This window comes from Mobula birostris, chromosome 3 (assembly GCF_030028105.1).
Source record: "Mobula birostris isolate sMobBir1 chromosome 3, sMobBir1.hap1, whole genome shotgun sequence".
Lineage (NCBI taxonomy): Eukaryota > Metazoa > Chordata > Chondrichthyes > Myliobatiformes > Myliobatidae > Mobula > Mobula birostris.
Genome location: NC_092372.1, coordinates 190,404,813 through 190,476,901, shown reverse-complemented (window position 1 = coordinate 190,476,901; position 72,089 = coordinate 190,404,813). Strand labels below are relative to the sequence as shown.

General features: G+C 42.9%; 1 protein-coding gene, 1 long non-coding RNA gene and 1 pseudogene across 6 annotated transcripts; 1 reads left to right on the top strand and 2 right to left on the bottom strand.

The window, feature by feature from the left end:
• The first annotated feature begins 16,194 nt into the window (after positions 1-16,194).
• LOC140195498 (uncharacterized) lies at positions 16,195-31,826 on the top strand. 5 transcript variants are annotated; one of them, XR_011885487.1, is made up of 6 exons: positions 16,195-16,282; positions 20,131-20,315; positions 20,447-20,569; positions 20,707-20,828; positions 21,040-21,197; positions 29,103-31,826. It is a non-coding gene; the product is annotated as an uncharacterized lncRNA (long non-coding RNA). The 5 variants fall into 5 exon arrangements; XR_011885483.1 differs by having other exon boundaries at positions 20,963-21,197; XR_011885486.1 differs by having other exon boundaries at positions 20,707-20,836; positions 20,963-21,197.
• Positions 25,319-26,857, bottom strand: LOC140194824 (patched domain-containing protein 3-like; the record flags this gene model as incomplete). The annotated part of the gene is made up of 1 exon (XM_072252104.1): positions 25,319-26,857. A coding segment is annotated over one exon (1,539 nt), but the record flags the coding sequence as incomplete, so codon positions are not given.
• Positions 31,827-37,777: 5,951 nt separating the features above from the next.
• Positions 37,778-41,217, bottom strand: LOC140195723 (patched domain-containing protein 3-like; annotated as a pseudogene).
• Between the last annotated feature and the right edge of the window lie 30,872 nt (positions 41,218-72,089).

Sequence of the window (72,089 nt, the reverse complement as noted above, 5' to 3'; positions counted from 1 at the left end):
TTCTGCCTGGGATTAGTCATACATTCTGGTAGTCTGTATGCTTCTAATAGCATTACTGAATATTTGCCTCTTTGGGAAGTGAGAGGGTTTGTCAAGAAAATAAAGAAAATGAAGAACAAGTTGGTTCCTACTTCCCCTATCCTGAAACAGACATCCCAGCCTGCAAAAACTCATTTCAGGGAAGTAGCACCATCAGTTTGCGGGAGACTCCCAGAAATTCCGGGAGAGGTGGGATGTCTGCAATAGAGTAGCTCCTTAGCAGCTAGCCAGCTAGTTTAAATAACGTTATCTATGCTAATGAACGAATGACACCTGTTAAACTCACCTCAACATGTCTTTTACAGTCTTAACCCACCATGGGCAATAGAAAAGTCACTGTTGCAAACAGTGCAGTGAGCAACACTGTCATTATTTTTGACCGCTATTAGGCAGGGGTACACCTTAGTGTAGTCTGGGGTGACGTACATTTTATATTTTCTTTTTTTGGAACACGCTGCGATGGCGCACTGTCTCTCTGTCTCGCTCGCTCGCTCTCTCGTGCTTGCTCTTGCGCTCGCTCTTTCGCTCTCTCTCTCTCTCTCGTGGTCGCTCTCACTCTCGCACGCTGTCTCTCACACTCTCTCTCTCTCTCTCTATCTCTATCACTCTCTCTCAAAAAAATTGATTTCTGGGACATTGTATATAATTTGCGGGCATCAGGGAGCCACTATTAATATGCGGGAGACTCCCGTAACTTCCAGGAGACTCCCGTAACTTCCAGGAGAGGTGGAATGTCTGCTGAAATGGAATTGGGTGGAAAAAGATGGATGGGTTGAGTCCAAAGAAAATTAGGAGCCAGGATTGGATGAGCTAGAAAAACAGATAATAAATAGAGACTTAAAATAATTCACAATTGAATCTGGAAATTAGAGTGAAAATTGTACTTGTGTGTTACAGACTTAATTTGATATGACGAGAATTTTGTAAAATCGACTACCCCACAACTTCAAGTAGCTGGAGCTACACCAGAGCCGAACTGTAGTGAGATTGAGCATAACACAAAGGGGGCAGAATTATTATTTGAATACACTGTGTGGGCAGGGGTGAAATCTGTCACTTCTGTACCAGGGTACCAGCAAGTGCAGATAATTAGTAATCAAACTGAGATAATGGTGCCTGAGTGGTGCTCATCTACAACAAGACAGCTATTTGCTTATTTTCTTGGAAGACAAAAAAGCAGGAGTGAGTTTAAGTCAGTCAAAAATAGAAAGAAGAGAAGACTATTGGAATTAGTGAAAGCATGTTATGCATCAAGGATTGCAATGGTCAAACTTTGGATAGCAGAGTGGGGAAACCAAATATTATCCCTTCAACAGAAAATGTGGGATCTAATAGAGGGAATAATCGGGATCAGATACAGACTAATCAACACTCACAACACGCTGGAGGAACTCAGCAGGTCGGGCAGCATCCGTGGAAAAGAACGGCCTACGTTTCGGGCCGGAACCCTACGTCAGGACAGACTAATCAAATTGTCTGCAGTGCATGACAGGTAATTCTGGATTCATTTAAATTTCTGAAGCCCCTTCAACATACAAAAAAGATCTGATTATTGACCTTATGTCTACATTAATGTTTAAACCTGAGATCTATGCTACATATGCTAGTTGGTTGCTTGCCCTGATTGGTCAGAATTCATTGCAACTCGATGCACATCCAGTACCAAATTGCGTATCAGATGAAGAACTAAGACAATGGGATGGGGAAAGGTACCCTTGTGTCATACTAGAACTCTGACACTAGCTGACAGGGTACTGGGTACAGTGATTACGGTAAAGGAAGGTTTTATGTTAGTGCGGTATTTCATATTCCCCAATATGGAAATATAACATACTCCTTGAAAAGTATTCGTTACGTGACCACAGGTTTCGTTCATTTTGGACTGTCACTTTAAGAGACGCCTGAGTAAGGCAGGACTATGACGTCAGTCACAAGCTGCAGCAGCCAGCTTCAGATGTGTGTGTGTGTGTGTGTGTGTGTGTGTGTGTGTGTGAGAGAGAGAGAGAGAGAGAGAGAAAAAAAGACTGTTACTGTTAGAACTTCAGCTTGTCACTGCTATGCTTTGGAACTCTCCTATGCCCAAAAGATTGGGGTGATCATTGGCATGTAGTGCACAACGGATGTGTGACTGTCACTTAGTATAATCCATATGTGTGGGTTTGTCAGAGTATCCTGTGGTATCACTTTGGTTGGTCCTTACCTGGAATTGGGGTGTTATGTGGTAACTACTTGAAGACGATATTCCTGTGACTGTCACCTGGTGATATTTCCAAGCAGATTTCAGAACGACTCAATGGATAAGATCTTCGGTGACTGTTATTTCGTTTACCCAGCGTGGAATCCGTGGAATTCTTCGTAATTGCCTTTTCTCTACATCTTAATGTGGATTTCCAAATCTCTCTCCTCACTCATTTGTTCCGGGGATTACTGGACCCTTTTCTACTTTACCATCTGACTCTTAAGATTTTAAGATTCAGACAGTAAATTCTCTGTGACAGTGAATTCTCTGCCACAGGAAACCGATGAGGCCAGTTCATTGGCTATATTTAACAGGGAGTTAGATATGGCCCTTGTGGCTAAAGGGATCAGGGGGTATGGGGGAAAGGCAGGTACAGGGTTCTGAGTTGGATGATCAGCTATGATCGTACTGAATGGCGGTGCAGGCTTGAAGGGCCGAATGGCCTACTCCTGCACCTATTTTCTATATTTTTTTTCTATGTTAAGAACTGTTCCTAAATTTGATTGTTTGGGAGCCACACACATATATACATGTATAACACTGTTAACTTCCATTTATTTCGTTTGATTTTCTATATTATGAGTAAATACTAATAAAGATAGTGGTTTTAACATTAAAACCTGACTCAAGGTGTGATCAATTTCTGCTGGTACGTAACATGTTCATAATGATGGCAAATTTCATGATATTCTTAAGTAACCCACCAACACATGCTATTGTTCGGAATGGTACCGGGAATGGGATAGACTTATCAAGATGTCATCAAAGAGGAAAACACAGGGCTTGCCTAGAAGAGATGACAAGATAGAAACTTCTAGATTGTGGTTTCAGTACTTATTGGAATTGTTTGTAGTCTATTCTGCCTGTAAATGAGTCGTATATGCAATATGCATTGATGTGACAGACATGCATCAGCAACAGTGAGTTACACCAAGGAGTTTTGGAGTTGGGGATCAAATGTTCAGATACATCCGTATCTGAGGATAGTATCAGATGCTGCTGTAATATCAATGTTGTGTACGCTGATAATGGTGTTGTTAATGTGTATCATTTTTGAAGGTGGAAGGCTGAAGTGATGTAAACGGAAGAGGGTGATGGATTTGTAATTCGGAGAAGACGATTGTCTGTATACAGAATGCATGAATTCAATAAGTAAATGATAACTTTATCCTTGTTTAATGTAGGTGTCACACACCTACCGGAGATTCATGGCAGTCCTATGAGTAGTCAACAGAATAGAGGAGGATAGTGATCCAAAGATGACTATCTGTGGATCAAGAGGACGGAGATGTTGGCCAGAAGGAATGAACTATAATCTACAGATCAGTGAATTCAGATGAATCAAGGGCAGTGGAAGTAGACAGACCAATTGTCTTTGTTCTTGCCATGTGCTTGGGAATGGAGGCTGCCATTTTGTGGAACACTTTTATATCCTCCATTCTGTGAACTTGTGCTGGCTTGATCAGTGTTTTAAAGCAGACACAATGATGCCTCAGGTAACCTGCTGGACAAAGGATCAGTTCCAATTAAGACGTTATTTGTAAGGTGTTGTTTGGTTAGACATAACTTGCAGGGTTGTGACTGTTGGGGTCTGCATCTATTATGCATGGTTGAAGCTGGTTGCTGATTGAGAACAAAGAGCCATAAATTACCAATTATCATTTGCTGTGATGGGCAATAAATGGATGCTGGCTTGGAACACAACAAATAAAAATGTGTTAAAGGCCAGACACATAACCTATAGCTAATGACACTGGAATGCAACATTAGAATTGGTAAAGAATGAATATAAAAGCAGATGCTTCAAAAGTGCTGGCTGCAATAACTCTCTAGAGACAAAATATCGCAGATGTGAGGTGCCCTGCGGACATGAAGATTCGAAACAGCCGTATAAAAAACGTGGCCAGCAACAGAAACTCCTTTTTAACCTATATTTTCTAAACTTTGACTGCCCATGAAAGGTCAGGGAAACTAGCAGGTGTGAACACAGGTATTCAGTTGTGAAAGTTGACATGTCTTCCATTGTGGCAATAAAGGTACTTGTTGGTAATTACAGATTCTCTCTATCCCCGATCATTATTATAAGAGGCAATTTGTGTAACAGGATGGAACCTCGATGACAAGACTCGCAGAGGCCCCAGTGAGCTCAGAAATGCCTTCCAAAACCTAGAGGCAAACTGTCGAAGATCGGAGATGATATTCTGGGGGAAATCATAAATCCTGAAGATGTGCTGTAACATGAGCTTGGGGGTCTCAGAAGCCGACGGTAATTTGGGAAGGAGTACAAATCAGCAAGCCTTAGGGATTTGGTCTATGATCACCGTGATTACTGTACAACCCTGAGATGCTGGAAGATCATTCACCGTAAGGGTGCTAAGTGGCGAGATGCTCCACTGTCTTTGGAGGAGCTGAGCAGTGCCCTCAAGCAGCTGCAGAGAGCCATGTCCCCGGGACTGGGGACGGGCTGACAGTAGAATTCCTCCAGTCCTTCTGGGACATCCTGGGGGTTGATTATACAGGGTATTGGGGGAAAGCCTGGTGACAGGTCAGATGCCCCCCTCTTGAGCAGTTGTAGCCCTGCCACCAAAAAAGGGAGATCTCCATTGCCTAAAGAATTGGCACCCAGTATCTCTCCTCAGTGCAGAGATTAAGACCTTTGCCCAGGCAGTGGCCAATCATCTGGGCTTCATGCTGGCTCAAGTGGTCCATCCTGATCAGTCCTACATTGTCCAAGGATGGTCCATCCAGGACAAAATTCCACGTCATCCAGTATCTGATTCGCCTGTACCGAGAGGCTGGTCTGACAGTCACCTTTCTCCCCCGTGACCAGGAGAAGGTGTTTGACAGGCTGGACCGTGAATATCCTTTTGGTACTCTGTACACATTAGGGTTTGGGACACAATTTGTGGCCCAGCTCCAACCGTTGTACATTGCTGCAGAGCGCCTCATTAAAATCAATAAGTCCTTGACAGCGCCCTTGTGCTTTGAGAGGGAGGTACATCAAGGATGCTCCACGTCAAGGCAGTTGTACTCTGTTTGCATGGAGCCATTCCTGTGCCTCTCTCATGGAGATTGACGGGTTTGGTTTGACATGAATCAGACATGGAGGTTGTCAGATTGGCTTACACTGATGGCATCCTCCTCATCTTTGTGCAGGGAGTCAGATGTGGGAATCCTGGGAGACCTCCAGCCTCCCTGATGGCCACATCTGCGCCAGGTGCACCGAGTTGCAGCTCCTCAGAGACCGATTTAGGGATCTGGAGCTGCAGCTTGATGACCCAGTGCTTATCAGGGAAAGTGAAGAGGTGATAGACAGGAGCTACAGGGAGGTAGTCATCCCTAGGCTACAGGAGTCAGAACACTGGGTCACCGTCAAGAGAGGGAAGGGAAATGCCCGGATAGTGGAGAACACCCCTGTGGCTGTCCCCCTCAGCAACAAATATCTTGTTCTGGATGCTGTTGAGGGGGATGACCTGACGGGGGACGCCCACGGTGACTGGGTCTCTGGCACTGAACCTGGCGCTGTTGTGCAGGAGAGAAGGAGGGAGAAGACAAATGCGGTAGTCACGGGGGATTCCATAGTCAGGGGAACAGACAGGAGATTCTGTGAGCCTGACAGAGATACCCACATGGTGTGTTGCCTCCCAGGTGCCAGGGTACGGGATGTCTCGGATCGGGTCCTGAATATTCTAAAGGGGGAGGGTGAGCAGCCGGTTGTCTTGGTACATGTTGGTACCAATGACATAGATAGGACAAAGGAGGAGGTCCTGAAGAGAGATTTCCAGGAGTTAGGAAGGAAGCTGAGAAGCAGGACCTCCAGGGTAGTAATGTCGGGATTGCTACCTGTGCCACGTGCTAGCGAGCGCAAGAGTCGCCGGATCAGGCAGATGAATGCCTGGCTGAGAGACTGGTGTAGGGGGCAGGGCTTCAGATTCTTGGATCATTGGGATCTCTTCTGGGGGAAGTATGACCTTTTCAAAAAGGACAGGTTACTCCTGAACCCGAAGGGGACCAATATCCTGGCGGGAAAGTTTAATAGAGCTGTTAGGGAGGGTTTAAACTAATTTGGCAGGGGAATGGGAACCGGAATGATAGAGCGGAGGAAGGGGAAAACAGAAATAAATATAAGATAGTGAGCAGTAAAGATTTCAGGAAAGACAGGCAGGTGATGGGGCAAATGTGTAGCCATTGGGATGAGTTGAAGTGCAATAAAGTTGCAGTGAAATCAAAGCAAAAAGTGTCAAATACTGGTCTTAAGGTGTTGTACTTAAATGCACGCAGCATAAGGAATAAGGTGGATGATCTTGTTGTACAGCTACAGATTGGCAGGTATGATATTGTAGCCATCACTGAGACCTGGCTAAAGGATGCATGTCTTTGGGAGCTGAACGTCCAAGGATACACGGTGTATCGGAAGGATAGGAAGGTATGCAGAGGGGGAGGCGTGGCTTTATTGGTAAGAAATGGTATTAAATCATTAGAAAGAGGTGATATAGGATCGGAAGGTGCAGAATCTTTATGGGTTGAGCTAAGGAATAGCAGGGGTAAAAAGACCCTGATGGCAGTTATTTATAGGCCTCCAAACAGCTGCAGGGATGTGGACTACAAATTACAACTGGAAATAGAAAAGGCTTGTCAGAAGGGCAGTGTTATGATAATTGTGGGGGATTTTAACGTGCGAGTAGATTGGAAAAATCAGGTCAGCACTGGATCTCAAGAGAGAGAATTTGTAGAATGTCTGCGAGATGGCTTTTTAGAACAGCTTGTTGTTGAGCCCACTAGGGGATCGGCTGTACTGGATTGGGTATTGTGTAATGAACCGGAGGTGATTGGAGAGATTGAGGTAAAGGAACCCTTAGGAGGCAGTGATCATAACATGATTGAGTTCACTGTGAAATTAGAAAAAGAGAAGCCGAAATCTGATGTGTCGGTGTTTCAGTGGAGTAAAGGAAATTACAGTGGCATGAGAGAGGAACTGGCCAAAGTTGACTGGAAAGAGACACTGGCGGGAAAGACGGCAGAGCAGCAGTGGCTGGAGTTCATGCAAAAAATGAGGAATGTGCAAGACAGGTATATTCCAAAAAAGAAGAAATTTTCGAGTGGAAAAAGGATGCAACCGTGGTTGACAAGAGAAGTCAAAGCCAAAGTTAAAGCAAAGGAGAGGGCATACAAGGAAGCAAAAATTAGTGGAAAGACAGAGGATTGGGAAGTTTTTAAAATCTTACGAAAGGAAACCAAGAAGGTCATTAAGAGAGAAAAGATTAACTATGAAAGGAAACTAGCAAATAATATCAAAGAGGATACTAAAAGCTTTTTCAAGTGCAGAAAGAGTAAAAGACAGGTGAAAGTAGATATAGGACCGATAGAAAATGATACTGGAGAAATTGTAATGGGAGATGAGGAGATGGAAGAGGAACTGAACAAGTATTTTGCATCAGTCTTCACTGAGGAAGATAGCAGGATACCGGACACTCAAGGGTGGCAGGGAAGAGAAGTGTGCGCAGTCACAATTACGACAGAGAAAGTACTCAGGAAGCTGAATAGGCTAAAGGTCGATAAATCTCCTGGACCAGGTGGAATGCACCCTCGTGTTCTGAAGGAAGTAGCTGTGGAGATTGCGGAGGCGTTAGCGATGATCTTTCAAAAGTCGATAGATTCTGGCATGGTTCCGGAAGACTGGAAGATTGCAAATGTCACTCCGCTATTTAAGAAGGGGGCAAGGAAGCAAAAAGGAAATTATAGACCTGTTAGCTTGACGTCGGTGGTTGGGAAGTTGTTGGAGTCGATTGTCAAGGATGAGGTTACAGAGTACCTGGAGGCATATGACAAGATAGCCAGAACTCAGCATGGATTCCTTAAAGGAAAATCCTGCCTGACAAACCTATTACAATTTTTTGAGGAAATTACCAGTAGGCTAGACAAGGGAGATGCAGTGGATGTTGTATATTTGGATTTTCAGAAGGCCTTTGACAAGGTGCCACACATGAGGCTACTTAACAAGATAAGAGCCCATGGAATTACAGGAAAGTTACATACGTGGATAGAGCGTTGGCCGATTGGCAGGAAACAGAGAGTGGGAATAAAGAGATCTTATTCTGGTTGGCTGCCGGTTACCAGTGGTTTTCCACAGGGACCAGTGTTGGGGCCGCTTCTTTTAGCATTGTACATCAACAATCTGGATTATGGAATAGATGGCCTTGTGGCTAAGTTTGCTGACGATACGAAGATAGATGGAGAGGCTGGTAGTGCTGAGGAAATGGAGAGTCTGCAGAGAGACTTCAATAGATTGGAAGAATGGGCAGAGAAGTGGCAAATGAAGTACAATGTTGGAAAGTGTATGGTTATGCACTTCGGCAGAAAAAATAAACAGGCAGACTATTATTTAAATGGGGAAAGAATTCAAAGTTCTGAGATGCAACAGGACTTGGGAGTCCTCGTACAAGATTCCCTTAAAGTTAACCTCCAGGCTGAGTCAGTAGTGAAGAAGGCGAATGCAATGTTGGCATTCATTTCTAGAGGAATAGAGTATAGGAGCAGGGATGTGATGTTGAGGCTCTATAAGGCGCTGGTGAGACCTCACTTGGAGTACTGTCGGCAGTTTTAGTCTCCTTATTTAAGAAAGGATGGGCTGACGTTGGAGACGGTACAGAGAAGATTCACGAGAATGATTCTGGGAATGAGAGGGTTAACATATGAGGAACGTTTGTCCGCTCTTGGACTGTATTCCTTGGAGTTTAGAAGAATGAGGGGAGACCTCATAGAAACATTTCGAATGTTAAAAGGCATGGACAGAGTGGATGTGGCAAAGTTGTTTCCCATGATGGGGGAGTCTAGTACGAGAGGGCATGACTTCAGGGTTGAAGGGCGCCCTTTCAGAACAGAAATGTGAAGAAATTTTTTTAGTCAGAGGGTGGTGAATCTATGGAATTTGTTGCCATGGGCAGCAGTGGAGGCCAAGTCATTGGGCGTATTCAAGGCAGAGATTGATAGGTATCTGAGTAGCCAGGGCATCAAAGGTTATGGTGAGAAGGCAGGGCAGTGGGACTAAATAGGATAAAATGGATCAGCTCATGATAAAATGGCGGAGCAGACTCGATGGGCCGAATGGCCTACTTCTGCTCCTTTGTCTTATGGTCTTATGGTCTTATCTTCACTGACCCTGGTGACTTGCAGAGGATGCAAGACTACCAGAGGATCTTTTCAGCCGTACGTTCTGCATGGGTCAACGTAGAAAAATGTTCTTATTGTGTCAGTTGCCTACTGGAGTCCCTGACGAAGGATTGAGACCCTTTGCATGAAGCACCATGCACCTCCTCTACGCAAGTTCCACTGAGGAGGTCTGGCGGCAAACTGGTGGGAGTAGGAAACAAACATCTCTGCTGGGCTGGGAAGCTGGTCAGGCCTACTTCGTGTAATCTCATACCAGGGAACAGTGCTGGTAATAAATCAGCTGGTTGCCTCAATGATATGGGACCGGATGGTCACTTCTGTCTTGTCCATTAATTTGGTCTCCAGGATGCAGAAGAGGCTGGTGGATTTCTTCTGAGGCAATAGGAAGCATTAGGTCTACTCGTAGACTTGCTTCTGGCCCTGGTGAAGATGTCCATTCATGGGTCCAGGCAGTGGGCAGAGGAGGGCTCTGCCAGGGCCAACCACCGGCCCTTGTTCCAGGGATATGTTTGTGCCCAAGTGTCTTTGCAGAGGGAGCATGTAGTCATGATGGGAATAGTGGGGGATTTACGAGAATGGTGCCCCTCCCAGGGAATTGACTTTTATAGAAATTAATAATCATATTTTAATTTGAATTAGTTCATTATCTTGTAAATACTTGATGATTGTATTTTGTATCTTTTTGACCATAAGAACATCAGACCATAAGTTATAGGAGCAGAAGTAGGCCATTCAGCCCATCAAGTCTGCTCTGCCATTCTACCATGGGCTGATCAAATTTTTCCAGTCTTGCCCACTCCCCTACCTTCTCCCCATACCCTTTGATGCCCTGGCTAATCAAGAATCTATGATCTATGAATCTGGCTAATCTGCCTTAAATGCCCCCAGTGACTTGGCCTCTACAGCCACTTGTGGCAACAAAATGCACAGATTTACCACCTTCTGACTAAAGGAATTTCTCTGCATCTCTGTTCTAAATGGACGTCCTTCAATCCTGAAGTCATGCCCTCTTGTCCTAGACTCCACTACCATGGGAAATAACTTTGCGATATCTTATCTGTTCAGGCCTTTCAACATTCGGAATGTTTCTATGAGATCCCCCCTCATTCTCCTGAACTTCAGGGAATACAGCCCAAGAGCTGCCAGGAGTTCCACATATGGTAACCCTTTCATTCCTGGAATCATTCTCATTAATCTTCTCTGACCCCTCTCCAATGTCAGTATATCCCTTCTAAAATAAGGAGCCCAAAACTGCACACAATACGCTGTGTGGTCTCATGAATGCCTTATAGAGCCGTGACATCACATCCCTGCTCCTATATTCTATACCTCTAGAAATGAATGCCAACATTGCATTTGCCTTCTTCACCACCGACTCAACGTGAAGGTTAACCTTTAGGGTATCTTGCACAAGGACTCCCAAGTCCCTTTGCATCTCTGCATTTTGTATTTTCTCCCCATCTAACTAATAGTCTGACTGTTTATTTCTTCAACCAAAGTGCATGACCATGCACTTTCCAACATAGTATTTCGTTTGCCACTTCTTTGCCCATTTCCCTAAACTATCTAAGTCTCTCTGCAGGCTCTCTGTTTCCTCAACCCCACCCACTCCTCCACCTATCTTTGCATCATCAGCAAACTTAGCCACAAATCCATTAATCCCATAGTCCAAATCATTGACATACATTGTAAAAAGCAGCAGTCCCAACACCAACCCCTGTGGAAATCCACTGGTAACTGGCAGCCAACCAGAAGAGGATCCCTTTATTCCCACTCACTGTTTTCTGCCGATCAGCCAATGTTCCACCCATGCTAATAACTCCCCTGCGATTCCATGGGATCTTATCTTGCTAAGCAGCCTCATGTGCAGCACCTTTTCAAAGGCCTTCTGAAAATCCAAGTACCCCACATCTACTGCATCTCCTTTGCCTACCCTGCTTGTAATTTTCTCAAAAAATTGCAGTTGGTTGGTCAGGCAGGATTTTCCTTTCAGGAAACCACGCTGGCTTTGGCTTTTCTTGTCATGTTCCTCCAGGTACTCCATAAATCTCATCCCTAACAATCAATTCCAACAACTTCCCAACCACTGATGTCAGGCTAACAGATCTATAGTTTACTTTCTGCTGCCTCCCACCCTTCATAAATTACATTTGCAATTTTCCATTCCTCCAGTACAATGCCAGAATCTATCGATTCTTGAAAGATCATTATAAATGCTTCTGCAATCTCTCCAGCTACTTCCTTCAGAACCCAAGGGTGCGTTCCATCAGGTGCAGGAGATTTATCCACCCTCAGACCATAAGGCTTCCTGAGCACCTTCTCAGTCGTAATTTACACTTCCCTGACACTCTTGAATGTCCAGTATACTGTAGATGTCTTCCATTGTGAAGACTGATGCAAAATACGCATTCAGTTCCTCATCCAGCACCGCGTCTCTCATTGCAATATCTACAACGTCATTCTCTATTGGTCCTATATCTACCCTCAACTCTCTTTTATCCTAGTATCTTCTTTGATATTAGTTGCCAATTTCCTTCCATACTTGATCTTTTCCTTCCTAATTACCTTCTTAGTTTCCTTCTGCAAGTTTTTATAAGCCTCCCAATCCTCTATCTTCCCACTGGCTTTGGCTTCCTTATATGTCCTCTCTTTTGCTTTTACTTTGGCTCTGACTTCACGTGTCTTTCTTCCATTCAAAAATTTCTTCTTATTTGGAATATATCAGTCTTGCACTTCCCTCATTTTTCGCATAAACTCCAGCCATCGCTGCTCTGCTGGTGTTCCTGCTAGTGTCTCTTTCCAGTCAACCTTGGCCAGTTTCCCTCTCATTCCAATGTAATTTCTTTTATTCCACTGAAATACTGACGCATTGGAATTGAGCTTCTCCTTCTCAAATTTCAAAGTGAATTCAATCATATTGTGATCACTGTTCCCTAAAAGTTTCTTAACCTTAAGCTCTTATATCACCTATCGATCATTGCACTACACTCAATCCAGCACAGCTGATCCCCAAGTGGGCTCAACGACAAGCTGTTCTAAAAAGCCATCCCTTAAATATCCTACAAGTTCTCTCTCTTGAGGTCCAGTACTGGCCTGGTTATCTCAAGCTACTTTCGTGTTAAAATCCCCAACGATTATCATGACGTTGCCCTTCTGACATGCCTTTTCTATCTCCTGCTGTAATTTGTAATCCACATCCCAGCTGCTGTTTGGAGGACTGTATACAACTGCCATTAGGGTCCTTTTACCCTTGTCATTTCTTAACTCAACCCATAGAGACTCTACTCCTTCTGATCCTATGTCATCCTTTTCTAATCGTTTAATATTATTTCTTATATACAGGGCCTCACCACCCCATCTGCGTATGAACTTATCTTTCTGATACACCATATATCCTTGGACGTTCAGCTCCCAATGGCAGCCATCCTTTAGTCAAGTTTCAGAGATGGCCACAACGTCATACTTGCCAATCTGTAGCTGAATTTCAAGATCGTCCATTTTATTTCTTATGCTGCGTGCACTCAAATGTAACTTTTTCAGTCCAGTACTTGTTGCTTTCTGTTTTAACTGCACCACGCCTCTATTGCCCTGTAACTCATCCCACTGGCTGTGATTATGCCTCATCTCCTGCCTGTCCTTTCTATCACCTCTGTTGCACACTATCTTTGATTTATTTCTGTTCACATAAACTTTTGTCCTTTGTGTACCTAAGCTTTACTTTGTGTACATAAACTTCTGTCGTTTCATTAAAAAAAAAGATAGTTGACAAAGTCCAAAGAAATGCAGGACCAAGAACAAGTAGGAATGTGGAGAGGCTGAAGCAAACCTTGAGGTTGTGCTCGAGGTTCTTTACTTTTTGCAGACATCACATATTAAGACATATTCCCGGACATCACACACTAAGACACAGTCCTAGACATCACACACTAAGACATATTCCCGGACATCTTTCATCATGCCTGTCCTCCAGTAACATCTCTTGAGGAACCCTAGGCTGTGAGACATCCTGAATACCCAGTCAGGTTCGAAATATGTCAGCAGTGGTGCACCTCGGAACAAACAGGTTCGGAAACAAAGATACATTCAGGAGGACCATTGCCCCAGTGTGCCACACTACCATCTATTTTCTGTGGATGGGCATCACTCTAGCATTGGAAATTACAGATGATGGGTTCTCTTCTCTATTAGCTCTTTCAAACTCTCTCTCGCGAGAGAGAGGGCACTTAGATTTTGATTCTTTGGTCCTGGACAGTAAGTAATGAGGAAGTTGAACCTATAAAAGTACAAGGAGCAACATGCCTGCCTGGAATTCAGCCTCCTGGATGTAGGCTACTTTTTTGAGGTCAGTCCATACCATAAATGGATGTTTGGACTCCTCCAACCAGTGCCTCTATCCTCCAGTGCCAGTTTAACAGCCAACTATTCCCATGTCATAGTTTCCCTCTGTAACATGCTGTAAGGTTTCACTGCTAATGTAATGGCTTCTCTGTGAGGAGGCGTCCTCTATTAGGGTCAGGGCACCGAGTTGAGGCCCATTGCATTTGTCAGCCAGAGTCTGTCACCCTCTGAGGAAAACTGTCCATGCATGAGTTGGAATTTCTGGCATTGAAATGAGCGGTGGTGGATAAGCTGAGTGACTACCTCTATGGGGCCAAGTTTGAGGTGAGGGGGTGCAGAGGTCTCAGAGAATTAGGCCACTGAATAGGCTGGCCTGCGTGGCACCAGGGGAGCAGAGTGTGACCCCTACCTTTTTGGGGAGCTATGTCACTGCCTGTGCACCTGGATTGGGCTTTGCGTTTTGCAGGAACGGTTGTCGAATTATCTCAACGTCATGAGGACTTGACTAAATTTGGTGGGGGGAGAGTGTAACACGCTGTAAGGTTTCACTGCTAATGTAGTGGCTTCTCCGTAATGTTCCACTGCTGAGGTAATGGTTTCTCTGTAGCAGCAGTGTTTGGGTAATGACTAGAGATAACAGGGCATGCTAGCCAATGAGCAGGATGTTGTTCTTTCTTGTGTGTCTGGGAGCTGGAATTTGCGGTTCTTTTGCCAGAGAGAGATGAGGAAAGAAGGCACGAATGGAGAGAGTTAGTAGAACTCAGACGGAGTGGACTTGGAGTGAGGGTCTGAAGGTCAGCGACGATCGGAGATCGATGGTGGACGAACGGCCTTATCAGTGAGGTCCAGTGTTGCACCTTTGACTGTTTCATGAGAATGGGCCCTTTTTCTCTTTTTGTTTTCTTTACTAACCATATAGTCAAATTAAGAATTATAAAACTCAATCGTTTAATCGCATATTGTGTACTGTTTGTTATGTCATGGTACTGATTTGTAACAGAGGACACGACACATCGTGCAGCATCCACCCAAATGAGATTTCTTAAATTTGACCAGACCGGGGTTATCACCCCCTAGATTAAGCCGCTAGGCGAAGCGAGAGTTACAATTGTGGGGGCTACATTCGGGATTGATTCCGTTGGATGCTGTGTGATTACCCTGAGCATTACACCAGTGGGGTAGATATTCCTATTCTGGATGAATTGTTAATTCGCCTGTTAAGTACTGTTAAAGTTGCGATTGTGGGCAGAGGTCTGATAAAATGGCGGGTGCAGCTCTCCTTTTAATGCAGACCAGCACTGACGTAGCGGTAGCTGGGGGTGGAGACTTCAAAGACAGGGTTCAATCACTTCTGAGGAGGGAGGGGAAGGAGAGGTCAGATTTGGAGTGTCTAATTTGTCCACGTCTCTGGCGAATAAATGGAAAAAACAGGTTCAAAGTCCCAGCTATGGTAGGCTTTGCCTATTCTCTGGAATTACACCCACCCCTAAAGAGGAGGAGGAGTATGCGACTTCGGCGGAGCAGACCTCTCAGTTGTTAGATGAGTGGCAGTGCTCTGATGTAAAGCGACAGATTGGTTGAGAGTTTGCGTGGGCGGGCCACTGACATTGTGAGAGCCATCAGGTTGAAGTATCACGTAGTGACAACTGTCAGTTACATGCAAGGACAATGCTTTTGGCCCGACAGGAAGCCCAACGAAGCTTATGGTGAGGTTTCAGAACATGCATCAGAAGAAGGGGGAGAAGCTTTCTGCTTTTATTTTTCGGCTAGAGAGGCAGCTAAATTGCTTGCAGCGCAGAGGGGCTATTCAGGCGGCTGAGGTGGATCAGTTAAGAATGGACCAGGTAACTGGGGCACCCAGTCCCATGACCTGATTGAGTGGGGTCTCCAACACTCTCATTAGACGCGCCCCCCTCTATCTTTTGTTGAGCTGATTAGAGAGGTACGGGAAGAGGAGAACGCGACGGAAGCGTGGGAGGACTCAGACAGCAGGGCACAGTCCTCAGTCCTTAGTACTGTTAAAGTTGCGATTGTGGGCAGAGGTTTGATAAAATGGCGCGTGCAGCTCTCCTTTTAATGCAGACCAGCACTGACGTAGCGGTAGCTGGGGGTGGAGACTTCAAAGACAGGGTTCAATCACTTCTGAGGAGGGAGGGGAAGGAGAGGTCAGATTTGGAGTGTCTAATTTGTCCACGTCTCTGGCGAATAAATGGAAAAAACAGGTTCAAAGTCCCAGCTATGGTAGGCTTTGCCTATTCTCTGGAATTACACCCACCCCTAAAGAGGAGGAGGAGTATGCGACTTCGGCGGAGCAGACCTCTCAGTTGTTAGATGAGTGGCAGTGCTCTGATGTAAAGCGACAGATTGGTTGAGAGTTTGCGTGGGCGGGCCACTGACATTGTGAGAGCCATCAGGTTGAAGTATCACGTAGTGACAACTGTCAGTTACTGTCAGGACAATGCTTTTGGCCCGACAGGAAGCCCAACGAAGCTTATGGTGAGGTTTCAGAACATGCATCAGAAGAAGGGGGAGAAGCTTTCTGCTTTTATTTTTCGGCTAGAGAGGCAGCTAAATTGCTTGCAGCGCAGAGGGGCTATTCAGGCGGCTGAGGTGGATCAGTTAAGAATGGACCAGGTAACTGGGGCACCCAGTCCCATGACCTGATTGAGTGGGGTCTCCAACACTCTCATTAGACGCGCCCCCCTCTATCTTTTGTTGAGCTGATTAGAGAGGTACGGGAAGAGGAGAACGCGACGGAAGCGTGGGAGGACTCAGACAGCAGGGCACAGTCCTTAGTCGTGGTCCTCTGCTGTGAAGTGATCACTGATATCCTGCCCAGGGAGTGGTAGAGGAGATTGTGGCAGAGTCGAGAACAGGGATATGTCGACTGTTATCAGCAGGTGTGACCCCCCCATATGATGGAGCTTATGGGAGGGGGCAGATTCCCCAAGGGGACGAACAATGCGGAGGGCTGCTGGCAGCAGGTGTCATGCCAGAAGGAGAGTGAGCCCCTGGGTACCTCAGCAGGGAGAGTCGTTGGGAAAACCTAGAGAAGACCCAGTGAGGGAACAGCCTGGTGTCTCTGGGGGAACACGTTCTCAGCAATGTACCAAGGAACCCCTGAAAGCGAAAGGCCCAATTCCTGAAGGCTTAGTGGGACCATGCTCCAGTGTGTGGCTACACATAGAAGGTATTTATGCTAAAGCCGTGCTCAACACCGGGTCGCAGGTCACGTTGTTGTACTGTTTGTTTTACAACCAGAATCTGAAGCATTTGCCCTTGACCCCATTCAGGGCAATGGAGATCAGAGGGCTTAGTGCCAGTGATTATCTGTATGACAGTTATTTGTCAGTGAAGTTGGGGCTCTCAGAGGCCGATGTGGGAGTGTCTGAGGTCCTTGATACATTAGTGCTGGTTTGTCCAGACCCCGCTGAGATGGGCGGTGTTTCAATCCTGTTGGGGACCAACACCCCTCTTGTGAGAAGGCTCATGGGGGCCTGCAAGGAGAAGGCTGGCGAGAGCTTTCTGGGAACATTGTCCATGCACCCGGTGTTTCAAGCTGCTTTTGAGGAAGTGCATGGCTGCATTGGGCCGGATACCGAATTTACATGAGGGACTGTGTGGTTCACCAGTCAAAGCTAATAGTTACAGCCTGGGGAAGTAGCGAGAATGATGGGGACCCCCAAATGTCCTGGAGTGCCTGAGGGCGAGGCCCTCTTAGTGGATGTGCTGGAAGACCACGAGGGTGAGTCGGGATTTCCTGCTGGGGTACTGGTGAGGCCCGAATTGCACGAACCTTCGGTTGTACAGGCAAGCAGGCTGGCGGTGACTGTCATGAACACTATGAAGAGGGAGGTCACCTTCAAGCGGGGGATGCCCCTGGCGCATTTGTTCCCGTTGATGACAATGTCAAGTGGCCCTGTGAGGCGCGCCGGGGAGAAACTATTGGAAAAGGGGGGGCAAGTTGACCGCTGAGTCATTCAACTTCGGGGACTCCCTGGTGCCGCCGGGTTGGTAAAGGAGGCTGGTAGAGAAGATGTTGAAGCTGGAAGGTGTCTTTTCCGCTGACGAGTTTGATGTGGGTTTTTCCAAGAGCACTCGTCACACTATCCGGGTGACTGAGGATACCCCGTTCAGAGAAAGGTCGCAGCGAATTGCCCCTGCAGAGATGGAAGACGTTCAGCAGCATTTGTGGAAGTTGAAGGAAGCTGGGATTATCACTGAGTCCCGAAGCCCCTATCCATCCCCAATAGTAGTGGCCCGAAAGAAGAATGGAAAGGTACGGATGCGTGTGGATTATAAGACTCTGAACAGGCGCAATGTCCCTGACCAGTATACTGTCCTGAGGATTGAAGACACGCTGACCTGTCTGAGTGGTGCAAAGTGGTTCAATGTGCTGGACTTGAGGAGTGGGTATTACCAGATCCCCATGAGTGAGGTCGACAAAGAGAAAATGGCATTTATATGTCCCCTGGGATCTTTCCAGTTCGGAAGGATGCCCCAGGGCATCTTGGGAGCTCCTGCAACTTTCCAGTGAGTCATGGAGAAGACGGTGGGGGATAGGAACTTGCCTGGATTGGATTTTGTGTTTTGCAGGAACAGTTGGCGAATTATCTCAACGTCATGAGGACGTGACTAAATTTGGTGGGGGAAGAGTGTAACACGCTGTAAGGTTTCACTGCTCATGTAATGGTTTCTCTGTAATGTTCCACTGCTGAGGTAATAGTTTCTCTGCAGCAGCAATACTTGGGTAATGACTGGAGATAACGGGGCATGCTAGCCAATGAGCAGGATGTTGTTCTTTCCTGTGTGTCTGGGAGCCGGGAATTCGCAGTTCTTTTGCCGGGGAGAGATGAGGAGAGAAGATGCGAATGGAGAGAGTTAGTAGACCTCGAACGGAGTGGTCTTGAAGCGAAGGTCCGAAGGTCAGCGACGATCGGAGGAGGTCGATGGTGGATGAACAGCCTTATCAGTGAACTTCAACATTAGCCTGTTTCATGAGAATGGGACCTATTTCTTTCCTTGTTTTCTTTACTAACCATATAGTCAAATTAAGAATTATAATGCTCAATTATTTAATCACATATTGTGTACTATTTGTTATGTCATGGTACTGATTTGTAACAGGGGACACGACACATCGTGTAGCATCCACCCAAACGAGATTTCTTAAGTTTGACCAGGCCGGGAGCTATTATCCCCTATATTAAGCTGCTAGCCGAAGTGAGAATTACACATCCATAGGAGAAAGATGTCTTGAATAGAAGATACAGGGATGCAGTTTGTGTTCCAAGGCAGGTCATTGGGACAAGATGAAACCTACTCCCATGTCTAACGTGTCAACCTCCACTACAAATGGCAAGTTCAGGTCTGGGAGAACGAGGATATACATGTATCTGGACATAGACCTTTGTTTTAACTCCACAAAAGCTCCCTTGGTTTCTATGGTCCGGCAGAAAGGTACAGTAGATTTCGTGGTGAGGCTGGTGAGCAGCGTCATGACTGAACTGAAATTACGAATGTACTGCCTATAAAAATTGGAAAAACCTAGAAACCGCTGGAGTTGTTTCATGGAGGAAGTTCTGTCTAAATCCAAACAGCCTGGGTCTTATTAGGGTTTATTTGTAGGTTGCTATTAGAAATAATAAACCCAAGGATGGAGACTGGATACATGGAAATTTATCTTCTCAAACTTGACAAATAGTTGATTCTTCAGAATCCATTGTAGAACCTGCCAGACATGCTGGATGTGTTCTTGAGTGAACTCCCATGCTACATCCTCTCTCCCTCCCTCATCTTCATTCACACTCGCGGGCAAAGCAAAATTTCATGGCGGTGATGGTTGTGAGCTGTTTTATTCAAAAATTGGGAAATCTCCCTGATATTTATAAAAAGTTAGTCGAGGATCATTTAGATTCATCTGAGCATTGAGACATAATTATCTTAAGCAGTCATGAAAAATGTTGTACTCCTGACAGAGCAGCATTAACCCTTAACTGTTCTCAATTGTCACCTGGGATTGAATGATTACAGTGATTGGGGTCTACTAGTTAAGAGAAAGCTAAGATTAAAGAAGACTAAGAAGATGAAGGTGGTGCTGCTTTGTGCTTAGCTATTTTTACCCATAGAGATTGGGAACATTTCATTCAAATTTATAGATAGGAATTAACAATTAGGTAGCTATTACTCAAAACTGCAGGACCAAGATAACCAGTGAGAAAGCACTTATTCAAGTATTCAGAAAATGGAATGGAATCAAACACCATGAAAATCATTGTTTCAGCATTTCTATCTCCAATGTTCCTCCAGTAACGATATGCTATGCTTCCTCCACTGTTTTGCAGGAGCCCGCGTGATACTGTGCTATGGGTTGTTCATGCATTTACCTGAATTTTCAGGGAGTGAGGAGCAAGGGAGAAGACTGGCCAGCTGGATGGTCTCCCAACTGCAAGAGAATCAAAGAAACTCTTTCCCACCTCATCCGCTGATTGGAGAAACTACAGAAACCCAGTTTCACAAAATAAAAATTGTGAGTGGGAATCCTTTGCTAAGTTGAAGAAAATTTGATGCAATTTTGTTTCTAAGTCTATTTCATAAATTAACTTAGTGAAAACAAATGAGAGACATACATTTACAGGATTATTTCTGTTTCTCACACAGTTATAAAATTAAAAGTGATCTTCTGCTCAGGAGCATTTTCAAACCCCTATACACTGCAATGCTGATGAGCACAGGGTATCTGGAAGTTCCAGGCTACAGAAATAAAAGAAGATTTTAAAGACAGTAAGTGACAGTATTGTATAACTCAATGGGGTAATCGGTGAATAGGGAAAATCCCATTTGATGAAATTGTTGCAAACTTAATAGCTCCCTTCAACCCAGATATCTAACATATTTGGTGTGACACTTTTACATTTCAGGGCATCAGAGTTCAGAGTTCAATTCCAACACCCGTCTGAAAGGAGTTTGCAAGTTCTTCCCGTGAAACGTGTGGGTTTCCTCAGGGTGTTCCGGTTTCCTCCCACGTTCCAAAGACTTACTGGTGAGAAGGTGAATTGGTCATTGTAAATTGTCCTGCGATTAGGCAGGTGCAGCTCGTTGGGCTGGGAGGATCTGTTTCACGCTGTGTCTCTGAGTAAAATAAATAAATATTTCATTTTCAAATTTAATACACAGAGACAAATGCCAGAGGAAGCAATTGGAAATCATATCAAGAGTATGAATAACTTAATTGAACTGTGTATTCACAGAAGACCCTTGGACAGAGCATTGGGAAACAGAATATTCAGGTGGCTAAGTGACAAGTCAGCACAGGCCAAGTTCTTTTCAACACCGGAAACAATTTTTGAAAACATAACACTGAGATATTGAAGAATTTTTGGTCAGTTGAGACACAGATGCCAGTTTACTGGTAAGTAATGAACAAGAGAAAAAGTGGTCCTCAGTGGTGGACTATTTTGGACAACTTTTAATACAATACAATGACTCACTTCGCAACTGGTACATTAGGTTCATGTTATGAGGTGATATCATAAAACTGAATTAAACTTAGACAAGAAAGGAATACACTGCATAGCACTAGTGAATATCATGAATTTTAACTTATAAGCATGTTATAAAAATCCTAGCATAAACACATAATACTTTATGTGAATATTCAATGCATTGAATGAATTATTTCCATATAATGGTTCAGTTCACTCTGTTAACTATATAACCAATAACGATTACAGCATGGAAACAGGCCATCTCGGCCCTTCTAGTCCATGCCGAACTCTTACTCTCACCTAATCCCACTGACCTGCACTCAGCCCATAACCCTCCATTCCTCTCCTGTCCATATAGCTATCCAATTTTACTTTGAATGACAACATCGAACCTGCCTCAACCACTTCTGCTGGAAGCTCGTTCCACACAGCTACCACTCTCTGAGTAAAAAAGTTCCCCCTCATGTTACCCCTAAACTTTTGCCCTTTAACTCTCAGCTCGTGTCCTCTTGTATGGATTTCCTCCACTCTCAATGGAAAAAGCCTATCCACGTCAACTCTATCTATCCCCCTCATAATTTTAAATACCTCTATCAAGTCCCCCCTCAACCTTCTACACTCCAAAGAATAAAGTCCCAACTTGTTCAACCTTTCTCTGTAATTTAGGAGATGAAACCCAGGTAACATTCTAGTAAATCTTCTCTGTAGCTCTCTATTTTGTTGACATCTTTCCCATAATTCGGTGACCAGAACTGTTCACATTATTCCAAATTTGACCTTACCAATGCCTTGTACAATTTCAACATTACATCCCAACTCCTATACTCAATGTTCTGATTTATGAAGGCCAGCATACAAAAAGCTTTCTTCACCACCCTATCCACATGAGATTCCACCTTCAGGGAACTATGCACCACTATTCCTAGATCCCTCTGTTCTACTGCATTCTTCAATGCCCTACCATTTAGCATGTATGTCCTATTTTGATTAGTCCTACCAAAGTGTAGCACCTCACAATTATCAGCATTAAACTTCATCTGCCATCTTTCAGCCCACTCTTCCAACTGGCCTAAAGCTCTCTGCAAGTTTGAAAACCTACTTCACTATCCACAACTGCACCTATCTTAGTATCATCTGCATACTTACTAATCCAACTTACCACCCCATCATCCAGATCATTAATATATATGACAAACAACATTGGACCCAGTACAGATCCCTGAGGCACACCACTAATCACCGGCCTCCAACCTGACAAACAGTTATCCACCACTACTCTCTGGCGTTTCCCATCCAGCCACTGTTGAATTCATTTTACTACTTCAATATTAATACCTAATGATTGAACCTTTCTAACTAACCTTCCGTGTGGAACCTGTCAGAGGTCTTACTGAAGTCCATATAGTCAACGTCCACTGCTTTACCCTCGTCAACTTTCCTAGTAACCTCTTCAAAAAATTCAATAAGATTTTCAAACATGACTTCCACGCACAAATCCTTGTTGACCCTGTCTATCCAGATAATTATATATACCATCTCTAAGAAGACTTTCCATCAGTTTACCCAACACTAACGTCAAACTCACAGACCTATATTTGCCAGGTTTACCCTTAGAACCCTTTTTAAACAATGGAACAACATGAGTAATACGCCAATCCTCCGGCACAATCCCTGGTTCGAAGGACATTTGAAATATTTCAGTCAGAGCCCCTGCTATTTCCACAGTAACTTCCCTCAATGTCTTAGGGAATATCCTGTCAGGACCTAGAGACTTATCCACTTTTATATTCCTTAAAAGCACCAGTAATTCCTCTTCTTTAATCATCATAGTTTCTATAACTACCCTACTTGTTTCCCTTACCTTACACAGTTCTATATCTTTCTCCTTAGTGAATACCAAAGAAAAGAAATTGTTCAAAATCTCCCCCATCTCTTTTGGCTTTGCACATAACTGTCCACTCTAATTCTCGAAGGGACCAATTTTATCCCTCACTGTCCTTTTGCTATTAATATAACTGTAGAAACCTTTTGGATTTATTTTCGCTTTACTTGCCAAAGCAACCTCATATCTTCTTTTAGCTTTTCTAATTTCTTTCTTAGGATTCTTTTTACATTCTTTATATTCTTCGAGCACCTCATTTACAAGCTGCCTATATTTATTGTATATCTCTCTCTTTTTCTGAACCAAGTTTCCAATATCCCTTGAAAACCATGGCTCTCTCAAACTTTTAACATTTCCTTTCAAACTAACAGGAACCTAAAGATTCTGTACCCTCAAAATTTCACCTTTAAATGACCTCCATTTCTCTATTACATCCTTCTCATAAAACAATTTGTCCCAATCCACTCCTTCTAAATCCTTTCGTATCTCCTCAAAGTTAGCCTTTCTCCAATCAAAAATTTCAACCCTGGGTCCAGACCTATCCTTCTTCATAATTATATTGAAACTAATGGCATTGTGATCACTGGACCCGAAGTGCTCCCCAACACATACCTCTGTCACCTGACCTATCTCATTCCCTAACAGGAGATCCAACACTGCCCATTCTCTATTTGGTACCTCTATGTATTGCTGCAAAAAACTATCTTGCACACATTTTACAAACTCCAAACCATCCAGCCCTTTTACAGAATGGGTTTCCCAGTCTATGTGTGGAAAATTAAAATCTCCCACAATCACAACCTTGTGCTTAGTACAAATATCTGCTATCTCCTTACAAATTTGCTCCTCCAATTCCACTCCCCACTTGGTGGTCTATAATACACCCCTATAAGCATTACTACACCTTTCCCATTCCTCAATTCCACCCAGATAGCCTCCCTAAATGAGTCCTCTAATCTATCCTGTCAAAGCACCGCTGTAACATTTTCTCTGACAAGCAATGCAACGCCTCTCCCTCTTGCCCCTCCTATTCTATCAGACCTGATGCAACAAAATCCAGGAATATTTAGTTGCCAATCACACGCCTCCTGCAACCACGTTTCACTAATAGCTACAATATCATATTTCCAGGTATCAATCCATACTCTAAGCTTATCCACCTTTCTTACAATGCTCCTAGCATTAAAATAGATGCATTTAAGAAACCCTCTACCTCTTACTCTCTGTTTATCCCTAATGGTGCAAACAACTTTGTTATCTTTTTCTTCCTTCTCCCCTACATCTTTGGTCTGAGTGCTCCCGTTCTCTGTCCCCTGCCCACCCTCCCTCACACACCGTCCACCAGCTCTCTCCATCTGTGAACTAACCTCCTCCCTCCTAGTCTCTTCAATTTGATTCCCACCCCCAACCATTTTAGTTTAAAGTCTCCCCAGTAGCCTTTGCAAATCTCCCTGCCAGGATATTGGTCCCCCTGGGATTCAAGTGCAATCCGTCCTTTTTGTACAGGTCACACCTGCACCAAAAGAGGTCCCAATGATCCAGAAACTTGAATCCCTGCCCCCTGCTCCAATCCCTCAGCCACACATTTATCCTCCACCTCATTCCATTCCTACTCTCACTGTCGTGTGGCAAAGGCAGTAATCCCGAAATTTCTACCTTTGCGGTCCTTCTTCTCAACTCCCTTCCTCACTCCTTATATTCTCCTTTCAGGACCTCTGTTGCTACTAAAATTCTTTGCATTTTCATTCTGTCAATTATTCAATGATTTAGTGATGATTAAATATGAATAAAATTAAAGTAATAGAAAAAATCAATAACTATGTTTTTCTAAAAAAGCATCATTATTTTACATTGACGTGGAGGCCAGAAGTGATTGATGGACTGAGGGAGGGAGGATGAGGTAGGGGAGAGGGAGGGGTGGAGCTCGGAGACATGATAGATGGAACCAGACAAAGAAAAGGAGGAAGATTGAGCCAGGAGGAGGGTGGGGAGGGTGAAGTTGGACACAGATCCTAGAGGATGATAAGCAGGAATACAAAGGCTACCAATGGTGGAGTCTGATATAAGGAAGATAATAATGGGAACCATCAGGTTTAAGGTGAAAGGCAGACTGTTTATTGTTCCAGAATCCAGCAGCTGCCATCCCTTTGTGTATCCACAGTACTATGGACAATCTGGATCAGGCATTTCCACACATTTGCCATTTAGATTGCAGTTGCCAGGTTTTGGACTTTCATATGCTTTGTTGTAATACATGTTGTTTTTCTGACAATTTACCACATTTTCTGTTCTTCCAAAATGTGCCTGACCTTTGTCTGGCGAAAAGTTTTCCTGCTGATTTGTTTCCTTGTCTACTATTACACTGTTTGACTTTTTATTGTGTCCAGAGAAAGTCAGAAACACAGGCAGGAATACAAGACCATGAACTGCCCCAAAAGATATGACAAGAAACATGATTTTGAAAAATGTCCTGAAAATGTAACTTACTGCAGCAGCCAACACAACCACACCCAGTATGGTTGAAACTGCTCCCTGGATAATGGGATACCCAAGAGCATACAGTGCATCGATAGCTCGTTCATTGTAACTGCCTTCACCACTTGAAACAAATGCATAGGAAATGTGAGCTGAAAAATCCACTGAGAACCCTCTGCAGATGACCAGATTAATCATTGATATGGAATCTAAATTGACACCCCAAAGAGCCATCAACCCAGTTACACCCACTAAAACCAAAGCCGTTGCAAATGTGACCCACAGAGAGCAGACTGGATTAGGTAGTAACAAAAAGGCGATAAGAAGCATAACCAGGGCAGCCACAACTACATTCTGTATTGTGTTGGATACTATAACAAGATATTGATCAAAATAGATAAATGCAGGGTGATATACCAGCAGGGGAATTCTACATTTCTTTGCCAGATCTCTTAATTCAGTCAGTATGTTTTTTTCAGCAACTGAACTATTGGCACTCATAGTTTGAATGAAAAAATGTGAAGCACTAATGCTCCATTCATTTTCTGAAATGTCAATATCTTGTTTGAATGCGGGGACGAACTGAAGGAATTTTGTTAAGTTTGTCATGAACGTATCTTGCTTGTCTATATCTATATTGTTATTTCCACATACACTAACATAGCTACGAAGCCAGGACTCTGACAGTTCACGATCTACATATGAGAGATTTTCAAATCTCTCCATACAGGTTTCAATATCACTCCGCACACTGGAATTCCAGTAATCTACAGACTCAGTGACAGTGACCATGACTCGTGGTCCATACTCTGAGAAAAAATCTCTTTCCACATCATAGAATGGAATCACATCAATGGCCAGATTTCTGAGATCAATTCCCTCCTTGATCTGTAAACAGCCATAAATACTGCCAGCTAAATATCCTAAATACAGGAGAACCACAGCTGCCTTGGTCCATCCATTGGTGAAGAATGGACCGTAATATTCCTTAAAGAAGTAGTGGACTGGATGTTCTGATTCGGCACCTGTTTTCGGATCATAAGCCCCACATACACAACACATGGTGCTCAGTGTAGATTCTCCTGGTTTAGGATCTTTGTCAACCTTTCTGAATGTCAGCCAGTGCCTGTTACTGGCTTCCCTTCTCCCATTCAGTGCAAGAACAGCTCCAAAAAATGTAATGCTATAAATAAAGCAGAACAGAACTGTTGTACCAGTGTAAACACAAAATTTAGGAGGGAAGGGTTAGATTGATGATAGGGAATGACTCACTGGGGTAGGCAATGCAAACAGCCCACTCTGTCTCAGGCAAAGCTCTCCCCACCATTGAGTATGTTTACATGGAGCACTGTCACAATAAAGCAGCTTCCATCAGTACCCAGACTACGCCCCCTTCTTATTACTGCCACTGGGCAGAAAATACAGAAGCCTTGGGTCCTATACCACCAGGTTCAGGAACAGTTATTATTCTCCAACCATCAGGCTCCTGATCTCGTGTGTAAGTTCACTCACCACTGCTCTAAACTGATTCTGAGACCTAAAGTCTCACTTTGAAAGATGCTTTACAACTCACGTTCTCAGTATTATTTTTATTTGCATAGGTTGCCTTCATTTTCACAGAGGGTATTTGTCAGTCTTTGTTTATCATAAAATTCTATTGCATTGTAAATGCCTGCAAGTAAATGAATCTCAAGTTAGTGTAACCCCCAGGTTCGGCGGGCTGTGTTAGTCTAGAGAAAGACAGTCGCTGCCCCCGACAAACTGATGAAATCTCGTTTGTGTGGATGCTGGGTGATGCGTTCCCCTGTTACAATTCAGTACCACGGAAGATCAGATAGTACACCATAAGCAATTAAAAAACTGAGCTTTATAATTCTTAATTTGACTACAGGGTTAGTACAGAAAACAGTCTATTTTGCATGTTGGAGCTCATGGTTTTCCGTCCATTAGTTCCCCATCAACCTCCCCCAAGCATCGTTGACTCCCAGACCCTCACTCTAAGTCCACTCCGTCCTGCGGTCTACCAACTTGCTCCTCTCATGTCTTCTCTCCTTATCTCTCGCCGACAAAAGACCGCAAATACCTCCTCTCAGACACACAAGAAAGAAACAACACTCCTCTCATTAGATGGCACACATTCCAAAGCCCCTGTTATCTCTAGTCATTACCCAAACACTGTTGCTAAAGAGAAACCATTACATTAGCAGTGAAACCTTACAGAGTGTTACATTGGTATATGGTAACAAACTTCAATAATGAATTTGCTTTGAGCTTGAGTTGTTATTTCTTTGGTTATGTCCAGAAAAAATTACCAAATATTTCTAAAATGCTTAAATTGCATTTGGAACTCCTGAGAAATTCCTGCAGATCACCAATGACTGGATACTCATCAGGAACTATGAGATGAATAGAGGCAATGAGGAAAGATTAGAGATTGGGGAATCTTCAGTAAGTTACTCATCTCCTGATACTCTAAAGATTTTCATGGTTAAGAAATTGGCCATATTGTAACCAGTGCATTTTAATATTCTGGAAAATTGTAAAATCATTAACATTGGAGCTATCTAAATGGTAAAAACTTGGGTACTCCAAGAGAGTTAATAAGGAAATTGCAGACCCTCCATTTATTCAGGAAATGGGAGCATTTGAAAAGTAAACATGTTCTAATAACGGATAAGAGATAGGAAGAGGAAGTCCAACTTGATATGGAGTATTGAAAATGTGTGAGATCCTTCTGGACTGTAGGGAGTCTGTCAGGGGAAGGGGACAGAACACTTAATAAAAAAAAGGATAAATTTTGCAGATGAATTTAAATAGGGCAATTATAAAGGTATGAGAGAGGAGTTGTCTAAGATGTTCTGGGAAAACAAGCTAAAAGATAAATTGGTAAAGAAACAGTAGCATATGTTCAAACAGCTGGTCTATCATGCTAGCAAGAGTTTGTTCCAATTAAAAAGAGAAAGAAGCACAGTCCATGTTTAATTTAAAAAAATGGTAAGGAGACTTGTCGTTTCCTCCATTGTGGTTTTAGGAGTTAACTTGAGAATGCACAAACTAATTCTGACAGCTCTTGACACCTCTCTTCTCCTTTTCTCGCTCATATTCTTTCTTTCTAACTCTTCTCCTCTTTTCAACTTCTTTGCTTTATTTTTCTCACCCTTTTTCTTCTTTTCGTTTCTTGTATCTGTGAATTTGCTAATTGATCAAGAAATGAGGTCTCGTTTATCCTCCCATTTCCATAAAACTTATGTCATCCTCCTCTTTCTTCTCATTTTTCTTCTTTGGAGGATGGGTATCATGATCTTGAGGAAGGCATATCTAGTTCACTGGAGTATTCTCTTATTAATCCTTCTATTGCTCCCTTTATGATCTGATCTCTCTCTTGGTTTCCTCATCTATAACATCTTCCGAAAGATCCTCTGTTTTTGTATCTCCATTGACTCCTTTCTTTTTTGACCTTTCATTCATCCAGCCGGGCAAAACATGGAGGAACCATTATGAACTCCCACATATCCTGATGACCCAATGATTTCAGTCTCTGAAGCGAATGCACAGGCAGGCTTCAGGAAGATGAACCCACAAAAAAAACATCCAGCCCAGACAGGGTATCTGATGAAGTACGAAAGACCTTTGCTGATTAACAGGTTGGAGTGTTTACTGAGATCTTTAAACTCTCGCTTCGGCAGTCTGAGGTACCCACCTGCTTCAAAGAGGCTTTAATTATACTGGTACCCGAGAAGAACATGGTAACCTGCCTCAACGACTACCATCCAGTAGCAGTTACATCCACAGTGATGAAGTGTTTTGAGAGGTTAGTGATGAAACATATCAGCTCCTGCCATGAATACTGATTTATATCTGCTCCAATTTGCTTACCAGAGCAACAGGACCACAGGAGATGCCATCTCATTGTCTCTCTACTCAACCCAGGAACATCTGGACAGCAAAGACGCATGCATCAGGATGCTCTTTATTGAATACAGCTCAGTATTCACTGCCATCATCCACTCAAAACTAATCAATAAGCTCCGAGACTTTGGCCTCAAAGCCTCCTTGTGCACTTGGATCCTGGATTTCCTCACTTGGAGACTCCAGTCACTTTGGATTGGCAACAACATCTCCTCCATGATCTCCATCAACACAGCTGCAACACAAGCCTGTGTGCTTAGCCCTCTGCTCTACTCACTTGACACTTATGACTGTGAGGCTAAGCACAGCTCCAATGCCAAATTCAAGTATGCTGAAGACACCACTGTTGTAAGCTGAATGTGGTGATGAATCAGCCTATAGGAAGGAGACTGAAAAGCTGGCTGAGTGGTGCCAGATCTTTTACTCATTGTCAGCAATTCCAAGTAACTGATTATTGACTTCAGAAGGAAACAAGAGATCCATGAGCCAGTCCTCTTTGGAGGATCAGAGGTGGAGAGGATCAACAACAATAAATTCTTCTGTGTTATTATTTCCAAGGACTTGTTCTGGGCCCAGCACATAAGTGCAATTGCGAAGAAAGCACAGCACACCTCTGCTTCTTTCAGAGTCTGTTGAGATTCAGCATGCTAGCTAAAACTTTGTCAAACATCTATAGCTGTGTAGTAGAGAGTATATTGACTGGCTGTATCACAGTCCTGGTTTCCCAATCCCTTTGAACAGAAAATCCTACAAAAAGTAATGGATATGGCATCACAACGTTGTGCAGTCCATTTACTTTTGTCTGTCCGGCATTCTCTTTGTATGTGTCCTACTTGGTTGCATTTTCTTCAAGTTTCATCTTTAAACCTGTATTGGTCTGGCTTATGTGACCCCCTTGCCACACTGGTAACACAATTTGTTCGGCCAGGCCATTTTCTATTCAAACATTGCAATTTTGTTCACACTCACTTTCATTCCTGACTGCATCTCAATTGTGTCTCTGTCTGCCATTTCCATTGATATAGCTATTCCAAGTGCTTTTTTAAATGTAAATTGTGCTTCAGTCAGGAGCTGCTTTTGAATGTTTTTGAGTAAGATTTCACAAACTAAACGATCTCTCGGTGCATCATTAAGCTCGTTACCGAACGGACAATTCTTTAATTCAGCCATGTACGCTGAAATGGACTCCCCTCTCTTTTGTTTCTGCTTCTGAAACCAAAAGTGTTCTGCAATCAACAATGGTTTTGGTTCCAAATCTTCCTGCATTACTTTCACGATATCAGCAAAACTAATTTTTGCTGGTTAGTTTGGAGCAGTTGAACTTTGAAATAAACTATGCTTTTCCACCAGTTGCACTCAACAAAACTGGCACTCACTTCTCATTGGCTTGTTAATTTGCTTCAAAATATTGTATAATTTGTTCCATATACATATTCCAGTTATATTTTGTGCAATCGAATGCGGCAATATTTCCAATGAGGCCAGCCATTTCTGCTTTTTATAAAAGTTATGATTATTATCACTATTCATTATTTATAAACCCGAGAATTCATCTATTTTCTGATCAGTTTTTAACTTGATCGACTTTCTCTCCTTGCAAAGAAAAAGAAATATACTACATAACTTTCTTTATTCAACAATTTCTCGCTGCGTTTTTTAAAAATTCAAATGTCATACTGTGCTTCAACAGGTAGGTGGTCATTTCGGGTTCATTTTTAAAAATAATTCATTGCCACTGTTATGTTTTGTAACTCCAAAACATGAAAGTAATTTAAAAGAAAAACATGTAGAGGCCAGAAGGCAAGTCTAACTTTGTTCTTACTTTAAGTGATGTACGCACATATAATGTGGTGGTGTAATGACGTATGTCGTTTACTTACTTTTACATATAATCCACAATGCTTTATTAAATAATGACAGCACTTAAATCACTAAGATCTAGGGATTAGTAAAGGTTCAGTCATGATGGATGAAAGGAGTTGTTTCTATGATTCTATGAACTGTTACTTAAGTTGTTAATCTTTTATGTAACCTTTTATGGTTGTGTGGGGTGACAGCTGGAGAACAGCAAAAGCCTTCATTTTAAAATGTATTTACTTTCATTTCCCTCCCCACTTCATGACCTTCCTCCATAGTCTCCTTTAGAACCCACCTAGGTCTCTGTGCTTTGCAAATACTGTTGTTTTGCATATTGCTGATTATAATGTGTAACCCAGGTTAATTAAACCCAAAATTGTAATGTTAGAAAGTTCCACTTGTGGAGGGATGAAGACAAGGTTTACCGATTTTAAAAGAAGAATTTTTTTAAAAAACACAATGCGAGAGAGAGTCCTGATGAAGGGTCTCGGCCCAAAACGTCGACTCGACCTCTTCCTATAGATGCTGCCTGGCCTGCTGTGTTCCACCAGCATTTTGTGTGTGATACGAGAGAGGGGCGGGCTTGACACAGGGCGGACAAGGAAAGAAACGCAGCATCAATTATAAGCTGAAGACATGAACTGTTAACAGTGGAATTAGTAGTGAGTATCTTTATCCTACTAACTTGAAACCCTCAAGGTGAAACCCCTGGAGGAGAGACAATAGCGATAAAAGATCTATTGAAGCTACAGCTATAACCAGAGAATATCGGCAGAGAGCAGTGTCCAAAATCCCTACTGTGTAGTGGGGAGTTAGTTCTGCTAAATCATACCAAGGCATTTGGTCAAGTTTTGTACAAGTCTGTGAATTGACTTACTGTGGATGATCAACTATTTCATCCAACGAACCAAGATGGCGAGGCACCCAGATGAAGAACCAGCGCGGGAACAAAATATGTAATGACGCAGAGGAATTAATACGGTTGGATGTTTAAGTTATTTTCATTTGAAGAATCGTAATTTGATTTTCTGCAAGAACTGATTATTTTTGCAAAGACTTTGATGAGTTACTGAATGAAATTTACTTTGCTTAAGAGTTGTGATGTTGGAAAATTGTCATGAAAGGAGTTAAACTGTGTATATATAATTTTTGAATTTGGATTTGAACTTGTAGATATACTGCCTGGAACCGAAACTGAAGTTAACCAGAATACTTGAGAATAGGAATTATATTTGGTTTTCTAACTAACTAGGGATAAGTAAAAGCAGAAAATTTAGTCTGTAAACTTTTAAATAGGGAATCAAACTAGATCTAATTAGTTAGAGAAATTGGAGTAACAAAGGTTATCCTAATGAATATCACTGACTCTAACAAAACAGGAATTTGGCTTTTGTTGATATCTAAGATTTGGAGCCTAAACAGAATGTTTGAATTTTGAATTCTTCTTGCTCATGTAAATATTTTGTACATTTTGGGTTTTTTTTTTGCTTATAGACGAAACTTTATTTCCAGAGGTGTGTGGTTTGTATTCACTGCCTCAGACTGATACCTGGATTCTCCTGATGGCCTGTTAGCACCCAGTGTAATTTGATTTTCTCTAAAGAATGTGATGACTAGTCACACATGATGAGGCTGGTGCTACATAGGTGTTACAAATGACAGCAAACTTCACTTGCCCAGATCCTTTTTCTTCTCACTCTCTCACTCTCTTCTCTCTACCCCACCCCCCACCAACATCTCCTCCTACTGCCTGTTTTCTGAAGCCCAATTTGTACTTCTGCATCAAATATACGCTGTAGGTACCGCGCACCCTACGCCGTAGGGTGACGTGCACCTCCCCAAAAATGTAACTCACGCGTCGCAGCGACGCAGACCGCAACAACTGTGATTGGTCTGCTTGGTAGCATCGCATTTCCTCATACGCATTTCCAGTAGCTTTTCTCTGCCATGTCTGTACACTGAAGCGAAATAAATGGTTGGAGATGATGAACCACATTGTCAAATCTACCTGCAGACATCTGAAAATATTTGAAATAGAAAATAGGTGCAGGAGTAGGCCATTCGGCCCTTCGAGCCTGCACCGCCATTCAGTATGATCATGGCTGATCATCCAACTCAGAACCCTGTACCAGCCTTCCCTCCATACCCTCTGATCCCCCTAGCCACAAGGGCCATATCTAACTCCTTCTTAAATATAGCCAATGTACTGGCCTCAACTGTTTCCTGTGGCAGAGAATTCCACAGATTCACCACTCTCTGTGTAAAGAAGTTTTTCCTAATCTCAGTCCTAAAAGGCTTCCCCTTTATCCTTAAGCTGTGACCCCTCGTTCTGGATTTCCCCAACATCGGGAACAATCTTCCTGCATCTAGCCTGTCCAATCTCTTTAGAAATTTATACATTTCCATAAGATCCCCTCTCAATTTTCTAAATTCCAGCGAGTATAAGCCTAGTCAATCCAGTCTTTCATCATATGAAAGTCCTGCCATCCCAGGAATCAATCTGGTAAACCTTCTTTGTACTCCCTCTATGCCAAGAATGTCTTTCCCCAGATTAGGGGACCAAAACTGCACTCAATACTCCAGGTGTGGTCTCACCAAGGCTTTGTATAACTGCAGTAGAACCTCCCTGCTCCTGTACTCAAATCATCTTGCTATGAATGCCAGCATACCATTCGCCTTTTTCACCGCCTGCTGTACCTGCATGCCCACTTTCAATGACTGGTGTACAATGACACCCAGGTCTCTTTGCACCTCCCCTTTTCCTAATCGGCCACCATTCAGATAATAATCTGTTTTCCTGTTTTTGCCACCAAAGTGGATAACCTCACATTTATCCACATTAAATTGCATCTGCCATGAATTTGTCCACTCACCTAACCTATCCAAGTCACCCTGCATCCTCTTAGCATCTTCCTCACAGCTAACACTGCCGCCCAGCTTCGTGTCATCCGCAAACTTGGAGATGCTGCATTTCATTCCCTCGTCTAAGTCATTAATATATATTGTAAACAACTGGGGTCCCAGCACTGAGCCTTGCGGTACCCCACTAGTCACCGCTTGCCATTCTGAAAAGGTCCCGTTTATTCCCACTCTTTGCTTCCTGTCTGCCAACCAATTCTCTATCCACATCAGTACCATACCCCCAATACCGTGTGCTTTAAGTTTGCACACTAATCTCCTATGTGGGACCTTGTCAAAGGCCTTTTGAAAATCCAAATATACCAGATCCATTGGTTCCCCCCTATCCACTCTACTAGTTACATCCTCAAAAAATTCTATGAGATTCGTCAGACATGATTTTCCTTTCACAAATCTATGCTGACTTTGTCTGATGATTTCACCGCTTTCCAAATGTGCTGTTATCACATCTTTGATAACTGACTCTAGCATTTTCCCCACCACCGATGTTAGACTAACTGATCTATAATTCCCCGGTTTCTCTCTCCCTCCTTTTTTAAAAAGCGGGGTTACATTAGCCACCCTCCAATCCTCAGGAACTAATCCAGAATCTAAAGAGTTTTGAAAAATTATCACTAATGCATCCACTATTTCTTGGGCTACTTCCCTAAGCAATCTGGGATGCAGACTATCTGGCCCTGGGGATTTATCTGCCTTTAATACCTTCAATTTACCTAACACCACTTCCCTGCTAACATGAATTTCCCTCAGTTCCTCCATCTCACTAGACCCTCGGTCCCCTACTATTTCCAGAAGATTATTTATGTCCTCCTTGGTGAAGGCAGAACCAAAGTAGTTATTCAATTGGTCTGCCATGTCCTTGTTCCCCATGATCAATTCACCTGTTTCTGACTGTAAGGAACCTACATTTGTCTTACCCAATCTTTTTCTTTTCACATATCTATAAAAGCTTTTACAGTCAGTTTTTATGTTCCCTGCCAGCTTTCTCTCATAATCTTTTTTCCCTTTCCTAATTAAGTCCTTTGTCCTCCTCTGCTGGCCTCTGAATTTCTCCCAGTCCTCAGGTGTGCTGCTTTTTCTGCTAATTTGTATGTTTCTTCTTTGGAATTGATACTATCCCTAATTCCCCTTGTCAGCCATGGGTGCACTACCTTCCCTGGTTTATTCTTTTGCCAAACTGGGATGAACAATTGTTGTAGTTCATCCATGCGATCTTTAAATGCTTGCCATTGCATATCCACCATCAACCCTTTAAGTATCATTTGCCAGTCTATCTTAGCTAATTCACGTCTCATACCTTCAAAGTTACCCTTCTTTAAGTTCAGAACCTTTGTTTCTGAATTAACTATGTCACTCTCCATCTTAATGAAGAATTCCACCATATCATGGTCACTCTTACCCAAGGGGCCTTGCATGACAAGATTGCTAATTAACCCTTCCTCATTACTCAATACCCAGTCTAGAATGGCCTGCTCTCTAGTTGGTTCCTTGACATGTTGGTTCAGAAAAACATCCCGCATATGTTCCAAGAAATCCTCTTCCTCAGCAGCCTTACCAATTTGGTTCACCCAATCTATATGTAGATTGAAGTCACCCATTATAACTGCTGTTCCTTTATTGCACGCATTTCTAATTTCCTGTTTAATGCCTTCCCCAACCTCACTACTACTGTTAGGTGGCCTGTACACAATTCCCACCAGCGTTTTCTGCTTCTTAGTGTTATGCAGCTCTACCCATATTGATTCCACATCCTCCAGGCTAATGTCCTGCCGTTCTATTGCGTTAATCTCCTCTGTAACCAGCAATGCTACCCCACCTCCTTTTCTTTCATGTCTATCCCTCCTGAATATTGAATATCCCTGAATGTTGAGCTCCTATCCTCGGTCACCCTGGAGCCATGTCTTTGTGATCCCAACTATATCATATTCATTAATAACTATCTGCACATTCAATTCATCCACCTTGTTACAAATGCTCCTTGCATTGACACACAAAGCCTTCAGGCTTGTTTTTACAACAGTCTTAGCCCTTATACAATTATGTTGAAAAGTGGCCCTTTTTGATTTTTGCGCTGGATTTGTCGGCCTGCCACTTTTACTTTTCACCTTACTACATTTTGCTTCTACCCTCATTTTACACCCCTCTGTCTCTCTGCACTTGTTCCCATCCCCCTGCCACATTAGTTTAAATCCTCCTGATCAACAGTAGCAAACGCTTCCCCTAGGACATTGGTTCCAGTCCAGCCCAGGTGCAGACTGTCCTGTTTGTACCAGTCCCACCTCCTCCAGAACTGGTTCCAATGCCCCAGAAATTTGAATCCCTCCCCCTTGCACCATTTTTCAAGCCACGTATTCATCTGATATATCCTCCTATTTCTACTCTGACTAGCACGTGGCACTGGTAGTAATCCAGAGATTATTACCTTTGTGGTCCTACTTTTTTAGTTTATCTCCTAACTCCCTAAATTCACCTTGTAGGACCTCATCCTATTTTTTACCTATATCGTTGGTACCTGTGTGCACCACGACCACTGGCTGTTCATCCTCCCACTCCAGAATGTCCTGCAGCTGCTCAGAGACATCCTTGACCCTTGCACCAGGGAGGCAACATACCCTCCTGGAGTCTCGTTTGCGGCCGCAGAAACACCTATCTATTCCCCTTACAATTCAATCCCCTATCACTATAGCTCTCCCACTCCTTTTCCTTCCCTCCTGTGCCACAGAGCCATCCATGGTGCCATGAACTCGGCTGCTGATGCCTTCCTTTGATGAGACATCTCCCCCAACAGTATCCAAAGTGCATTTCCTCATCCATGTCTTTCACGAAGAAACTCAATACAGTGCAATATATACCCCACCTGTCAACTAGCGTTTTGGCAGTGAATTGCAGAGCGACGTAGACACAACTACGTATGCTCGCTACGGCATAGGGCTACGCAAAAGTATAAATCAGGCCTATGGCATAGGCTACGGTATAGCCCATATGCACAAGTATAAATCAGCCTTGATATGTAAAAAGGTTTAACTCTAAGTGGACATTTTTACAATTATATACGCTCCATAGTCATTTTATTAGGGACATCTATATGCCTGCTCATTCATGCAAATATCTAATCAGTCAATCATGTGGCAGCTGCACAATGACAGGAAGGCAACAGTAACATGAATAACCATTTGTTACAACAGTGGTGTGCAGAAGGGCATCTGTGAATACACAGCACATCAAACCTTGAAGAGGATGGGCTACAACAGCAGAAGACCATGAACAGACACTCAATGATCACTTTATTATGTACAGGAGGTACCTAATGAAGTGGCCACTGAGTGGATATCACAATTAAGCGGCTTCCACAGACAATTATTTTGTTCCTTTCACACGCCAAGATAAATTGCAAGCATTTACTACATCACTCCCTTATTAGTTTCAATTCATGAGGCGGATTTATGAAAATACAGATGAACATTAAACCCTGACCTTAATATCCTTCAGGTGCATCAGTTCCTTTGGAAAGATGGAAAGGAAGTTTTTGAGCCACAGCAAATTTTTTATTTTAATGTCTTCATTATCTTCTTGTAATAGTCAATCTGAATTGCTTTTGCCGTTTCTATGATTTTGCTTTTTGGTTTCAATTTTACACCTCCAGCAGCTGAACCAATAAAAAAACTCCTTTCATTCTTGAGTAAGTAAACTCGGTGCTCTCCACCAAAGTAAGATTGTGCGCTATCAACTTTAAAATTGCATTTGAAATGCAAGAGTCTGATCTCCGTACACAGGGAGAGGAATAGTTCCATACGGCATGGTTATTATCAGAAATATTAAACTGTTTCACCTTTTCATCAAGTGATATAATCCCTTTGAATGCATCAATGGTAAGGATGTTGTTACCTTTCGATACAGCAATAAAGGAAGCAAATGTCCCCTCCGTGTAAAGCCTCTGTTCAAAGAATGATTCAGAATCATTGGTTGTAAAATGTTGCTTAATAAACTCTCTCTCAGACTTTACTGGCCCATCGATAGGTGTAAATTGCTCTTCCAAATCATTGGCTTCACATACTGGTAAAAAATAAAAACCTGCGCTCAGTCCTGCAGAAATAAGTAGAGGAATTGTGAGGAACCACCAGGGCTTTTACCCATATGATATCCAAGCTTCTTGAAACATCGACAGAGGGGTTTCTCAATGCAGTCTGTCCACCAGCAGGGCACGATGATAGTCAAGGACAACCCAATAGCTTCACCTTTTTCAGCACTGAAGTTGACAAGCAGGAAGAACAAAGGCTTACTGATAACAGGACTGTTAAACTGAAACTGGCATATAAGAGCAATGTGTCCATTTCTGTGCACAATCTGAATGCAGCACTTGAGTGTACATGGCTAGTTGCAGTGGAAACCGTTTCTACCCTATTCTGTTGGAGTCACTTTGGCCTCCTCATTTGTTATGCCAGTAATTTATGTAATTCTCTGTGACTTCACATTAACTACTTATATGAAAGTCTTTAAAAAGTGAACAGGAAGTTCCAACACAGGGCAAGAATTTCAGGAACTATACCAAAATATGATGTGGTTCATATTAGTCATTAAGCACTGAATCACCACCTCTTGGAAAGCTGTGAGCACATGGAATAATGTTGGCCAGCAATATTTTTGAAAGTGTTGCTTCCTCAAAAAAAAAATTGGTTATGCTAGACTGCTTGAAGCTAAACACAAATATAATTTCAGACTACTTTCAGGCAAGGGAGATGCAGTGGATGTTGTATATTTGGATTTTCAGAAGGCCTTTGACAAGGTGCCACACGTGAGGCTACTTAACAAGGTAAGAGCCCATGGTATTACGGGAAAGTTACATATGTGGATAGAGCACTGGCTGATTGGCAGGAATCAGAGAGTGGGAATAGAGGGATCCTATTCTGGTTGGCTGCCGGTTACCAGTGGTGTTCCACAGGGGTCTGTGTTGGGGCCGCTTCTTTTTACATTGTACATCAACGATTTGGATTATGGAATAGATGGCTCTGTGGCTAAGTTTGCTGACAATATGAAGATAGGTGGAGGGGCCGGTAGTACTGATGAAACGGAGAGTCTGCAGAGAGACTTGGATAGATTGGAAGAATGGGTAAAGAAGTGGCAAATGAAGTACAATGTTGGAAAGTGTATGATTATACACCTTGGCAGAAGTAATAAACGGGCAGACTATTATTTAGATGGGGAGAGAATTCAAAGTTCTGAGATGCAACGGGACTTGGGAGCCCTCGTACAGGATATCCTTAATGTTAACCTCCAGGTTGAGTCGGTAGTGAAGAAGGCGAATGCAATGTTGGCATCCATTTCTAGAGGAATAGAGTATAGGAGCAGGGATTGTGATGTTGAGGCTCTATAAGGCGCTGGTGAGACCTCACTTGGAGTACCGTGGGCAGTTTTGGTCTCCTTATTTAAGAAAGGATGTGCTGACGTTGGAGAAGGTACGGAGAACATTCACTAGAATGATTCCGGGAATGAGAGGGTTAACATATGAGGAACGTTTGTCCGCTCTTGGACTGTATTCCTTGGAGATTAGAAGAATGAGGGGAGACCTCATAGAAGCATTTCAAATGTTGAAAGGCATGGACAGAGTGGATGTGGCAAAGTTGTTTCCCATGATGGGGGAGTCTAGTACGAGAGGGCACGACTTAAGGATTGAAGGGCGCCCATTCAGAACAGAAATGCGAAGAAATTTTTTTAGTCAGAGGGTGGTGAATCTATGGAATTTGTTGCCACGGGCAGCAGTGGAAGCCAAGTCATTGGGTGTATTTAGGGCAGAGATTGATAGGTATCTGAGTAGCCAGGGCATCAAAGGTTATGGTGAGAAGGCGGGGGAGTGGGACTAAATGGGAGAATGGATCAGCTCATGATAAAATGGCAGAGCAAACTCAATGGGCCGAATGGCCGACTTCTGCTCCTTTGTCTTATGGTCTTATAGTCTTACTTGTATCATGTAGGAATTTGGAGAAACAAAAAAAAACTTCTTGAATACAATGCATATAATTGGACAGTGGTGATGTTTTGCCCTAGTTAAACTAAGCTAAATATGTTTTGTTAATGATTTTCATTTGTATTCAGTGTCTGAGGCTTCTTGCTTAAGAGTCCAACAATAATCAGCCAGCATTGATGGATTCCAGTTGCGCTGATCCCATTTCTCCATGACCACAATCTCCTGTGAAACCTTTTACCATGCTTGTCAAGATTATTCTAAGTGGCAATGCAGAAAATGAATCTTTAGCGACATGTTGTACTTCATGGTTTTGTATGCTTGAGCACTTTGTCAATCAGCTACGTGTAGTTTGGTGCTCTGTAGTTGCCAAGGAAATTTCTCAACAACATCCTTGAGTGCCTTCCAGGCGATTTTCTCCGGTCCCTCTAGAAGTTCTTCATTGATGATCTACCTGATTTTTGCACCAACTAAAAGCCTTCCTTAATCTTAGCATCAGTTATTCTGGGAAATATCTTTCTCAAATATTGAAATCCTGCATGGAAATGTTTGTGTTTGGAGACAGCAGATTCCATCCTTGCAGTCTTGAACTCAGTGGTTCTGCTTTTGCCTTTGACGAACCCATGTCTCTGACAAGGTCATTTAACTCAGATTGAGTTATCAGCTGAGGCTCACTCAAAACAAATGGTTCAAAATCTGTATCAGTGTCATTGTCATGTTCCATTCCTGACTTGTGCATCATGGCATCTTTGTCTGTCTCCTCTAGACTCCATGTCTCTGGTGACTTTGGTACTGGAAGACTATTGTAATGCAGTACAGGTCTCATGGCTGAAGGGAGATTGGGGTATTCAATGGATTCCTTGTTTGTAGCAGAGAAACCAGACACAGTGGTCAGACAGATGTAGCAGTCTGTTGCATAATCCTTCTGCTCTCGCCATATCATCAGGACAGTGAATGGCATTGATGTCCGAGCACCTCTGAGCCAAGCTGTAAGATCGATAGTACCTGTTGTGCAACAAATGTGAGGAGCCCAGGCTTTGTCTTTTATGTAACATCTGTGAAGATGTGTGTCTTCCTAAAAAGATCATTGTGAGGTATAACAATGACAAGCCGCAGTTCTCCAAGGAGTTGAGGACTCCCAGTTCTGTCCACAGGACTAGAAACAGAAAGAAATAAAGCTCTGCAAAACAGCAGTTTAATAAAGCCCTGAAAGCGGCAAGATCTACTTACAAGGATTGGCTAGACAGAGACTTCAACAGCAGTAGCCAGACAGTCTGGAGTTTCCTGCAAACTCTTACCAACTTCAAACAGAATTGCTCTCAAATCTCCCCCTACCCTACCTTGGCCAATCAGCTCGATCAGTTTTATTGCTGCTTTGATAAGAGTAATCAGCATCTATCTCTTTTCTCTTCCTCTGATACTGCTATGTTGAACCTTTAACTCCCCCTCCCTTTCACAACCATTCCAATGATGCCACCCCATCCACCCCAGCCCCATTCATCTTCTTTCGCCTCCGTCCCATTCTTGCTCCTCCCTCCATTCCACCCTATACTTTCTGTGAAGCAAGAAGTTATTCAGAAACTATTTGGAAATCAGAACATGAGGAAAGCTGTAGGCTCTGTTCATGTCCCACTTGGTAGTCTAAGGCACTGTGCAGATTAGCTAGCACCTGTCTTCACAGAGATACTTAACACCTCCCTGCAATCATGCAGGGTTCAGAACAGCTTTAAAGGTGCTATAAGCATTCCAGTTCCCAAGAAAGATAAGATCACTGGAACTAATGATGATAGGCTAGTCACTCTGACTTCAGTAGTTATGAAAATCTTTGAATGTCCAATGTTGGCCTACGTTAAGTCCATTACTGATCCTGTTCTTGACCTGCTACAGTTTGCTTATAGAAGAAGTTGTTCAATTGAGGATGCAGTTATCTTTTTGCCTTCATTACATTCTTCAATGTGTGGACTCCCCCAGCATTATGTGAGGATCTTGTTTATGAACTTTAACTCCACCCTCAACACTATTCTTCTGGAGCTGCTCCACAGCAAGCTAACCCAGTTAGCTGTAACCTACAGCATGTATTGGTGGATTACAAACTTCCTGACAGGAAGGAAGCAGTATGTAAGGCTGAGCTCCTACTTATCTGATCCAATGTCTATAAGCACAGACTCTTCTTAGGGCTGTGTTCTTTCACCTCTCCTGCTCTCACATTATACACATGACTGTACGTCCACAGACAAATCCACTAAATTCCTAAAGTTTGTGGATGACACAACAGTAGTTAGTCTGATCTCTATGAGTGGCAAATCTGTGGAATTCATTACTATAAACAACTATGCAGGCCAAGTCACTGGGAATATTTAAGGCAAAGGTTGATAGGATCTTGATTAATCAGGGCTTCAAAGGTTACGGGGAGAAGGCAGAAGAAAGGGGTTGAGAGGGATAAGAAATCAGGCATGATGGAATGGTGGAGCGGAATCAATGGATGGAATGGTCTAATTTTGTTCCAGTGTCTTATGGTCTTATGGAATGTCACTGCTATTAATACATTGCTAAAGGTGTTACTAGCAGCTTTAGCAATAAGACCATAAGACATAGAAACAGAATTAGGCCTACTAAGAGTTCCTTTATCGTAAGCTTTCTGATCAAGTTGGCATAAAACCCAATCCAGAATTGCCTTTCCCTTAGTGGGCTCAACCGCAATCTGCTGTAAAAAGCCATCTCATAGACATTCTGCAAATTCTCTCCTCTGGGATCCAGCACCAACTTAATTTTCCCAATATACCTGCATATTGAAATCCCTCATCACCATCATAACATTACCCCTTTTACATGCCTTATCTATCTCAGTTATCATTTGTAGCCCATGTCCTGGTATATACTGTGCTGGGATCCTGGAGTACCCCTATGAACTGTGCTTTTCAAAGAGAGAGAGAGAGAGTTATTTACCACCGACATGTTGTTTTAGAAAGAGAAAGAGAGAGACGAAAACTAACTGTGGGACTGTCACTTTAAGGAATGAGAAAGAACTGGTTAATTGTTGGATTTCTGCTGAAGTGAAGCTAACACCGAGCAGATCATAAGTGGCTATGGTGACCGAGGGCGCTATTAAGTGGACAATTGATGTTATGATTTTTGGCAGGTTGTTGATACTTCTTCAAGGACTTTTTGCCTCCTTGCATTTCTTCACAGAGAGAGGAAGGAGGGGTTATTTGAGTGACAGTTGATGCTCAGCACGGGGAGATAAAATAGGAGGTCAGATGATACAGACCTCAGGCACATGTTTGGACACTGAATGAGCTTTGTTGTGCCCGCAGAAAAAGTGGGTTTTGGAGGGTCGGTCAGACAGATCGATCCATCACTCTTGCAGTGGAAAGAGGAAAAGGGTTGACTGGTGGAGAGTTGTTCATGTGTCCACCCTCGTCTGTGTGATAGCTCCACCACAGAAAACCGGTCCCCTTTGTTAAAGTCACAGTCGGTGACTTCTAAAGAATTTCGAAGGACAACAAGAAGATCGACGGCGTCAGCTCACCTGAAGACTCAAATCTTTCCCTCTCTCTCTCTTCATCACTACTCAACTCAATACCATGAACTGAACTGAACTGAACTTTACTCAGCATCGTAAGACTGTACCTTTTTACCCCTAGACTTAAAGAAGCTTGGTTTTTCATACATATATATTTCCACACTTACTGATTTATTTACTTACATATATAATCATTGCTAACCTGTTTGATTTATCTACATTTATATTGCTGTTTGCGTAGTTACTAATAATTATTATTGGTTTGTAGCAATACTGGACTCCAAAGTGTTTTCCATCTCTGCTGGTTCTTTATTCCCGTCACGGGGTTCATGACATAAATTGGGGCCTGCGTCCGCAATATGAACAAATTGGTCGGGAGGCTAGTTTGAATTGATTGGGGAAAATCCCTTTTGATCTGGTTGTGTGGGAATACAGCAGAAATGGATGTTAGTGTTGAAGAGTTTCTGTTGGAGCCAACCCCGGAAGCATTGGATGATGCTACGAGGGTTGTGCTGTTGGGAATTGCTCAAAGGTTAAAACTAAAGGTGACCACTATAATGAGGAAAGCTCAGATGCAAACAATAATAACCCAGCATTATATAGATAAGGGAACGTTTGATGAGGAGGCATTAGAGTTGTTCGTGGAAGGTGAATAAGCTTCAGCTTCAGTTGGAAAAATTAAGAATGGAGCACGAATTGAATTTGCAATTGAAATTAAAACAGCTCAAGGCTGTTGAAGCAGAAAAGAAGAGGGTCTGTGAGGCTAGAAAGGCAGCAAAACAGAGAGAAGAGGCGGAAAGACAGAGAGTTTAAAAGGAAGATGAGACATCTCAAGAGGGAGAAATGGCAACGTGAAGATCACGTGGCAGAAAGACAGAGACAGTTTAAAAAGGAGATGTGGCAGCAAAGAGGTTTAGTGTTGGACTCTGATGATTTTTGCAGCTCGGAAGGGCTTGTTTTGTGTGATGAATTTAAAAGTTGTGTTCTTGATATTGTAAGGGCATACCCAGATGCAGAGGATGCCGCTACCCTGCAGGGGTTTGATAAGAAAGCAGAGGAAGAAGTTTTCACCCACAAGGTTGAGTTTACTCCAGAAAAGAGTTTGCCAGAGAATAGCTGTGAGCTTCGAGGTGACCTTGAATTTGAAACCGGGACAAGTGATGACAGCCCAGAAGAAGCAGCTGTCCTGATTGAATGTGGAAGTACCTGTGAGTTCACAGGATTCTGAACCTTATGTTAAAGCTCAGTTAAAGTCTGAAGTGTCTGACTTGGTTGAAAAGGAATGCAGTTTTTGTGTGTCAGATGATCTTGGTTCAGTGAATAAGGGGTTAACTTTGGTACCAGTGGAATATGAGGATTCTCAGTCACTTGTATTAAATAATGTTTTAAAGGTTGATGAGGAAGTGGAAATTAGTGAGGTCAGTGTTAATGGAAATAAGGGGAAAAGTGCTGTTCCTGGACTTTTGGATAAAGTGCTGGAAAAAGTTGGATTGGTTGCGAGACCTTTGACCCTGCTTGCAGGACAGAGGCCTGCTGAGAAGGGATGTGCTCCTCTGTTGAATTTTGTTTGAACATGTGAGCACCTGCAAGGTCACAAAGTTATTCAGTGTAATGTTGTGGAGAAGAAGGAGGAAGTTTGTTATGGTTTTGGGGTTGAAGTTGCTATGGAAGCGAGGCGTAATGAAGGTCGGAGAAAGTTGATAAAGAGATTGTTTAGCCTCTTTCATAATATATACATGATTCTCATCAGCCTGATGATGATGCTGAGTTTGGTAAACAATGGAGGCATGTTGACAGCTCTCCAAGATAAGAGTGTTTCAGCAATTCAGCTGATGAGCAAAGCTGCTGTTGAGGCCTATGATGGCAAAACCTGAGTTTTAAATTATGATGATGTGTCACAGACTTTTCTACCTTCCAGATTTCAGCAGGACTAAGAGGGTAGTACAGCTGATGAGAAGAGTAAGATGTATGAGAAAGGTTTGTCTTTACTGAGGAAGGAATTTACAAAGGAACAGAAGCGAGATTCTGGAATGGTGGCTTTAAGGGAGATAGCTTTCATAGGAGAGGAAGTTCAGAGAGAGTCAGTGGGATATTACCTTAAAGATGGGGTGTTGATGAGGAGGTGGAGACCAGCCACAGTGTTTGCAAGTCACGTGATGGTTCTGGAAAGTTACAGGGCTGAAATTTTAGACATGGCTTACAGTATGCCTTTAGGTGGACCTCATGGAGTGAGGAAGGCAGTGAATAGGATTATGAAGGAATTTTACTGGCCTAGTTTAAGGAAGGATGTAGTGAATTGTGTGGGCCCACTGCGAAAGACAGCAGCTGGTTATCAGTATGTGTTAACAATTGTGTGTGCTGTGTCTAGGTCCCCTGAAGTAATGTCTTTTGAATACAGAGGCCAAGACTGTGGTAACAGCATTCAGTAAGTTTTGCACACTGGTAGGTCTGCCCAAAGGAATTCAATTTGACCAGGGCAGTAACTTTACTTCGAGAACATTCCAGGGATAGTTAGAGAATTAGAAGCCAAGCACATGGTGTCATCTACATATCACACAGGGTCCAAGGGAGCCTTGGAACGGTTCAACTCAACTCTTAAGAACATGATTGAAGCACATGATGTGAGGAATGGGAAACATTGGGACGAGGGGGTTCTCCTATTCTTATTTATTGTTGGAGATTCAATTCAGAAGGCAGTGAAGGGTAGTTTGTTGGAACCTGTATTCAGTTACAGGCCAAAAAGACCTTTGACCCTACTCAGAGAACTATGGTCTGATTTAGAAATATGTGTCAGTGTGTTTAAGTATGTTCTAAAATTCTGGAAGGGATTTATTAAGCTTTGTGTCCTTGCAAAGGAACGTTTACAAAATGGTCGAATCAAAATAAGACACTTGTTTGCTGGAATTGCAGCTGGGAGAACTGTTATGGAACAAAATGGAGTCATGGAATTTGATAATGGAGTGGAAAAACATGTTTACCCATGAAATCTAGTCTCACCCAAATGTCAGAATTCCATTATTTTGAAAAATATTACTGATAAGGTCCATCAGTTGGACCCTAGACTGCAACAAGTAAAAGGACTAATTGGCATTTTGGAATGGTGCGCAGGTGCAGTGCATCACGTCATTATCAATTCAGCCCAGCCTATGAAACGGCACCTTCACAGAGTGAACTTTGAGGAAGTAAAATGGTTGAAGAAGAAATTAGAAACAAGAAAGAACAAGGAAAGAGAATGGATGACTGTATTGATAGAGTGGGAAAGGCTAAATACCTTATTAAGATTGACTTGTTAAAAGGGTACTGGGGTGTTCCTTTAACAGAGAGGGTTAAAGAGATATCAGCATTTGTGACACCGTCTAGACCGTATGAGTACAATGTTTTACCCTTCCAGATGAAAAATGCTCCAGAAACATTTCAAAGAGTGGTCAATTCTGTGATTGGAGGGTTAGAAAGCACAGGGGTTTATAGCAATGATTTAGTGGTCTGGAATGACATGTGGGAAGAGCATATTGCAGCAGTAGAAAAACAGTTCGACTGACTTTCCAAGGCCAATCTTACGGTGAACCTTGCTAAAAGTGAGCTTGGTCATGCTACTGTTATTTACCTTGACTATGTGGTAGGCCAGGGCCAACTGGCTCCTGTACAGGCTAAGGTTCAAGCTATTGCTGAGGTTCCTGTTCTGACCGACAAGGAAGCTTTAAGAAGGTTTTTAGGAATGGTTGGGTCTTATTGTAAGTGTTGTAAGAACTTTGCTGACATTGCTCTCGCCCTAACAAAACTCCTAGGGAAGAGTGAAAGATTTGTATGGAATGACCTTTGCCAGGAGGCATTTGAACATCTGAAAACCATCCTGTGCTCAAAGCACCTGATTTTTCAAAGCCATTTTCTATAGCCACAGACACGAGTGACAAAACTGCTGGGGCAGTACTGTTACAGAAGGGAGTGAATGACATTGAACATCCAGGAGCTTATTTCTCAAGGAACTTTAATGTACACCAGAAAAATTATTCAACTTTTGAAAAGGAATTACTAGCACTCATTCTGGCCTTACAACATCTTAAGGTCTATGTTCAGAGACCTCAAAATCTTTCTGTTGCCCAGAGACCACTTGTGGTTTGCATGGATTATAACCCATTGGTGTTTCTAACTAAGATGAAGGATAATAATAGAAGGTTGTTAAATTGGAGTCTGATATTGCAGGAATGTGACTTGAAAATCAAACATGTGAAAGGTACTGACAATATTACAGCTGATTGCTTATCCAGATATTGAGTTGGAAATTGTACACATTTTTGTTCTGTCATCTGATGATTTTACCTGTATTGTTACAAACTCTGTTATGTACATCTAGAAAAAAAATCATCTTCGGCAATTTTTTTTCTTTGAGAAAGGGGAGTGTGATGGGATCCTGGAGTACCCCTATGAACTGTGCTTTTGAAAAGAGAGACAGAGTTATTTACCACTGACATGTTGTTTTGGAAAGAGAGAGAGAGAGACGAAGGCTAACTGTGGGACTGTCATTTTAAAGAAAAGAAAAAACTGGTTAACTGTTGGATTTCTGCTGAAGTGGAGATAGCACCGAGCAGCTCGTAAGTTGTTATGGTGACCGAGGGCATTATTAAATGGACAATTGATGTTATGATTTTCAGCAGGTTGTTGATACTTCTTCAAGGTCTTTTTGCCTGCTTGCATTTCTTCACAGAGAGAGGAAGGAGGGGTTATTTGAGTGACAGTTGACGCTCAGCCCGAGAAGATAAAATAGGAGGTCAGATGATACAGACCTCAGACACATGTTTGGACACTGAATGAGCATTGTTGTGCCCACAACCGGTCCCCTTTGTTAAAGTCACGGTCGGTGACTTTTAAAGGATTTCGAAGGACAATAAGAAAATCAACGGTGTCAGCTCACCTGAAGACTCAAATCTCTCCCTCCCTCTCTCTCCAACGCTACTCAACTCAATACCACGAACTGAACTGAACTGAACTTTACTCGTCATCGTAAGACTGTATCTTTTTACCCCTAGACTTAAAGAAGCTTTGTTTTTGTATGTCTGGATTGTGCAATAACACTTGATATGCTGGCTGCTTCAGTCGGATCACCAGCTGGTGTTCCGGTTCCATGAGCCTCCACGTACTGAATCTGTGAAGGGTCAACACTTCTGGGGTAAATACTCCTCAGTAATTCTTCTTGCTGCTTTTGGGGCCCGTGGCAACAAATTCCATAGATTCACCACCCTCGGGCTAAAAAAATTTCTTTGCATCTTTGTTCAGAATGGGCATCCTTCAATCCTTAAGTCATGCCCTCTCGTACTAGACTCCCCCACCATGGGAAACAATTTTGCCACATCCACTCTGTCCATGCCTTTCAATATTCGAAATGTTTTATGAGCCCCCCCCTCATTCTTCTAAACTCCAAGGAATACAGTCCAATAGCAGACAAACGTTCCTCATATATTAACCCTCTCATTCCCGGAATCATTCTAGTGAATCTTCTCTGTACCTTCTCCAACGTTAGCACATTCTTTCTTAAATAAGGAGACCAAAACTGCCCACGGTACTCCAAGTGAGGTCTCACCAGCGCCTTATAGAGCCTCAACATCACAATCCCTGCTCCTATACTCTATTCCTCTAGAAATTAATGCCAACATTGAATTCGCCTTCTTCACCACCAACTCAACCTGGAGGTTAACCTTAAGGGTATACTGCACAAGGACTCCCAAGTCCTGTTGCATCTCAGAACTTTGAATTCTCTCCCCATTTAAATAATAGTCTTCCCATTTATTTCTTCTGCCAAAGTGCATAACCATACACTTTCCAATATTGTATTAAGGCTAAGCCTTAAGCACAGCATCTTTCACTGCATCATAATGATTTGCGTCTTCGAGAGACAGGGCTGCATAAGCATGCTGAGCCTTCCCTTTAATCACACTCTGTAGTAGCACTGCCCACTGATCCCTCGGCCAATTCCGATTAAGGGCCACTTTCACCATGGTTTACCGCTCGATCATCACGTTGCCATTTCTCCATCTCAAACGCTCTCTGTTTGTCTGCCTCTTCAGCCTCGAGCTGTTTTAATTGCAATTTCAATTTCAACTGAGCTTCAGCCTCAGTATGTACCTTATCTTTGGCAAAGAACTCTAACGCCTCCTCATCAAACGTTCCCTTATCTATATAATGCTGGGCTATTATCGTCTGCATCTGAGCTTTCCTCATTTTAGTGGTCACCCTTAGTTTTAACTTCTGAGCAATTCCCAACAGCACATCCCTCTTAGCATCATCCAACGCCTCAGGGGTTGGTTCTGCCATAACCTTGATAACTTCAAACTCCATTTCTGCTGATATTCCACATAACCAAATCAAAAGGAATTTTCCCCAATCAATTCAAACAGGACCCCAACCAATTAGTTCATATCACGGACGCAGGCCCCAATTTTGTCACGTACCCCGTAAGGGGAATAAACATAGAACATAGAACATAGAACATAGAATAGTACAGCACAGTACAGGCCCTTCGGCCCACAATGTTGTGCCGAACCTCAAACCCTGCCTCCCATATATGCCCCCACCTTAGATTCCTCCATATACCTGTCTAGTAGTCTCTTAAACTTCACTAGTGTATCTGCCTCCACCACTGATTCAGGCAGTGCATTCCACGCACCAACCACTCTCTGAGTAAAAAACCTTCCTCTAATATCCCTCTTGAACTTCCCACCCCTTACCTTAAAGCCATGTCCTCTTGTATTGAACAGTGGTGCCCTGGGGAAGAGGCGCTGGCTATCCACTCTATCTATTCCTCTTATTATCTTGTACACCTCTATCATGTCTCCTCTCATCCTCCTTCTCTCCAAAGAGTAAAGCCCTAGCTCCCTTAATCTCTGATCATAATGCATACTTTCTAAATCAGGCAGCATCCTGGTAAATCTCCTCTGTACCCTTTCCAATGCTTCCACATCCTTCCTATAGTGAGGTGACCAGAACTGGACACAATACTCCAAGTGTGGCCTAACCAGAGTTTTATAGAGCTGCATCATTACATCGCGACTCTTAAACTCTATCCCTTGACTTATGAAAGCTAACATCCCATAAGCTTTCTTAACTACCCTATCCACCTGTGAGGCAACTTTCAGGGATCTGTGGACATGTACCCCGAGATCCCTCTGCTCCTCCACACTACCAAGTATCCTGCCATTTACTTTGTACTCTGCCTTGGAATTTGTCCTTCCAAAGTGTACCACCTCACACTTCTCGGGGTTGAACTTCATCTGCCACTTCTTAGCCCACTTCTGCATCCTATCAATGTCTCTCTGCAATCTTTGACAATCCTCTACACAATCTACAACACCACCAACCTTTGTGTCATCTGCAAACTTGCCAACCCACCCTTCTACCCCCACATCCAGGTCGTTAATAAAAATCACGAAAAGTAGAGGTCCCAGAACAGATCCTTGTGGGACACCACTAGTCACAATCCTCCAATCTGAATGTACTCCCTCCACCACGACTCTCTGCCTTCTGCAGGCAAGCCAATTCTGAATCTACCTGGCCAAACTTCCCTGGATCCCATGCCTTCTAACTTTCTAAATAAGCCTACCGTGTGGAACCAGCAGAGATGGAGAACACTTTGGAGTGCAGTATTGCTATTAACTAATAATATTTATTAGTAACTACGCAATACAGTAATGTAAATGTAGATAAATCAAACAGGTTAGCAATGATTATATATATAAGTAAATCAGTAAGTGTGGAAATATATGTAAACCAAGCTTCCTTAAGTCTAGGGGTAAAAAGATACAGTCTTACGATGATGAGTAAAGTTCAGTTCAGTTCGTGGTATTGAGTTGAGTAGTGATGGAGAGAGAGGGAGGGAGAGATTTGAGTCTTCAGGTGAGCTGACACCGTTGATCTTCTTGTTGTCCTGTGAAATCCTTTAAAAGTCACCGACTGTGACTTTAACAATGGGGACCAGTTTTCTGTAGTGGCTATCGCCCCGGCGAGGGTGGACACATGGACAACTCCCCACTAGACAAAAAAAAGAGGACTACGTGTCTTCATAACCCCTTTCCTCTTTTCACTGCAAGAGCGACTGATCAATCCGCCTGATCGATCCTCCAAAAACCCACTTTTCCTGTGGGCGCAACCAAGCTCATTCAGCCCCCAAAACATGTGTCTGAGGTCTATATCATCTGACCTCCTATTTATCTCATTGTACTGGATACCAGCTGTCATTCAAACAACTCCTCCTTGCTCTCTCTGTGTAAGAAATACACTTGCATGCCATGTCCTTGAAGAATGTATAAACAACCTGTGAGCAGACTTCATCTCTCTCTCTCTCTCTCTCTCTCTTAAAAACAAGTTGTTGGTGTTAAATAACTCTCTCTCTCTCTTTTCAAAAGCACAGTTAATAGGGGTAAAAGAGCACAGTTCATTGGGGTAATTCAGGACCCCGTCACATGGGCGAGCATTAGGTGGGAATATTCTCAAACGAGCTGGATAACGCAAAGAGGGATGACAGTTCCTCTTATAAAGTTCAGCCATCACTTCCCAATATTTAATTCTTTCTGCATAAACCCCTGGGGCAAAATCTTCAACTATACGAATCTCCACTCCATTATAAATTAGCCTCCCCCGCTTCCTAGCATCTCGAAGAATTGCTTCTTTAGTAGCAAAGTAATGCAAAAATAGAATCACTGGGCGTGGTTTCATCTCCACCATAGGCTTCGGGCAGAGGATTCGGTGAGCTCTATCTATCATCGGAGGAGCTTTGAGTTCTCACTAAAAAGTGAGTATAGCATATTCATAAAAACTTTAGTGGCTCACCAGTTTCCATGTTTTCAGACAAACCCAGTATGCGTAAATTCATCCTATGACTCCTGCTTTCCAGATTAATCATTTTCTTCTTAATTCTTAATAATTCTGAAGAAACCGCAACAGTTCTCTTTTCCGTAGTAGATATCTTTAATTCTTGTTCTTTAATCACTTGATTCACTGTCTCCTGTTCTCTTCCGATTCTATTAGTGTCCTTTTTAAGCGTCTGCTATTGAAATTCCAGATTCCTCAAAGATTCCTGGACAGCAGAGACGGTTTTTTCGAGCTTTTCATTAGCATTTGTCAGTTTATCAATCTTAGTGTCCACCATTCTGATCTTGGTATTAATATTTTGCATCAAAGAAAACATTCTTTCTGAATTAGAGACTTCCTTTGACTCCTTTCTTTTTTCAGCTTTGGAAACAATTTTGCCACCTCTTAATTCGATTCCAGTTCAGGTTCCAGCGATCGTAATTAAGTCATAAATCCTTTACTAAAAGTAATAAATTTTCAAAGTTTAAACAAAACTAGAAGTGGAAAGTAAGTTATAAAAGGAGGGAGTAGCTCCAACACACGTCTTACTCCATGGGCTGCCGAAAGGAGACTCCCCAATGCCATCTTTGAACACCACTGCACATCATCTAGTACTTCTCTTCATAAACTTTCAATTGATTTTATTGCAGGGATGGGACATAAAAATGGTGGATGGGTCTCCAATCAAGTTGTAGTTGTCTCAGCCAATCATGACCCTATCTGCTTTTAACACATACTCACCCAAAATGGTTGCATTTCACTGGTACAAACATTGTTCCCACAGGGGTTATCTTTTCTCCAGTATAAGTTCTTTGTTGGATATCTGCAGGCTTCAGTTTAGTATCTTTGAAATGCCATTTAAACTCATCCTGTGAAATGACTGAAATAGCTGAACGAGCGTCCAATTACATTTTAATTAACTTGCCATTCACTTCTGCGGTAAGCCATATTGTTTGTCTATTGTTAGCTTTCACACTTTAAACCTTAAGGCTGCACAGTCCTGTGTCATTAATAGCATGCAGATTAGCGCTCTTTTTGAAGCTGCAACTTGATGTTTTATCTTTTTTTTCTTCCTTGTGCAGTCCATTTATTTTTGTCTGCCTGTCATATTCTTTGTATGTGTCCTACTTTGTTGCATTTTCTGCAAGTTTCGCCTTTAAACCTGCATTGGTCTGGTGTTTGGGAGCCCTTGCCACAATGGTAGCACAGTTTATTTGGCCAGGCTAGTTTCTCTTTCGATGTTCCAGATTTGTTCATGCTCACTTTCATTCCTGATTGCAACTCAATTGTGTGTATGCTGGTTCCATTGATCCAGTGATTTCAACTGCTCTTCTAAATGTAAGTTGTGCATTAGCTAGCTATTCTTGAATGCTTTCTTGTAAGATTCCACAAACTAAACGATCTCTCAGTGTGTAATTGAACTGACAATGCTCAGATAACTTCTTCAATTCAGCCACTTGCGCTGAAATGGACTCCCCTTTCTTTTGATTCTGCATATGAAATGTAATATGTTCTGCAATCAACAATGGTTTTGGTTCTAAATGTTCCTGAATTATTTTCACAATATCACCAATGTTCATTTCAGCAGGTTTGGTTGGAGCTAAAACAGTGGTGAAGGCTCTCATCAAGTTTTTTACTATGGCTGGTGTGCCCAAAGAAATTCAGTTTGACCAGGGCAGTAACTTTACATCTGGAGTATTCCAGCAAATAGTTCCTGAGCTGGGGGCTAAACAAATTGTATCATCTGCATACCACCCGGAGTACCAAGGAGTCTTGGAATGGATCCATTCCACTTTAAAGACAATGATTAAAACCTACAGTTATGAGAATAACAGGGACTGGGATGAAGGTATATGCTTAGTTCTCTTTGCTGTTAGAGACTCAATTCAAGAATCATTAGGGTTTAGTCCGTTTGAACTTGTTTTCAGTCACAGGCCCAGAGGACCTTTGACCTTACTCAGAGAACAGTGGTCTGATCGGAAAGTATGTGTCAGTGTGCTGGATTATGTTTTGGTGTTTTGAGATAGGCTTAACAAGGCTTGTGACCTTGCAAAGCAGAATTTGCAGAACTCTCAGATTAAAATGAAGCACTGGTATGATCAGAAAGCGAAGGAACAGGTGTTTCATGTTGGAGATAAAGTTCTGGTCTTGTTCCCCTTTTGACCAACCCCCTCCAAGCACAGTTTCATGGACCGTACCAGATAATTAAGAAAATTGACTCTTTGAATTATGTTGTTGAGACTCCTGACCATAGGAAGACTAATCAGGTGGTACACGTAAACATGATAAAGCCTTATTATGACCCAGAGATAGCAACTGTGAGTACTGTTATGAAAAGCAGTGGGGTTGTAGAGGCTTGTATTGAGGTACAAGATCATTTTAACAAGCGAAGTATAGTCTCAACTTTCTCGAGAATCCCATTGCTTTAAAAAACATTGATAACAAAGTCCATCATTTGGAGCCAGCACAGCAAAAATAATTGAAAGAATTAATTAGAAATTATGAGAATTTGTTCCCTGATGTTCCAAAGCAGCAATGCTCAGCTGTGGTGGATGATGTCATTGTAGGCCCAGCCGAGCTGATCAAACAGCATCCCTATAGAATGAACTTCGAAAAAAGTAATGGTTGAACATGAAATCGGGTAAATGCTAGCAACCGGTATCATTAGGCAATCTACCTTAGACTGGGCATCGCTCCGCGTTATTGTGCCTAAGCCGGACGGTAGCATGACATCTTGCACTGACTACCGGAAAGTTAATGCAGTAACCAAAACAGATGCTTATCCTATTCCGAGAGTGGATGACTATATTGAAAAAAGTGGGAAAGGCTAAATACCTCACAAAAATTGACTTGTTAAAACGATACTGGTGTGTTCCCTTGTCAGAAAGAGCTAGGGAAATCTCAGCATTTGTAAAACCATCTGAGCTGTGTGAGTATAATGTCTCACCCCTTAGAATGAAAAATGATCCAGGGACATTCCAAAGGATGATCAATTCGGCGTTTCCAGGTTTAGAAAATACAGAGGTTTATATCGATCATTTGGTTGTATGGAATGAAATGTGGGAAGAGCATATTGCAGCTGTAGAAAAGCTATTTGACAGGCTTTCCAAGGCCAATCTTACTGCGAACCTCGCTAAAAGTGAGTTTGGCCATGCTACTGTTACAGATCTTGGCTACGTAGTAGGCCAGGGCCAACTGGCTCCTGTGCAGGCCAAGGTGCAAGCTATTGCTGAGGCTCCCGTTCCGATGAGCAAGAAAGCTTTAAGGTTTTTAGGAATGGTGGGGTACGACCGAATATTGTGTAAGAACTTCGCAGATATCGCTCTCCTCCTAACGAAATTACTTGGGAAGAGTGAAAGATTCGTGTGGTGTCAGCTTTGCCAGGAAGCCTTTGAGCGACTAAAAACTATTCTGTGTTATCAGCTTGTGCTCAAAGAACCTGATTTTTTCAAAACCATTCTCTTTAGCGACAGACGCTAGTGACGAAGCTGCCGGGGCAGTATTGTTACAAAAGGGTGATGATGACATTGAACATCTTGTAGCGTATTTCTGTCATGGTCCGGCCGTGAAGTCCATATTCCGCTTCACGGTCCAGTCCATAGTTCCTTATTCCAGGGTTTCTGGTTTTCCCCAGTTTCTGTTGTAGGCACATGATTCTCGTTTTGGGGCTCAGACATAAATACCTCTGCAAATCAGGGATTCCCTGCTGGACTGTTCTGTTCCCCTCCCTGTCTTTTCCCCCCTCGCCTGACTTTCTGCCTGGATACCTTGCCTGACTCTCTGCCTGGATACCTCGCCTGCACCACTGTCTAGTTCAATTGCCAATGCAGAGATGGAACTGTCTGTCATTCTTCAGTGTTTGTCTCTTGTCCTTGCCTCCGTGGGGTAAGTCCAGCTGTTCTGTCATTGCCCTGCACGGGGATCTGTCTTGTCTTGTCCTTGCCTCTGTGGTGTAAGTCAGGCCGTTCTGCCGTTACCCTGCGGGGGGATCTGTCTTGTCCTCGCCTCTGTGGGTTAAGTCTGGCCATTCTGCCGTTACCCGACTGATGGACCTGTCCCACCTTGGTGTGGAGATAAAGTTGTGTCTCGGTTTGTCTAAGGATAAGTCCCGGCTCTATGTCTATGTACTGTCTAGTCTCATGTTAGTGTCAAGTTAAAGATGAGTCCCGGCTTTTCGAAGGATAAGTCCCAGCTCTATGTTGATGTACAGTTCTCAGCCTGTGTCCAAGCTCAAGCCTCAAGACCCCAGCCACATCCTGTCCTGAAGCCATGTCATGTCCTTGCCTGGTTCTGAAGTCTGAGCCCGAGGCAAGACCCAGGTTCTGGGTCCTCGTCCAGTCTCTGGCTCGGAGTCCAAGCCTTGGCTCCTAATCAATGGATTCTAATCCTGGTCCCACTTTCCCTAGCCCAGGCTCCTAGTTCTTAGTTCCTTGTCTGGGTTCCCTATCTAGTCCATGTCCTAGCCCAAGTCTGCATTCTTGTCCCTGCTCCTTGTCTGTATCTTGTCACGTCCCTACTCTAGTCAAGTCCTGTTCCTTGTACTTCAGTGTCTGTGTCTTGCATGTAGGTCTGCCATCAATGACCCCATTGTAACAATTTCTCGAAGAAATTTAATGTGCTCCAGAAAAATTATTCCACTGTTGAAAAGGAGTTGCTATCATTTATTCTGGCTTTACAACATTTTGAAGTCAATGTTTGTCCTGCGCAGAAAGCACTGGAGATTTACATGGATCACAATCCATTAGTGTTTCTAACTAAGATGAAGGATAGGAATAGAAGGTTATTAAACTGGAGTCTGATCTTGCAAGAGTATGACCTGAAGATAAAACACGTGAAAGGTACTGACAACATTATAGCTGATTGTTTATCCAGATGTTAAGTTAGAAGTTGGACACGTTTTGCTCTGTTATCTGATAATTATACATGTATTGTTTCAAACTTTGTAATCTACAGTTAGACAAAAATTTACTCGTTGATCAAGATTTTTCCGAAAGGGAAGGAGATGAGACGGGATCCTGAATTATCCCTTACGGACTGTGCCTTTAAAAAAGAGAGAGAGGGTGCGACAGACTTAAAGAGAGTGAGAGCAATGTACAGCTCGTGAGTCGTCATGGTAACCGAGGGCGGCGTTATGTGATGGACAGCTGGTGTTCAGCATGCAGAGATAAATACAAGGTCGGTTGGTTGTTAGAAACACATGGTTTTGGACAGTGGATGAGCTTTGTTGTGCCCACAGAAGGGTGGGTTTTTTTTGGAGGATCGATCACGAGAATCTATCAGTCCCCATGTTGGAAAAGGGGTGACCAGTGGGAAGCTATTAGTGTGCCCAACCCTCGCCTGGGTTGATAACTCACCCACAAAAGACGGTCTCCTTTTTGTGGTCACATTCAGTGACTTCTAAAGGATTTCAGAGGACAACAGTAGATTGACGGCATCAGCTTACTTGAAGAACTAAACACCTCTCTCTCTCTCCATCACTACTCAACTCAATCCCACGAACTGAACTGATTTCATTTACCCATCATTGTAAGACTGTATTCATTTACCTCCTAAGCTTGAAGAAGCTCGGCTTTTATATATTTCCACACTTATATATGCATAATCATTGCTAACCTGTTTGATTTATCTGATTTTATATTACTGTATTACATAGTTACTAATAAACGAGCTTTAGTAAATAACAATACCAGACTCCAGATGTTTTTCCATTCCTGCTGGTTCTTTAACCCGTTATGGGGTACATAACAAAATTGGAGCCTGCGTCCAGGATTTGAACAAATTGGTTGTGGTCTTATTCGAATTGATTGGGGAAAATCCCTTTTAATTTGTTGGTGTGCAAAATCAGCAGAAAAGGATTTTCTGGCAGGGCCAGACCCTGTGGTTTTGAAGAAAGTTAGAAAGGATGAGTTGCAGGAAACTGTTGCGGAATTGAAACTTAAGGAGGTCAAGAAGGGTATGCAAAGGCAGAAATTCAGAGAAAAATAATCATGTATTATATTTCGATGAAACAATTTACTGAGAATATGTTGAAAATGTTTGTGGAAGGTAAACCTACCGAGGCTGAGCTTCAGCTTCAGTTGGCAAAATTAAAGATAAGCATGAATTGCAATTAAAACTTCTCGAGGCCGACGAGCAGCAGATCGAAGAGGAGGCAGAAAGACAGAGGGACAAAGCAGAAAAACAGAGTTCGAGAGGGAGAAATGGCAGCGAGAAAGTCAATTGCCAAGCCGTGGTAGTGAGCTGGTTATACTGTTTAATGTCAGCCAAGAAATTAAGTTGGTACCTCCATTTGAGGAATCAGAAGTTGATAGGTATTTCCTACATTTTGAAAAAGTTGCCATAAATCGGCAGTGGCCAAGAGATCAGTGGGCTATCCTGTTATAAAGTGTGATTAAGGGGAAGGCTCAACAAGCGTATTCTGCGTTTTCTGTTGTAGATGCAAATGATTATGATACAGTGAAATGTGCTGTACTTAAAATTTATGAGTTGGTTCCAGAGGCATACAGACAAAGGTTCTGAAATATGAGGAAGGCTTGGGACGGCACATATCTAGAGTTTGCCCGTGAGATGCAGGTGTACTTTGATCATTGGTGTACCTCTAAAGGGGCAAGTGAGAATATTGGCAACCTGAAAGAGTTGATATTGATTGAACAGTTTAAAGATTGCGTCCCTGATGGTATAAGGACGTACTTAGATGAGAAAGCGGCAGTGACACTGTCAGAGTCTGCTAGATTAGGAGATGAGTATGCCTTAACTCATCAGGTCAGGTTTTTTTCTGAATAGGAGTACCAAAAGGGTAATAGAGATAACTCACCGGCTAACCCAGAAAGTAAGCCGGGGACTAGTGACAAAAGTAAGGAGGAAGGAAAGCAGTCAAGGGGAAGATTTTCCAGTTTAACGTGTTAGTATTGTAAGAAGCCTGGTCATGTGGCAGCTAATTGTTTTGCTTAAAAAAGGGAAAAGGAAAAAGAAAAGGAGAAAATCCCAAATGCTTGTGTTCAGCCGGTTAAGACACCGCTGAGGAAGGAAAGGTCTGATGATTTCAAATGGATTTGTGTCTGTGAAGGAGGGGGTCAACCCCGGTTCCAGTAAGAATTTGGCGACGAACTGGGGCTTTTCAGTCACTAATATTAAAGAGTGTTTTGGAATTCGGTGCTGAGACAGAGGCTGGTGAAGTGAATAATATCAAAGGTATTGGAAATGGGACTGAGGCTGTACCTTTGCATGATATAGTTTTGAAATGCAACTTGGTATCAAGACCAGTCATGATAGGGGTACGATCTGAATTACCAATAGACAATGTTGATCTATTGCTCAGTAATGACCTTGCACGTGGGGATGTTTATCCAGCAGTTCAGCTAACAAGCAAACCTGCTGCTAATAACCCACACATGGAATCTGATATTTACCCCGCATGCGCAGTAACCAGAAGCATGTCTAAAAAGTCTCCTGATGCCCATGATGATTTATCAGAGACTTTTCTACCTTCCCTATTCCAACAGGACTTAGAGGATAGTAAGGCTGATGAGAAAGGCTTGTCCTTTTCGAGAAAGGAATTCATAGAGGAACAGAAGCAAGAACCTGAAATTGTTGCTTTAAGGGAGACAGCTGTCTCTGAGGAAGAAATTCAGAAAGAGTCATTGGGGTACTACCTTACAGATAGGGTGTTAATGACAAAGTGGAGACCAGCCACTGTGCCTGCAAGTGAGGATTTGGGCTATTGTGCACCAGGTAGTGGTTCCAAAAGTTTACAGGGCTGAAATTTTACACCTGGCCCATAATAACCCTTCAGGTGGACATTTTGGGGTAAAGAAGACAGTGCACAGGATTATGAGGGAATTTTATTGGCCCAATGTGAGGAAGGATATTGTGAATTATTGCAGAGTTTGTCATATGTGCCAGGGGGTGGGAAAACCTAACCAGGCCATCCCAAAAGCTCCACTTCAGCCAATACCTGTTATTGCTGAAATATTTTCCCGAATCATTGTGTTGGCCCACTGCCAAATACTGCAGCTGGCCATTAGTATGTTTTAGCTCTAATGTGTGCCACTTCAACAGGTCAGCCCACATCTGTGGGAAGAGGGACAGTCCTTGTCTCTCAGGTTGAAGACCCTCTCTCAGAACTCAGAGTCTTTGACCTGCAATATTGACTTTATTTCTCTTTTCAGACATGCTGCCTGACCTGCTGAAGATTTCCAACATTTTCTGTTTGTGTTTCTTATTTCTGGCATATGTACTTCTGGGGATTTTTATTAGGAAAATCGCAGCTCAAAGGTCTTCTGATTATCTGCTAGTAAGGACATTAGAAAACGCTTGATAACCAAAATATTTGTTATATTCTAACATTTCCTTAACTTCTTCTCCTTGCTTTAGAATAAACTATGTATATTTCAGTCCAAAGTATGACAATACATATGCATTCTTTAATCCTGTATGACCATGAAAATGATCATTCTCTTAGTTAAGTCGGCTGTAAATTGGTGAGCATTATCTTATTTCCATAATAAGATTACAACTGAATACATCAACTACCCCTGGCATTGGTACCAAAGATCAAAGCCAAAGGTCAATTGGAAGTCCAGGAGTTGAGGCCTAATGGCCAAAGCCCCAGGCCTGTGAGCCAACAGGGAAGTCAGAGGCCTGATGTTAGCGTGTCTGCAAGTCTGCTGGAAGCTGGAGGCCTGGAAGTGGCCTGTCCTGGGGTGGGAGGAGTGTCTGTGTGTGTGTGAGAGTGTCGGATGAGTGGGATGAGGAAAATATTGTTCTACTGCTGCAGTTTTGTAGCTGTCATGTGCGTTGTTCTGCTGAACACTGTGGACATGCTATGTTGGTACCAGAATGTGTGGCGACACTTGCGGCTGTGCCCAGCACATCCTTACGTTGTGTTGGTTGTTAATGCAAACAGCGCGTTTCACTGTATGCTTCAAAGTACATGTGATAAATAAATTAATCTGAATAGGACATGCTGAGTTCTTTTGCTGCTCCAGATGCCAGCATCCACAGTCTCTTATGTCTTCACTTTATAGATTGAAGAGAATCTTTATAGACAACGGTTCAGTTCAGCGCAGGCCTTTCGACCCATGATGTTGCACTGACCTGTAGATGTATTCCCTATCATCAATCTAACCCTTCCCTCCTAAATAGCCAATAACTCTCCATTTTTATTAAATCCATTCTGCCTATCTAAGATTCTTTTAAATGCCCCGATTGTATTAGCCTCTCCAACCACCCTGGCAGTGCGTTCTGGATGCCCACCACTTTCTGTTTAAAAAAACTACCTCTGACATCTCCTCACACTTTCTCCCATCTACCTAAAGTGGACGCCCTCTGATATTAGCCCTTGCTGCCCTGGGAATAAAGATGCTGGCTATCCAGTCTATCTATGCCTTTCATAATCTTTTACTCCTCTTTCAAGCCACTTCTCATCTTCCATCGCTCCAAATCGAAAAGTCTGACATCAACCAATCTTTTCTCATAAGAAATATTCTCTAATCCAGGCAGCATCCTGGCAGATCTCCACTGTACCTTCTCTGAGGCTTCCGCATCCTTCCTATAGTGAGGTAAACAAAACTGAACACATAGTCCAAGTGTGGTTTAACCAGAGTGTTATAAAGCTGCAAAAATACCTCGCAGCACTTGAACTCAATCCTAACTAATGAAGGCCAGCAGACCATAGGCCTTCTTAATCACCTATCAACTTGTGTGGCAACTTTGGAGCGATCTATGCATGTGGACCCCAATATAGCTCTGTATTCCCTCACACTGCTAAGGATCCTGACCTTGACCTTGACCTTCTTCATGTTTGCTCTTCCAAAGTACATCACTTTACTCTTTTCTGGATTGAGTTTAATCTGCCACTTTTCTGTTCAGCTCTGCATCCTGTTTATATCCTATTAGAACCTAATACGAACTTCCACACTATCAACAACAGCTCCAATCCACCTTTCCAATTCCTCATCCAAGATATTTATAAAAATCACAAAGAGAACCCAGGACAGATCCCTGTGGAATACTTCTATTCAACAACCTCTAGGCAGGATACTTCACCCAGCCGTCTTGGACTCCACCATGCCACTGGATCCGGGACGGGATGTCGAGGGGGTGGGTCTGGACCTGTGCAACCCCCTGCTCACCTAAAATCCATTCACGCACACGCTGTTCCTTTCTGAGGAGTGGGGTATCCTAAACCCCACTAACTGACTGAAAGGAACCGTCATCATCCTATGGGATGGATAGCCAGAGAGAGAGAGGCAGGATATGCTCCATCTACTACTATCTACTAACTCTGCCTTCTGTGGGAAAGCCAATTCCAAATCCACAAAACCAAGTTTTCCAAGAAGTATTATTATTCAGTAATACGGTGGTATTAGGTAGGTTGACTCTTGTGGCTGTCATTGCAAATGTCCTCCCGCTACTGTGCCAATCTAAGCAGCTATCAGACTGTGATAGGACTATCGGAAAGGACTTTATATTCATGGTCTCTGGAAGTAGATATTCAAGTGTTTTGTTTCATTCCCAGGAACTCCAGGGAACCTATATATTCTTCCATCAAGTAGAAAACACCAATGATTTCAAGATCATTTGCTTTCATTGATTCTATAAAACTAACTTTGGCTAACTGTAACACCTTCATCATTCTCCCCTGTAGAAAATTAATGGCCAATATACAGTTGGGTATAACGTGTAAACAACCTGGTGCTTTGAGTATTGTAGCTACAGTGTCAATGTGCTATGTGAGCTATGGAGTTTGAGCCACATGGAAGCTGTAAAAGCGAAACATAGAAGTCTTGATTCACTCAGCAAAATTTCAGTGGAGAGAGTCGAAGAGAATCTTACTCTCCTGACATGTTTTATACAGTTTAGACACAAAGGTGTCAAAAATCAATTAACTGCAGTCTTAATGGCTATAATTCTATATTTAACATAGTGAATAAAGTCAGGTAAATTTGTAGGATTGCATATTCACAATGGTTACACATCCCAACTAGCAGAACCCCTTTGAATATTCAATATTGGTGTCTGTTCTAAAATTTTCTGAACACAAATTCCAGGCATCCAAAATATACCCCTTTTGTTACAGTGTTGAAGGATGGCTCCCTGAATGTACATCAGGTCAGAATATTATGTGACCAAACAGACTTGTCCTGAATTAAGTGGCTGAGACAAATCTTTAACAATTTACTTGTACAGGGAATGGTTACTTAATGCCTTCTCTTATCTCATTTTGAGGTTACATGAACATTTCATCTATTGTATTCCCCTGCATAGTTTCGATGGGACAGAATCTGAATATCTCATTCACAATGATTGCTTTCACTGGTCACGAGGGATCAGTTGGAAATTAAATTGTGAACGGGTTTGGTTTTCTGAAGATTGGTTCTCATTTTAATTAATCTGTTATTATGTTATCAATAAATTCATAATTCAGAATAATCCCAACCAGATCACTGATGGTGACTGTGGATGAGATGGTGTGGCCAATCCATAGTAACTGGGATCTGCCAATAAGCAATTGATGATCCAGTTGCACAGATCTTGGGGCATAGTGATGATTTGTGGGGATGATAGTGTTGAATGCTGAGCTGTAGTCATACCTGATGTATGCATCTTCATTGTCTAGGTGTTCCAAAGCTGAGTCTGTGATAGTATTGGATTTGCTGACCGTGAAGTTCTTAAACCCTATCCGATATAGATAACCTCACTAAAGGAATGTTCTGCTGTAACTACCCAATCTTCAAACACCCCATGTTTCTGACATTCTTCTTGATGTTCCAGGTCCGTTCCTAATATGCCTGAACTCTCTCTAAATCTATACTGTCTTTTTACCACTTGGGTAACTTCACACACATGTGACTTTTTTCAGATACCTTTTAGCACAAATGGCCTAAAAGTTTCTGGGACAGAAATCCCAGGTAACCACAATTAATGCTGTGAAATTGACTCTATGAGTACACAAATCTTCTAACTGTTAATACATCAGTTATTGATCTGCGAAATGATATTCTCCATTGGTCTGAAAGCTTCCCTGAACTAAACAACTTAGCCAGTGTTGTCTGTTTTGAGACAAGCCAAATTAACATACCCATTGCAACACACGCAAAATACAGAAGGTACTCAGCAGGTCAGTCAGCATCTTTGGAAAGGAATAAACCGCCGACATTTCCAGCCAAAACCCTTCATCAGGACTATGCTATGTGTCTCTCCAATCTGTAAAGGTGCTCTACAATGTTCTTGAAACTTCTCTATCACAGAAAATAATCAATGCTCAAAGTAAATTTATTATCAACGTATGCATATGTTAACGTATACAACCTTAAAATTCATTTACTTACTGGGAATTACAAGAAAGAAAGAAATACAATAGAAATTACAAAAAACTATACATAAACATACAAAGACTAATAAATAACCAATGCTTATTAAGAAAACAAACTGTGCAAATAAAAAATACTGAGAACATGAGTTGTAAAGAGTGCTTGAAAGGTTGTAGTATCAGTTCAGAGTAGTGGTTGTGAGGGCTTCGCCCGTGATTGACTGGGCTGTATCCACCTCCTTCTATAGCTACCCCCGTAGCCATTCCCCTGAATAATGTTTACCATCCTGGATACTGTTGGCGGGGAGGACCGACCAGGTGTGAGCCATGGTGGCAGGGCCTCTGGCACTGAGTCTGACCTGGTGGTACAAAAGGGTGGGACGGAGAAGAGGAGAGTTGTCATCATTGGAGACCCTACAATCAGGGGAGCAGACAGGAGATTTTGTGGACGTGAGAAGGTCACCCGCATGGCTTGTTACCTCCTGCGTGCCAAGGTCCGGGATGTCTCTGACCGGGTGCACGACATCCTGGTACAAGAGGGAAAGCAACCAGAAGTCGTGATACATGTTGGGACCAACGACATAGGCAAGAAGAGGGATGAGGTCCTGAAGTGTGACTTTCGGGAACTAGGCAGAAGGCTGAAGAACAGGACCTCAAGGGTAATGTTCTCAGGATTGCTGCCAGTGCTACATGACAGTGATGGTAAGAATTGGAGGAGATGGCATTTGAATGCGTGGCTGAAGAGTTGGTGCAGGGAGCAAGGTTTTAGGTTTTTGGATCATTGGGATTTCATCTGGGAAAGGTGGGACCTGCACAGATTGGATGGGTTGAACCTGAACTCGAGGGGGAGAACTATCCTTGCAGGTAGGTTTGCTAGCATGGTTCGGGAGGGTTTAAACTAATTTGCGAGGGGGATGGGATCCAGAGCGATAGAGCAGTGAAAGAAGTGCATGGAGTAAAACCAGATCTAACATACAGAGAGGCTTTGAGGGAAGAGAAGCAGAATAAACGGTGTAAAGGTCGTAAGGTAGAAGGGCTGAAATGTGTGTACCTCAATGCAAGAAGCATCAGGAACAAAAGTGATGAACTGAGAGCTTGGATACATAATGGAATTATGATGTAGTGGCCATTACAGAGACTTGGCTGGCACCAGGGCAAGAATGGATTCTCAATATTCCTGGATTTCAGTGCTTTAAAAGGGGGGAAAAGGGGAGGAGGGGTTGCATTACTGGTCAGGGATACTATTACAGCTACAGAAAGGGTGGGTAATGTATCAGGATCCCCTTTTGAGTCAATATGGGTGGAAGTCAGGAACAGGAAGGGAGCAGTTACTCTACTGGGGGTATACTATAGGCACCCTGGTAGCAGCAGAGATACAGAGGAGCAGATTGGGAGGCCGATTTTGGAAAGGTGCAAAAATAACAGGGTTGTTATCATGGGTGACTTTAACTTCCCTAATATTGATTGGCACCTGATTAGTTCCAAGGGCTTAGATGGGGCAGAGTTTGTTAAATGTGTCCAGGACGGATTCCTGTCACAGTATGTGGACAGGCCGACCAGGGGGAATGCCATACTGGATCTAGTACTAGGTAATGAACCGGGTCAAGTCACAGATCTCTCAGTGGGTGAGCATCTGGGGGACAGTGACCATCGCTCCCTGGCCTTTAGCATTATCATGGAAAAGGATAGAATCAGAGAGGACAGGAAAATTTTTAATTGGGGAAGGGAAAATTATGAGGCTATAAGGCTAGAACTTGTGGGTGTGAATTGGGATGATGCTTTTGCAGGGAAATGTACTATGGACATGTGGTCGATGTTTAAAGATCTCTTGCAGGAGGTTAAGGATAAATTTGTCCCGGTGAGGAAGATAAAGAATGGTAGGGTGAAGGAACCATGGGTGACAAGTGAGGTGGAAAATCTATTCAGGTGGAAGAAGGCAGCATACATAAGGTTTAGGAAGCAAGGATCAGATGGGTCTATTGAAGAATATAGGGAAGCAAGAAAGGAGCTTAAGAAGGGGCTGAGAAGAGCAAGAAGGGGGCATGAGATGGCCTTGGCGAGTAGGGTAAAGGAAAACCCCAAGGCATTCTTCAATTATGTGAAGAACAAAAGGATGACAGGAGTGAAGGTAGGACCGATTAGAGATAAAGGTGGGAAGATGTGCCTGGAGGCTGTGGAAGTGAGCAAGGTCCTCAATGAATACTTCTCTTCAGTATTCACAAATGAGAGGGAACTTGATGATGCTGAGGACAATATAGGTGAGGCTGATGTTCTGGAGCATGTTGATATTAAGGGAGAGGAGGTGTTGGAGTTGCTAAAATACATTAGGACAGATAAGTCCCTGGGACCTGACGGAATATTCCCCAGGCTGCTCCATGAGGCGAGGGAAGAGATTGCTGAGCCTCTGGCTAGGATCTTTATGTCCTTGTTGTCCACGGGAATGGTGCCAGAGGATTGGAGGGAGGCGAAAGTTGTCCCCTTGTTCAAAAAAGTTAGCAGGGATAGTCCAGGTAATTATAGACCCCAGTGAGCCTTACGGCTGTGGTGGGAAAGCTGTTGGAAAAGATTCTTAGAGATAGGATCTATGGGCATTTAGAGAATCATGGTCTGATCAGGGACAGTCAGCATGGCTTTGTGAAGGGCAGATCATGTCTAACAAGCCTGATAGAGTTCTTTGAGGAGGTGACCAGGCACATAGATGAGGGTAGTGCAGTGGATGTGACCTAGATGTATTTTAGTAAGGCATTTGACAAGGTTCCACACGCTAGGCTTATTCAGAAAGTCAGAAGGCATGGGATCCAGGGAAGTTTGGACAGGTGGATTCAGAATTGGCTTGCCTGCAGAAGGCAGAGGGTCGTGGTGGAGGGAATACATTCAGATTGGAGGAATGTGACTAGTGGTGTCCCACAAGGATCTGTTCTGTGACCTCTACTTTTCGTGATTTTTAATAACGACCTGGATGTAGGGGTAGAAGAGTGGGTTGGCAAGTTTGCAGACGACACAAAGGTTGGTGGTGTTGTAGATAGTGTAGAGGATTGTCAAAGATTGCAGAGAGACATTGATAGGATGCAGAAGTGGGCTGAGAAGTGGCAGATGGAGTTCAACCCCGAGAAGTGTGAGGTGGTACACTTTGGAAGGACAAACTTCAAGGCAGAGTACAAAGTAAATGGCAGGATACTTGGTAGTATGGAAGAGAAGAGGGATCTGGGGGTACATGTCCACAGATCCCTGAAAGTTGCCTCACAGGTAGATAGGGTAGTTAAGAAAGCTTATGGGGTGTTAGCTTTCATAAGTCGAGGGATAGAGTTTAGGAGTCATGATGTAATGATGCAGCTCTATAAAACTCTGGTTAGGCCACACTTGGAGTACTGTGTCCAGTTCTGGTCACCTCACTATAGGAAGGATGTGGAAGCATTGGAAAGGGTACAGAGGAGATTTACCAGGATGCTGCCTGGTTTAGACAGTATGCATTATGATCAGAGATTAAGGGAACTAGGGCTTTACTCTTTGGAGAGAAGGGGGATGAGAGGAGACACGATAGAGATGTACAAGATAATAAGAGGAATAGATAGAGTGGATAGCCAGCGCCTCTTCCCCAGGGCACCACTGCTCAATACAAGAGAACATGGCTTTAAGGTAAGGGGTGGGAAGTTCAAGGGGGATATTAGAGGAAGGTTTTTTACTCAGAGAGTGGTTGGTGCGTGGAATGCACTGCCTGAGTCAGTGGTGGAGGCAGATACACTCGTGGAGTTTGAGAGACTACTAGACAGGTATATGGAGGAATTTAAAGTGGGGGGTTATATGGGATGCAGAGTTTGAGGGTCGGCACAAAATTGTGGGCCGAAGGACCTGTAATGTGCTGTACTATTCTATGTTCTATGTTATAGTCTCTTCTGTTCCTGGGCATTGGTGTTTGCATAACAGGTGTCAATCATGTCACCTTTGGTAACTCCACTTGGGTTCCAGACTGATACAAAGAGTCTGAAATGTCCTGACTGTTCCAAATTGAACATGACACATAAGTCCTATCATGCCCAGCGAAAGCTGGTTTGAAATGGAGATTCCAATAATTGGAGGTATCAGAGCAAATAGATTGACTACAGACAATTCAATTAAAGTGGAACTGATTAAAACAACTGGCAGAATGATTAACTCACATGTTTTTAATACACCTCCTTTGGATACATGACCTTGGCAAGCAGTGTAACATTAAATCCAGCTAACTCATTTATCCATCATCAAGTGGACTCAAAGAACTAAAATTAAGATATAATTCACCATGGTTCAGAACTGCCTGAAGTTCAAAATTCAAATTAAATCATAACTGCAGCAGCACTCAAGAGATAAAGAAATATTTTTGGGGCTTTTTTGTTATTTTTAGAATGCAGTTTGAAGCTTCTGCACTGTACAGTGCCTGAAGTCTAAAAGCTGTGCTTTTACAGAAGTACAGCATATGCTTTCTGTAATGAGGCATAGCAATCTGTCAGGAGAAAGAGGATGGAGTAAAACTATTTAATTATAAAAATCCATCAAAAGTAGTTTGGTAGGAACTCTTTACATGCACCCCAGTAAGAATCAATGCCCAAGAAACTTCTCTGTAATTAGTCCATAAAACCCTGAGATTATACAGGAGCAGAATTACACCATTTGGTCCCTTCACTCTGCTCCACCATTTAATCATGGCTGAGTTTAGTCTAGTCCTGTTCAAATACATACTAACATTGCATTTGCTTTTTCTACTACCAACTCAACCTGCAAGTTCATCTTTGGTGAATCCTGCACTAGGACTCCCAAATCTCTTTGCACCTCGAATTTCTGAAAATAGTCTATACCATTATTCCTTCCACCTCTGTGCATAACCACACCGTTTCTTAAACTGTATCCTATCTGCCATTCTTTTTGCACCTATTTGATTCATGCAGCCAGGCTGTCTTTTAAAAATACTTGCTAATCAGTGTGTACATGGGCTCTACACACCTCCTCAGAAAGGCTTACACAAAAGTACATTGCAATCAGGATAAATGTATCGAGGAAACTTTTCAAAGTAAAGCTTCAAAGTCAATTTATTACCAAAGTACCTATATGTCACCATATACTACCTAGAGATTCATTTTCGTGTGGGCATTCACAGGAAGTACACAGAAACTCAATAGAATCAATGAAAAACTGCACAGAATAAAGACAGACAAGCAACCAATGTGCAAAAGACAAGAAATTGTGTGAAAGAAAACAGAAAAACAAGATGATAATAAATTAATTAATAATACTGTATATATTGATACGTGAGTTGTAGAGTGTTTGAAAGTTAGACCATGATTTGTGGAATCAGTTCAGTGTTGTAGCGAGTGTGTAGGGTAACGTAATTGGTGGATACGTACTTAATTCACAACCACCTACTTCGAGTTGGGGTTCACTTTAAGAGGCTGGTCTAAAGTGATGAAGTTCATTTTATCACGCTTTGTGTTCAGGTTTTGGAGTACAATAAATGAGTTTTTATGGTTTTTCTTAAGCATAAACACCTCACGTTATTTTATTTGCGAAAGCCTACATTGCTGACTCAGATGCTACTGTTCATTATGGGTACACTTTCAGGGTGAGGTTTCCTGTGTGACGTGGGTGCTCAAGTGAGTGTGCTGCCGGTATCACCTATTGATGAGAATGCAAAAAGCGATGAAACCTCACTGGAGGCCACCAGTGCCAGCAGGATCCAGACTTGGGGGACATGACAGGTAACACTCTGCTTCAGTGGGTGATGTTACACATGGGACTTTTTCCTGGCTGGATCTCTGCTCGGTGCAGATATCCTGTGTGCCCAAGGGCTGTTAGTCAACCTTATGAACTGCCGGCTAATAGATGTCAAAGACTTTGGGTCACTCCCCTGCTCCCCCAGTAGGCTCCGTGCAACCTCTCTGTCAAGCACATGCACCACCATATGTGAGTTCACTAATCTGCTGGGAATTCTCAGACCTCACCAAGCCCACATTCTCCACTACTATCACAAGACATGGGGTCAAACACCACGTTCCCACAACTGACCCGGAAGTCCATAGCCAGGCATTTAGACTGGACCCAGAAAGCTGACAACCATGTAGGCTGAGTTTGTCAACATGGAAAGACCCAGAACTGTAAGCCGGTCAAACAGCCCCCGGGCTTCACCCCTCCATGTGGTCCCGAAGTCCGAAGGTGGTTGCCCCCCATGTGGTGATTACTGGTGCCTTAACGATTCCATCACCCCTGATCGTTACCCAGTCCCACACATCCAAGACATTCTTTGGCACATTTAGCTGGGAATTTAATTTTTTCTAAAGTTGCCTTATTGAAGGGCAACCATCAGATACCTGCGTGCACAGAGGACACTCCCAAAATGGCTGTGATAACTCTGTTTGGCCTCTTTGAGCTTTTGTGCATACCGTTTCGATGAAAAATTTAACACAGACTTTCCAAAGGCTGATTATAAAAAGACATAGACTTTCTTTTTGTTTAATGAATGACATACTAGTCACCAATCCATCCAAATCCAAACACGTGTCTCATCTCCACACACTTTTCCAGCACTTAAGCCAACAGGGGTTGATTATCAACCCTGCTAAGTGCCAGTTTGGGTTGTCAGCCATTAACTTTTCCCACTATCGCACCTCCACAGAAGGTGCAAACTTGTCCCATCAAAAGTAGCCACTATTATGCATTTCCCACCACCCCGCAACGACTTTGCTACAAGAGCTTTTAGGCATGGTAAATTTCTATCACTGCTTCATCCCGCGAGCTGCTGAACTTGTGCTTCCCCTGTACAGTGCACCTACAGGCAATATCCCGAATCACGTGCTTGACTGGTCAGCAGACATGACTAGGCCATTTGCTGACGCCAAACAAGCTTTCCAGTGCGACCCTCCAGGCATACCAACACACCTATAGCCATTCATACTGATGCTTCAGACTATGTTGTGGGTGCCAACGGCTCCGTCCCCCCCAAAAGGAAGTACAGTATGTTTGACCGTGAACTTCTCAGTCTGTATCTGGCTCTCCGCTGTTTTTGTTTTCTTCCAGAGGATCACCATTTCACAACATTCCTTGACCACAAACGCCTCATGCATACAATGGCCAAGATATTCGACCCTTGTTCTGCACAGCAGCAGCACCACCT